This window comes from Mercenaria mercenaria, chromosome 9 (genome assembly GCF_021730395.1).
Source record: "Mercenaria mercenaria strain notata chromosome 9, MADL_Memer_1, whole genome shotgun sequence".
Taxonomy (NCBI): domain Eukaryota; kingdom Metazoa; phylum Mollusca; class Bivalvia; order Venerida; family Veneridae; genus Mercenaria; species Mercenaria mercenaria.
In genome coordinates, this window is record NC_069369.1 from 10411265 (window position 1) to 10483353 (window position 72089).

The 72089-nt window shown below is 36.5% G+C and overlaps 5 protein-coding genes across 5 annotated transcripts; all 5 read left to right on the top strand.

The window, feature by feature from the left end:
• The first annotated feature begins 13269 nt into the window (after positions 1-13269).
• On the top strand, positions 13270-14271 carry LOC128559684 (uncharacterized). The gene is made up of 2 exons (XM_053552017.1): positions 13270-13401; positions 13717-14271. Exons 1-2 carry the CDS (start codon positions 13270-13272, stop codon positions 14269-14271), a joined length of 687 nt encoding a protein of 228 aa, XP_053407992.1.
• A 2681-nt stretch (positions 14272-16952) lies between these two features.
• LOC123531067 (uncharacterized) lies at positions 16953-37309 on the top strand. The gene is made up of 3 exons (XM_053552018.1): positions 16953-17029; positions 33003-33091; positions 34893-37309. The coding sequence occupies exons 1-3, from the start codon at positions 16953-16955 to the stop codon at positions 37307-37309; spliced, it is 2583 nt and encodes an 860-aa protein (XP_053407993.1).
• Positions 37310-38466: 1157 nt separating this feature from the next.
• Positions 38467-39588, top strand: LOC128559685 (uncharacterized). The gene has a single exon (XM_053552019.1). It carries the CDS (start codon positions 38467-38469, stop codon positions 39586-39588), a length of 1122 nt encoding a protein of 373 aa, XP_053407994.1.
• A 26685-nt stretch (positions 39589-66273) lies between these two features.
• On the top strand, positions 66274-66900 carry LOC128559686 (uncharacterized). Its single transcript, XM_053552021.1, has one exon. The coding sequence runs from the start codon at positions 66274-66276 to the stop codon at positions 66898-66900; it is 627 nt and encodes a 208-aa protein (XP_053407996.1).
• A 67-nt stretch (positions 66901-66967) lies between these two features.
• Positions 66968-69374, top strand: LOC128559687 (uncharacterized). The gene is made up of 2 exons (XM_053552023.1): positions 66968-67603; positions 67812-69374. Exons 1-2 carry the CDS (start codon positions 66968-66970, stop codon positions 69372-69374), a joined length of 2199 nt encoding a protein of 732 aa, XP_053407998.1.
• Positions 69375-72089: the final 2715 nt, after the last annotated feature.

Genomic DNA, 72089 nt, shown 5'->3' on the forward strand with positions numbered 1-72089 from the left:
TCGGTATATGGCTTTTATCGTTTTGCTAACATGCAGATTAGAATAAAAAATTTGTCTAGCAAATATGGAATATATAATGGATCCAATACAGTAATATATTGGACAGTCACGTGGTACAAATGTGATTCGCTGAGAAAAATATGTATTCAATGATATGTGTATATTCTAGATGCAAATTTATAATTAAAATTCAAAATCTCACAGTTTTGAGAAAGAGAAATTTTAAAATATAATCTTCCATTATATTTCATGTCTTCTATTTAAGCCCGCCGCATTCAGCACTTTTAGTGCTTTGATTAGACTTATTTCATTGTTCATTTTGTAACAAACGATGTCTTATATATTGTTCCAAGTTTCCTGAAAAATTTATTCAGGTCTCTTTGGTAGTTTTAAAGTTATTGCGTAAAGGGGACTGGTAGCATTAGAAAAGTTGTTAAGTGTATACTTATATAAAAAAGAGGAAAGTTTACATTTCGTAGGATAAGCTTGCATATTAGTTTCTGTTTGTGAACAGAAGCACATATGAGCCGCACCATGAGAAAACCAGCATAGTGCATTTGCGACGAGCATGGACCCAGATCGGCCTCTGCATCTGCGCAGTCTGGTCAGGATTCATGCTGTTCGCTAACGGTTTCTCTAATTGCAATAGGCTTTGAAAGCGAACAGCATGGATCCTGACCAGACTGTTTGGATGCGCAGGCTGGTCTGAACCCATGCTGGTCGCAAACGCACTATGTTGGTTTTCTCATGGTGCGGCTCATATTACTAAACAATTCTAAGGTTAACTTAATTAGGATATTCATTATTTAGAATTACAAAAATTATGCTTCTGAAACATGCAAGAACTAACTGTCTGAGAGGTGCCTCAGCCTATTCAATGAACATTCTAATATGCTTTTCTCTGTTAAAACACCCTTACGTTAGAATGACGTCACGTTAACGTGCGGTGACGTCAATGTTTTTGTAGCAAGCAAGAAAGAGCGCTACTATATTTTATCTACTATTTTAAATTAAGGGCATATTAGAATCGAAATAATTTATAGCAAAAACGTGTTTTAACACTATTTATACACTCGGGCGGTAATACGTCGTGCAAATAAATTCACTCGAGTAGCGCCCTCGTGAAATTATTACGCCTGACGTATAACCGCCCATCATGCATAAATAGTGTTAAAGCACTCTTTCGCTATAAATTATTTCTTAAATCCAGTAATGATTACACAAGATAATGTACGGTATAGTCTCACTGTAAGAATGTGTTTTACAGCTTCAGTAGTGTATGTAAATCCAAGTGTATGTTTCATTATAAAATACCTGAGTGAAATATATTGCTTCGACTATCATAAATGCAATGCTTCGTTTTTCAATCATTTTACACTAGAAGTTATGCATTTAAAAAGCTTAACAAATTAAGAATTTCCAAACATTGCAATGGTGTTTTGAATTGATAACTGCCAATCGTTTGCCTATGACCTTTTGATAAATATTACTGCTTTATACTACTTTCAATCTGATATTTCCCTGTAAAATGGTTAACACATTTACAACAATTTCCCGGTCCATTTTATTCTCAAGGACAAAAAATAACGAAAGTTTCAATTTTCTTATTGTGATGAGTTAGTATCCTTCGTGTTTATTAATTTGCTTTCATTTCATTAAATGGTATATAATTCATATTATCTCAGACGTACTTCCAGATTACTCTATGTTTTCATAAACACAAGCTGGAATCATTGAAAATATTCAATTATGAAATTATACAATACCCTTCGAGAAACAAAACATTCTTGTTGAGTTTAACGTCGCATCGACACAGTTATAGGTCATATGACACCTTTCAAGCTTTGATGGTGGAGGAAGACCCCTAGAACCACCGGCCTTCAATAAGCTAGCTGAACATGACGAATTCAACGCCTCGAGTGAGGCTAGAACACACATCGGTGAGGGACAAGACATTCGAAGTCGGCGACATTAACCACTCGACCACGGAGGTCCCGAAACAAGACGTAGATTAAGGAACCTTCATTATTGATACTGTATGTCTTGTTATATATGCTAAGAATAATTGATGAATAATCATTTAAAGAAAATGTATTTATTTACATATTCATATTCATGTCACTGATACCAAACAGTCAAAATTTCCTTTTCCTACGTACTCATTCTCTCTGTCCTTCTGAAACAGACATAAATATAGTTAGATTTGATCTGGTACAAGGTAGAGAACGAGTGACCGTGAATGTAAATAGGTTTTCTTTTAAGAAAAATATGACTTTTTTTATTTTGTTCTAAGTCATCCACTTGTTGAACACAATAATGTAGACAGTGGAACTAAATAAAAAGTTCTATGTTTGCATTTGTAAGGATTGAGCTGATCCAGTGTTAGACTGAGAGAGATTGCGTTATCTCCAAATACAATTTGCCATAAACAAGTTTATTTTTTAAAAGAAATTAACCAAATTAGTTAAGTTTTTAATTTATTGTATACTCTGTTAATTCTTCACTAATTCAGCCAATAAATGGATTTTTTAAACTTCTGTTTATTATAAATTCATGTAAAGTATTTATGGATTGTAGGTTGTTTGGTGTATTAATTTTTATTTGTAAAATGTATAAGTCATTCTAGTTTCGTATTTGTCAAGGCAGCTCTCTTACCTATTAACTCATTTTAGATGTTGTCTATTTACCCCCCGACCATTTGATTTTATGAGACGTTTGCACTAGTTATTTGTAAATCCATTTCAACGAAATGCCATGTCTATACGAGTTATGACATCGAAATATTGACTACCGATTAGCGGTCTTATACATATTATTCTTTCAAAATTACTAATCTCTGACAAATTAAATTCTTTGAGGTTACAAAGTTCAATAGTTTTTAGGAGATAAAAGGTTCCTAGTCACCTAAGCCTACAACGAAGCTTTAGCGAAGAGGATAATTTTTAGGCTCAAGTAAACTTTTCTTCAGAAAATGATTCTTTAATATACTTTTTCAGATTGTGCACTTTGGCGCAGTATTTAAATACACACACACACATACATATAAATATATATATCTAAATAGTGCCTACTTGAAATTAGTATTTTAGTTCCATTGTCTACATTAATGTGCACAAACAGTAAGATATTTTACAAAAGAAAGTGCACAAAGTAATAAACAATAAAATGATAATATATTTGCTTGTCCTACTCCATAGAATTTTTGACCCTAATATACGCATACTTCAACCATATCCGCTGTATCTCATAACCCAGTAAAATGTCTGAAGACGGGAAATTTTTGTTTCCTCTTTTGAATTATTCAACCGTACGTAATTACCTAATTATGATTATAAAGATCCAAAAAGGTTGCAATTTTCCGCAAAGAGCCACGGTATTGGAAACGAACACTCTAATATTGTTCAATAATTACATTTTTCGAAAAACAGAAAAACAGTCGTGTTGAACCTCTATATCTATCATAAAATGACTGTCGAGATTTATATGTCGTGCTTCGTTGTATCGAATGCACCGTTGCAATGAAGATATTGTTGAGCCAGATCGTTCTATCGTCGAGCAACGTGACGTGTATATCAAATAAATTACAGTTTTGATTTGCCTTTCATTTCATGCCAGGCTGGTCATGTCAGTTACTCTAGAACGTTCAAGAACCATGATTTCGCGCAAAAAATTGACTGGCAAAGTGCATTTCATATGTTGTCGGTGGAACATATTTAATAAAACGAAGCAGGAAGCAACAGAATTGCACGGCTAACAAGAGGGCCTAGTGACTATTTAACTATTTATCCCTGAATATATGCACGAAGCACTGCATCATGAATGGTAGTAACTGTTTAAAATGAACTATGGCCAAGGGGACAAGTGCAACAAGTTGTTAACATTTGCGAGACTATCTTACAGTGATGTTCCAGACGATGTTCCTTGAAAATCAACCTAGCGGTTGAGAAGGAGTCATATTAAGTATTTCATTCTATTCTGTTGCTCATCAACCCCTGAACGGGACAAAGTGTCTCCATATAAACAAATCTAAGAGAGTACCATATAGTAATCATACATACAAAACTTGATGAAGGTAAGTGAAGCAAGTGCTTAAAGGCATCTCTATTTTTACCTCCCGCGGTCCCTAAATAGGACTAAGAGTACCGTTGTGAAACAGCAATGGGATGAGGACCTTTTAATGATGCTACATGTCGAGTTTGGTAAAGATGTATCCGCCAGTACATAAGAAGTTGATTAAAGTTATTTCTATATAGTTAGCTCTAGTAGCCCCTTAGAGGAAGCCGGATGCCCACACTTGACAAAGTTTGGGAGAAGACTTTCCAATGATGCTTCAGAACAGTTAAGTTGGCTCTAGCAGCCCCTTAAAGGGAGCCGGGTGCCCGCACTTGTCAACGTTTGGGAACAGAGTTTCAAATGATGCTTCAGACAAGTTTGTGAAGACCTACGAAGTGGTGCATGAGAAGTTGTCGTTGAAAGGTATTTCTATTTATCTTGGCTACTCACATTTGAACAATTTTGGGAGCCAACCTTACAGTGGTGCTACAGACCAAGTTTGGTAATGTACCATCAAGCCGGTCATGAAAAGAAGCTATTAAAATATATTTCTATACTTAGATCTAGCGGCCACAAAAAGGGGGAGACCTTATGATGGTGATGTAGTCCAAATTTGATGAAAGGAAATCAAACCGTCCGTGAGGAGTTGTTTTAAGTTATTTTCAGTTTTAGCTCTAAGGGCCAAGCGCATTGATTTGAACAATTGTAAAGAATTTCCACTTTACAATGACGCTAAACACAAAGTTTGCTGAAGATCTATAAAACGGTTTATGAGAAGAGGTATTTTAAAGTACTTCTAGTTCTAGCAAAAGGGCTTAACGCCACCAGTTGAAATAAAAGTTGGGAGAAGCACTTTTATTCCATCGAGCGGTTCATGAGAAGTCATTCAATTTTTTTTCTATTTTTGTTTTCTCTGGCGAAGTCGAATAATTAAAAAAAACAATGAAAAAGAATCATGACAGTATGCTACTGAACAAGATTGGTGCAATTCAGACCAATTGTTGCAGAGGTGATGTCATCTGAAGAAAAGTATTGTTATAATATGCCAAAGTGTTACTATTTTAGGATGTCAATTTTGCCATCCCCCACCTCAGTTTACATGTAAATCACTCGTTTCATACTTATGAAATAGATTACTCACATCAATTACATGTTAATCTGCATAATTTCTTAGGTTACGCCGAATGCAAGAATAATACATTATACAATGGTGAAATACTGACATAAATAAATAGATTATTTGATTCTGAACATTTGCATATACATACATTCATGAAAGATATGTAATTTTCGTATAATCACGAAAACAAAATACTAACGGGCAGCGCTACAATGTCCGACTTCTTCAGCAAGGCTACCGTTATTACAAATTGCGTAAATATTTTGCTAAATTTTATTATCGTAATTCTGATTTAGTTTTAAAATTCAATAGTAATTTAAAGACACTTCTGCGAGAAGGTATTTCTAAACCTGTTTTTTATGGGGATGTGGTTTACAAACTTCGTAAGATCTTGGGTCACGGTAATTTTCCAAATGTATTTGGAAAGATTATCAAACATTTTATTAAAAGAGGTTACGACCCAACTGTTTTGAGACATACCGCATGTTTAGTGTTCAACCCGTTTACAGTTGGACACTACGCTTCCCTCTTTGATTGCGTCTGACGGAAGAGGGGGAGGACTCTATGATAAGCAGTTTTTAAATCCTACCAAGACTGAACTGTTTTGATATTTTGTCTTCTGGCCTGTTTCGTCGGGCCCTTAAGGGTGTTTCTCTTGTTGCTCTGTCTTCTGAAAAGGCATTGAGTACATACGTTTTTGGTTCTTAAGGTTTGTTTTTTATATATTTATACACGAGCATTTTTTTGTTTTACATGCCATGCCTTTTTGTTTCCATTACGTGTGTAAGAGATTCACCTGGAGGGGATTACTTTTATTTAAACTGTCCCATGTCTTTGGAACATGGTGGGGGTAAGAGTGAGGTTAGGTGCACCATAAACCGGTTTAAGCTCCCAAGTGGTGTTTTTGCAACTGACCGTTCCAAGGCGGTGCCCCACTGTGTTCCTTTGTTTGTTCGTTTCGTCTTATGTGTTGGCTTTGTGTGCGTGTGTGTTGTTCGTTTTGTCCTTATGTGTTGGCTTTGTGTGTGTGTGTGTGTGTGTGTGTGTGTGTGTGTGTGTGTGTGTGTGTTTGGTGCACGCGTCTGCGTGCTGGGGGTTTCGTTTTGAGGAGGCTACGTTTTTGGTGCGTGGCATTCCCTGTTTGATATTTTTCTTTGTTTTTTGTCCAGTAAAGAAAATTGCCGTTCGACAGAAAAACAACAAAAACATGAAAAATACACAACATATCGTAACAATGAATGTTCCTAAGATTAAACATTGTAACAAGAGTAATTTATATTAGTGATGTGACTCCAAAAACACGGAAATGTACGGAAAGTTTATACTTGCTAAAAATCTCAACAACAACTTGTCAAAACAAAAACATCACAGAAAATCAAAGAAATATGCAAAGTTATAATTATTCAAGTGGTGTAACCTAAGAAATTATGCAGATTAACATGTAATTGATGTGAGTAATCTATTTCATAAGTATGAAACGAGTGATTTACATGTAAACTGAGGTGGGGGATGGCAAAATTGACATCCTAAAATAGTAACACTTTGGCATATTATAACAATACTTTTCTTCAGATGACATCACCTCTGCAACAATTGGTCTGAATTGCACCAATCTTGTTCAGTAGCATACTGTCATGATTCTTTTTCATTGTTTTTTTTAATTATTCGACTTCGCCAGAGAAAACAAAAATAGAAAAAATATTGAATGACTTCTCATGAACCGCTCGATGGAATAAAAGTGCTTCTCCCAACTTTTATTTCAACTGGTGGCGTTAAGCCCTTTTGCTAGAACTAGAAGTACTTTAAAATACCTCTTCTCATAAACCGTTTTATAGATCTTCAGCAAACTTTGTGTTTAGCGTCATTGTAAAGTGGAAATTCTTTACAATTGTTCAAATCAATGCGCTTGGCCCTTAGAGCTAAAACTGAAAATAACTTAAAACAACTCCTCACGGACGGTTTGATTTCCTTTCATCAAATTTGGACTACATCACCATCATAAGGTCTCCCCCTTTTTGTGGCCGCTAGATCTAAGTATAGAAATATATTTTAATAGCTTCTTTTCATGACCGGCTTGATGGTACATTACCAAACTTGGTCTGTAGCACCACTGTAAGGTTGGCTCCCAAAATTGTTCAAATGTGAGTAGCCAAGATAAATATAGAAATACCTTTCAACGACAACTTCTCATGCACCACTTCGTAGGTCTTCACGAACTTGTCTGAAGCATCATTTGAAACTCTGTTCCCAAACGTTGACAAGTGCGGGCACCCGGCTCCCTTTAAGGGGCTGCTAGAGCCAACTTAACTGTTCTGAAGCATCATTGGAAAGTCTTCTCCCAAACTTTGTCAAGTGTGGGCATCCGGCTTCCTCTAAGGGGCTACTAGAGCTAACTATATAGAAATAACTTTAATCAACTTCTTATGTACTGGCAGATACATCTTTACCAAACTCGACATGTAGCATCATTAAAAGGTCCTCATCCCATTGCTGTTTCACAACGGTACTCTTAGTCCTATTTAGGGACCGCGGGAGGTAAAAATAGAGATGCCTTTAAGCACTTGCTTCACATACCTTCATCACGTTTTGTCTGTATGATTACTATATGGTACTCTCTTAGATTTGTTTATATGGAGACACTTTGTCCCGTTCAGGGGTTGATGAGCAACAGAATAGAATGAAATACTTAATATGACTCCTTCTCAACCGCTAGGTTGATTTTCAAGGAACATCGTCTGGAACATCACTGTAAGATAGTCTCGCAAATGTTAACAACTTGTTGCACTTGTCCCCTTGGCCATAGTTCATTTTAAACAGTTACTACCATTCATGATGCAGTGCTTCGTGCATATATTCAGGGATAAATAGTTAAATAGTCACTAGGCCCTCTTGTTAGCCGTGCAATTCTGTTGCTTCCTGCTTCGTTTTATTAAATATGTTCCACCGACAACATATGAAATGTACTTTCCAGTCAATTCTTTGCGCGAAATCATGGTTCTTGAACGTTCTAGAGTAACTGACATGACCAGCCTGGCATGAAATGAAAGGCAAATCAAAACTGTAATTTATTTGATATACACGTCACGTTGCTCGACGATGGAACGATCTGGCTCAACAATATCTTCATTGCAATGGTGCATTCGATACAACGAAGCACGACATATAAATCTCGACAGTCATTTTATGATAGATATAGAGGTTCAACACGACTGTTTTTCTGTTTTTCGAAAAATGTAATTATTAAACAATATTAGAGCATTCGTTTCCAATACCGTGGCTCTTTGCGGAAAATTGCAACCTTTTTGGATCTTTATAATCATAATTAGGTAATTACGTACGGTTGAATAATTCAAAAGAGGAAACAAAAATTTCCCGTCTTCAGACATTTTACTGGGTTATGAGATACAGCGGATATGGTTGAAGTATGCGTATATTAGGGCCAAAAATCAAAGGAGTAGGACAAGCAAATATATTATCATTTTATTGTTTATTACTTTGTGCACTTTCTTTTGTAAAATATCTTACTGTTTGTGCACATTAATGTAGACAATGGAACTAAAATACTAATTTCAAGTAGGCACTATTTAGATATATATATTTATATGTATGTGTGTGTGTATTTAAATACTGCGCCAAAGTGCACAATCTGAAAAAGTATATTAAAGAATCATATTCTGAAGAAAAGTTTACTTGAGCCTAAAAATTATCCTCTTCGCTCAAGCTTCGTTGTAGGCTTAGGTGACTAGGAACCTTTTATCTCCTAAAAACTATTGAACTTGGTAACCTCAAAGAATTTAATTTGTCAGAGATTAGTAATTTTGAAAGAATAATATGTATTAGACCGCTAATCGGTAGTCAATATTTCGATGTCATAACTCGTATAGACATGGCATTTCGTTGCAATGGATTTACAAATAACTAGTGCAAACGTCTCATAAAATCAAATGGTCGGGGGGTAAATAGACAACATCTAAAATGAGTTAATAGGTAATAGAGCTGCCTTGACAAATACGATACTAGAATGACTTATACATTTTACAAATAAAAATTAATACACCAAACAACCTACAATCCATAAATACTTTACATGAATTTATAATAAACAGAAGTTTAAAAAATCCATTTATTGGCTGAATTAGTGAAAAATTAACAGAGTATACAATGAATTTAAAACTTAACTAATTTGGTTAATTTCTTTTAAAAAATAAACTTGTTTATGGCAAATTGTATTTGGAGATAACGCAATCTCTCTCAGTCTAACACTGGATCAGCTCAATCCTTAGAAGGCAAACATAGAAGTTTTTATTTAGTTCCACTGTCTACATTATTATGTTCAACAAGTGGATGATTCAGAACAAAATAAAAAAGTCATATTTTTCTTAAAAGAAAACCTATTTACATTCACGGTCACTCGTTCTCTACCTTGTACCAGATCAAATCTAACCATATTTATGCCTGTTTCAGAAGGACAGAGAGAATGAGTACGTAGGAAAAGGAAATTTTGACTGTTTGGTATCAGTGACATGAATATGAATATGTAAATAAATACATTTTCTTTAAATGATTATTCATCAATTATTCTTAGCATATATAACAAGACATACAGTATCAATAATGAAGGTTCCTTAATCTACGTCTTGTTTCGGGACCTCCGTGGTCGAGTGGTTAATGTCGCCGACTTCGAATGTCTTGTCCCTCACCGATGTGTGTTCTAGCCTCACTCGGGGCGTTGAATTCGTCATGTTCAGCTGGCTTATTGAAGGCCGGTTGTTCTAGGGGTCTTCCTCCACCATCAAAGCTTGAAAGGTGCCATATGACCTATAACTGTGTCGATGCGACGTTAAACCCAACAAGAATGTCTTGTTTCTCGAAGGGTATTGTATTATTTTATTATTGAATATTTTCAATGATTCCAGCTTGTGTTTATGAAAACGTAGAGTAATCTGGAAGCAAGTCTGAGATAATATGAATTATATACCATTTAATGAAATGAAAGCAAATTAATAAACACGAAGGATACTAACTCATCACAATAAGAAAATTGAAACTTTCGTTATTTTTTGTCCTTGAGAATAAAATGGACCGGGAAATTGTTGTAAATGTGTTAACCATTTTACAGGGAAATATCAGATTGAAAGTAGTATAAAGCAGTAATATTTATCAGAAGGTTATAGGCAAACGATTGGCAGTTATTAATTCAAAACACCATTGCAATGTTTGGAAATTCTTAATTTGTTAAACTTTTAAAATGCATAACTTCTAGTGTAAAATGACTGAAAAACGAAGCATTGCATTTATGATAGTCGAAGTAATATATTTCACTCAGGTATTTTATAATGAAACATACACTTGGATTTACATACACAACTGAAGCTGTAAAACACATTCTTACAGTGAGACTATACCGTACATTATCTTGTGTAATCATTACTGGATTAAAGAAATAATTTATAGCGAAAGAGTGCTTTAACACTATTTATGCACGATGGGCGGTTATACGTCAGGCGTAATAATTTCACGAGGGCGCTGCTCGACTGAATTTATTTGCACGACGTATTACCGCCCGAGTGTATAAATAGTGTTAAAACACGTTTTTGCTCTAAATTATTTCGATTCTAATAAGCCCTTAATTTAAAATAGTAGATAAAATATAGTAGCGCTCTTTCTTGCTCGCTACAAAAACAAGTCCGGTAATACAAATGGTACTATATTAGGTGTCGAATGTGAATTTCTGATAGACAATGGCTCTACTGTCACAATACTATCTGAAAGAAAATTCAATGAAATTCAAATTGACAAACGGCCCACACTAGAATCTTTTCCAAATCCTGTACATGATGCTAGTGGCGGAACAATCCGTACAACTGGTAAAAAAGACACATCTATTGAACTTCACGACCATTCTTTTACCCAAACTGTGTTAATTTGTGATATAGGTCAGGATGCAATAATTGGACAGGATTTCCTTTTGGCCTATGCTTATGAAGTAAATTAATAGGAAGGTCATATTACCACAGAATATAACAAGATCAAAATTTGGATTGGCAGTGAGAAATCCATTTCGTGTAGAGTGCTTGTTCGTAGAACAATAGTTGTTCCAGCCAATTCCGCGATTTGGTTACCTGTTGACATTGATCAATGTGAAAAGTTAACAGAGTATGGACTCACTGAACCAACTAAACTTACCATAGATAATGCTGCCATAGTACCTGGTGTTGTACAGATGGTTAACAATGACATTCATGTTAACTTCGTGAATTGTTCGAGTGATGATATTACTTTGCACTCTAAGCAAGCTGTGGGACAATGTGAACCTTATATTAACAAGGGAGCAAGCATTATCAGAAATGTAAGCACAGAATCCAAAAGTAATGAGCAGATCAAACGGGAATTACCCGAACTTTTAAAAGACTTATTAGAGAGAAGTTCTAAAAATATTTCTGCAGAAGAATCTGAACAACTCAAAGATCTCCTTATTGATTACCAAGCAGTATTTGCAAAATCCTCTAATGATCTTGGTAAAACTGATAGAGTTCAACATCGCATACACACGGGTATCGCACTGCCGGTCCGACAACCTCCACAAAGACAGCAAATGGCTAAACGCGATGCTGAACGAGCAGAAATACAAAGCATGTTAGAGAGAGGTGTCATAGAGGAATCAAACAGTCCGTGGAGCTCGCCAGTTGTTGTAGTGACCAAAAAGGACGGAAGTGTCAGATTTTTTGTCGATTACAGGGTTTTGAATAGTTTGACGGTAAAAGATGCATATCCAATCCCTAGAGTGGATGAATGTCTGGACTCGTTAGCCTATTCGAAATATTACAGTTCGATGGACTTGTCGTCAGAATTCTGGCAGGTGGGAATGGCTCCCGAAGACCGACAAAAGACAGCGTTCAGTACATGCCTAGGTCTATTCCAGTGGACTGTCATGCCCTTTGGTCCAGCAAACTCGCCGTCGACCTTCCAAAGACTGATGGAAGAAGTACTTAGAGGCCTACAGTGGATTGAACTGCTGTTATACATGGATGATATCATTTCCCCAAGCAATAGCGTTTCAGAGGGATTACGGAGATTCCGCAATATTTTTGATCGCCTCCTTGATGCAAATCTGAAATTAAAACCATCCAAATGCGCCTTATTTCAGACCGAGACGAAATTTCTGGGTCATGTTGTCGCTGAAGAAGGGGTGGCCACTGACCCTGATAAAATCTCTGCAGTAAAGGATTGGCCTCAACCCACATCAGCGAAACAAATGCGAAGTTTCCTTGGCCTATGCTCATATTACCACCGATACGTTTCTGGATTCGCGGGTATTGCACGCCCCCTACATAAGTTGTGCGAGAAGGGTGCAAAATTCACTTGGACTTCTGAAGCAGAGTCAGCATTTCTTCAACTGAAACAGGCATTGACAAGCGCTCCTGTTCTCGCATATCCACTACCTGATATTGGGTTCATTCTTGACACAGATGGTAGCGATAAATGCGTGGGTGCAGTATTGTCGCAGAAACAGGGTGACCATGAAAAGGTCATAGCATACATGAGCAAATCACTAAGCAAACACGAACAATCCTACTGTACTACGCGGAAAGACCTATTGGCAGTAGTAACAGCATTGCAAACTTTCCATTCGTATATTTATGGCCAGAAGACACTGCTACGGATTGACAATGCGGCAGTGAGTTGGATAAAGCAGGACAGATAGCACGATGGGTCCAAGAACTTGAGATATACGACTTGACAGTTGTCCACCGTGCCGGTGTGAAGCATTCAAATGCTGACGCCTTACCAAGAAGACCCTGTAAAGTGTGTGTGAGACAAGAACGCTTAAGTGAGCCTGAGAGAGATGTTGATGATGAATGTGATCCCTCGTATTTGCAATACATACATGTGCATGAGGACTCTTAAAAAACCAAAGAACAGGTTGTTGGAGAGTGTGTAAGAATGACCCAACCTGGAACTAGCGGTCCCGACAGATCCTACTTGGAAGACTGACCCAGAAAGCTTGCGACAAGCACAGAGTTCTGACCCAGATATAGCTCCACTAATATAGCTCCACTTTTGCATGCCAAGGTGAACAATGCCGATATACCTAAATGGGATGTAGTATCCAGTGGAACAACAGTCTTGAAAACATTGTGGCGTATGATCGACTGCAAATAGGTGGTGGACTTCTACACCGCAATTACTTTGAAACCGATACAGGTGTGGAAAGAGCACTGCTTTTAGTACATTCCAGTAAACGTGAAAGTCTGCTTCACTATTTTCACGATATACCTTCGTGAGCACATCTAGGATCCGACAAGATGATATATAAGCTGAAACAATCGTTCTACTGGCCGAGTATGAAGGACGCTGTGTCTAAATACTGCTCAACCTGTGATGAATGTGTCGCAAGGAAGACAACTGCTAATGTGAAAGCTCCGCTACAATAGTTTCGTGTCGTTGCACCAATGGAAAAGTTAGCATTGGACATATTTGGTCCGTTGCCCGTTTCTTAATCGAAACATAAGTATATACTTGTGGTTGTTGACTGCTTTAAGAAATGGACAGAGGCTTACGCAATTCCGGACCAGGAATCACAGACTATTGTGAAGGTATTAGTAAACGAGTTTATATGTCGGTTCGGGACTCCAATGCAAATACTTACAGATCAGGGTACAAACTTTACGTCTACTCTTTTCAAGGAAATTTGTGAATTTCTTCACACTGATAAGGTCCAAACCAGTAGTATGCGTCATATGGCAAATGGGATCGCTGAGAGATTTATGAGAACACCACAGACAATGTTAACAATGTATTGTGAAGATAACCAGAGAACCTTGGACGTGTACCTACCACAACATCTCATGAGTTACAGGGCATCCACTCATCCGAGTATTGGCATCTGTCCAAATATGATGGTCCTGGGACATAATGTGGTCATGCCAATCGAAGCTGTAGTCGGAAAACCAGAAGATCAAGAAACAACAGACGTCCCTGCTTATGTAGAGAAACTTCAAGATGCTCTGGCCAACGTCCATGAGCATGCTAGAAAATGTCTGCGTAAACCGCAGAGTATCAGAAAAGACACTATGACCTTAGGCCAAAGAAAATGACAATGAGGGAAGGACAGCCAGTTTGGCTCTACAATCCAAATCGACGTGTTGGTGTTTGTACAAAACTAACTTCAAAATGGAAAGGTCCATATATCGTAGTCAAGCGGCTTGATGACGTTACATATCAAGTCCAGATGTCACCAAAGATGAAGCCAAAAGTATACCATGTCGACCGCCTCCTTCCATAACATGGTCGAAATCCTCCAAAGTGGAAAGTGCGCTGTACAGCGTGCAATCAGTTAAAGTGTTAGTCCGTTGAGTCAGTTGTACCGGGTTGATTTACAGACAGTTGTGAGACAGTTATCTATGATAATTTTAGGTTGTAAACAAAGTCGATACAATCAACGAGTTTTGTGAAATCAGTCATGTAATAAAGCTAGATTCGCGTCGGGCGTGGTCTTAGGTATGAAGTTACAATTACTGTAACCGATTGACCGGTACCATCCATCCATTTAACCGTTTGTTTTAGGAGGGACCTGTTTGATGGCACATATGTAGCGTACGCATCAAGTACGCGGTAAGACCTGATTAATGTGCCGTGCGAGATGTATAACCGCGGTCTAAAGTGTGAAGTTTATTGACTATATCGGTGGCGGCCCCGTATGGTACGCACCTGCGGCTTGCAAAGGAAAGATTAGTTTGATGGCACATATATATGTGAAATTGGAATGTGTGCAACAAGTATGAGTTTGACCGAAACTAAAGAAATTTATGTAATATTGGTAGAAACCGAATTTGAAGCCGTTGACGGTCTAAAACTGTTAATAGAACTAAATGCGGAAAATTGACACGTGTGCATGCTATTTTTAAAGTTTTGACAATAGAAAAATATATAGAAACTTTCCGTGGATTGGACACAACCCAACTGGCTTTATTATCAGTTGATATATAAACATAAACCTTTGTTTTAAGTGACTGTGACTTAAAGTTTATTTAGTGAATAATTAAAATAAACAATTAAAGTCTTAAAAGTAACATTGGCACAAGATAGTAATACTTGAATACATTTTAATAAAGAAATGTTATATATACTTCAACGAGAACGTTTATTTGTCTTGCAGTATGGAGAGATGTCCAGAATGTCAAAACAAGGGGTTTCAGAGTAGAAAATTATTAAAGCAACATTTCGGTAAAGAGTACTCATATTTGGCAGTGATATGCCCATTCTTCCCTAAGGAAAAGACTTACAAAAGAGTATTTAACTTGAAAACTCACTGTGAAAAGAGACACAAACAAGAGATCAGAGATACCAGATGATACGTTCACGAAGGCTAACGGGTTCTATCTTGCTGTCAACCCGGAGAAGCACAAAGAGCTCTGTTGCCCCTCCGACAGATTGTCATCAGCAGCAGTAAAGTTGAGAACTCTAATGTCGCAATGGGTGGAGAAATGTAAGAGCTCTACCCGCACACGACAGCAGATCTTGGATGGTTGGGATGCTGACGATAGCGCATTCCACATGCCAATTGAATTGCAGGTGGTTAACCCTCCAACCCACCAGTCAACATTGACAGTACTTCACATATCTCTTAGCACTAATTTGGCTCCACATGCAGACATTCTATATGATGAAGATAAGGTCAGGGTATATTTCACCCCGGACTTATACGATGACAAGTTAGCAATGAGAGCCATCGCACGTATTATGGCTGGGACAACACTAAATTCAGGTCATCAGTCTTTCGATAAATCAACGGCTGAGAGTGCACCAAGCTTGAGAGCGGCAGTTGCAGCTAAGTTGAAAGTACATTCAAGTTTAATTAGCTGAATAAAGCTCAAAAGAGTGCAGTTTGGGACGATAAACGAGAGCAAAGACGACAGTCGGTGAGCAAGATCTGCCGGTAGGTAGCGTTACTGACATTGTGGGGCCCCTAATATAAATTCAAACGGAAACCCACAGACGTATTGCTACAGAGACAGTAACAACTTTTGATCAAACTGATAATGATAATGAAACTTTCATAGCCATGAAAGTACTTAGTGAGATCAATGAAAGAGAAACTGAAACTACTGAAGGCACCAAACATGAAACTCCAAATGATTTACAAGATCCATCATTTGTGAAAGACATTGAAATTACTGAAAACGCAATACATGACACTTCATTTGATTCACAAGATCTATCACTTGTGAAAGACACTGACACTTCAGGAAACCATACACATGACACCCCAATTGATTTACATGACCAGGCTCCTATGGAAAACACAGAGATTGCTGAACCCCCTAAATTAAATCTACAAAGTGAATCAAATGACTCTGCAGCTATGGATAACAATGTGGTCTCTAATATTTTACAACAAGCAGCATTGAATGCTGGTCTGACCGGCCAACCATTGCCAATAAAGTCAACCGTCAGAAAAATTGCAATTCCAAAACGTGACGTAATTAGCACGATGAATGCAAGTGAACTTAGTCATGTTCCACCGAAAAATGTAAGTTTCGCTTATAGGGCATCGAAAATGTTGCGCATGGGTGCGATGCCCCTGTTTCCACCAGCTCGCACATGATGGAATGAAGATGAAGTAGTGACCATCGAAGAAGGGAGAGTATCGAGAAAGTGGCCACTAAGAGGATGGAAGGAGCTTTCTGCAGACCAGAAATTACTCCAGCAAGAGTTTCTTTGCCTACAAATTCTGGAAGAAAGGCTTGGTGACATTTCGTCAACTGACCGTAGCGAAATGCTTGAGGAATTTAATTTCCTCGCTCTCCCTGGTGCAAAATCGTTCCCCATCACAAAACCGGAGCAGCTGGCCAGGTACCACACTTTCAGTACGCTAGTGGCAGTCTCAAAGGGTCGCCGACTCGACAAATGGACCGCAATGTTAGAAGGAACAACCATTTGTAGAGATACGTCAAATGATAAACTTTTGCAAGCTTGCTCAAAAGTGCCATTAAGACTTTAGAGTCATAACAATATACTAGTTTATGTAGACAGAGCATTAGTATAAAGTCATTGAATAATTACTTGAAACCATAGAATTAGTGATAAATAGCATAATGTTCCAGCTTTACATTGGAACGTTACAATTAACAATGATAGTGGTTGTTTTGAATAATAGCTTTGTCTAGGAATGCATTATGTGCCTGTTGTTTGTTAAGAAAAAAAGTAATTTAACGCATGAGGTTTAATTATGATATAGTTTTGCTAGTTTAAATGGTTGAAACTGTTGAGTTGTTCAAGAGTTTAAATGTTTTAATGAATAAGCATTATTCAACTTAAATTTATTTATAAACGATGCCATTTTCACAAAGTACAGGTTGTGACCTTAAGTTGTGATACGTTTTAATTTAAGTAAAGGGTGTTCTAAATGTATTGTCACATGCAGATTTTTAATCGCAGATTATTATATGTTAGAGACAAAGTTGATAAAATTGTTATGAAATGTTAAAATTGTACTTAAAGAATTGTAAAATTCAGGAGAATTTTATTTTTGAAAGGTGGGGAGTGTTATAATATGCCAAAGTGTTACTATTTTAGGATGTCAATTTTGCCATCCCCACCTCAGTTTACATGAAAATCACTCGTTTCATACTTATGAAATAGATTACTCACATCAGTTACATGTTAATTTGCATAATTTCTTAGGTTACACCACTTGAATAGTTAAAACTTTGCATATTTCTTCGATTTTCTGTGATGTTTTTGTTTTGACAAGTTGTTGTTGTTGTTGAGATTTTTAGCAAGTATAAATTCAAACTTTCCGTATATTTCCTTGTTTTTGGAGTCACATCACTAATATAAATTACTCTTGTTACAATGTTTAATCTTAGGAACATTCATTGTTACGATATGTTGTGTATTTTTCATGTTTTTGTTGTTTTTCTGTCGAACGGCAATTTTCTTTACTGGACAAGTCGGACATTGTAGCGCTGCCCGTTAGTATTTTGTTTTCGTGATTATACGAAAATTACATATCTTTCATGAATGTATTGTATATGCAAATGTTCAGAATCAAATAATCTATTTATTTATGTCAGTATTTCACCATTGTATAGTGTATTATTCTTGCATTCGGCGAGGAACGGTAGACCGATTCTGCCGTTTAGATCGCTGGAACGGCAAAGTCAAGTAGACGTTCCTGCGTTCTGATTGGTCGAACGGTAGACCGGCACTCGCAGATTCCTATATATTTGAACGTTGGGTTCAGTCAGTATCGTTCTGGGTCACCAGTCAAATTGCCAAGCAGCAAAGTAAACAAGTATAAGTCGTTTGGTGAACGGCTAAATTCAAAACAAAGTCTAAATTAACTGAGGTTGCCGTTTCTAGATAAATGTGACTGCCGTTTAAGTTAAATGCCATGTGATCATCGTTATAACTGAAATATTTGCCTGGCGTTCACGTAAGTGCAGTAAATCTATTTGAATGGGTTGTGTCCAACGTTCAATGAGGCCAGACAAAATACCGTTTTTCAGTATAATGTTATAGTGCCGTTCTGAATTAGATCTAGCAATACCGTTCTTAAAATGCATTTTTCTGCTAGAAAGTAAAACCTGTTGGAATGCCGTTCTGAACTAGAAATACCGTCGGTACATTCTGCTACATAGTAAACACTTGTTTTAAATGCTGTTCTAAATAAAAATGTGTTGCTTTGAAATCGACTTCCGTTTGTCATCTGTTGTCATCCTGAATATATAGAATGACGTTGCTAACAGTATTGACGGATTGTCGGGCAACGGGCGGCCATTTATCACAAAAGCTCAGCCGACAAATCGTTCTCATGAGAGCTTAAAACCGGTAGTTCAGAAAACTGTTTAAACAATTCAGAACTTGATATGATGGGACCGTATTTTACATCTGATCGTTTACCATTTTCATTTCTTTTTAGAAATTGCCACACTGATTGCGACAGAAATATATTACTTTTCCTTCGATTTACATAGCTTAAGGAGAATGTTCATAGTTTTTCGAACTCACTGAATTGGTTATGAAAAATTTGTCAGACCACACATATTTACAAACTCATAGCATGGCAATAAAACATATTTTTCTTCCAAGGCAGAATATATTTTAGACAGGATTTATTACCGTTGCTGTCAAGGGAATTTGAAATGAAAGTGGTTTAGGCAAACTATAAATTTTACAACCGGAATGTGTTTCTAAAGAATATAGACTACAGTTGAAAATGAAACTGTGTTCCATATGATCAAATATTTGAATCGACTATTTTAAAATAAAATGGGCAGTCTTTTATAACTCCTACTTTCCTATTCCATTGATATCTTTGTATTTGTATAATATTCTTAAAGTGAAGCCTAGAGAGTATATTTTCAGATAAGACCGACACCAATGCCGTATATTATTTTTTATCATGGCCATTAAACTTATTGCTTTATTTTTAAATTTGCACAATATAATAGAATCAATCAGCACCAACATTTTAGTTCACAGACTATATAATTGATAGATTTCACGTTAGGTACTTTTTAAAGACAGACAGTCTTAAATAATACGTGCAGATAGATAGACGATTTTTGTTTTAAGACAAATTGCAAACATTTTAAGCTTAAAAAATTAATGTATTTGCTTGAACCGCTGTGGATGTATTTCTCTTGATGTTTGGGTATATAAGCATTTTTTTTAAACTTGTGAACTTAAAACTTATTAATTAAAACTGACAGCAGAGTAGTTTGATGTAAATACCAATGTTAGAAACATTTAAAAAAATTGTTTACCATGTTAGTTCACTTGCACGTTAACTAGTGTGCGTATATTACAGATAAACTGCACGCACACCCAAGTTATAGCCTATTTTGCTTTGAAGTTTAGTTTCACCCCTTGCAATTGAAATTATTGTGAAACAGCACCGATTTAAAGAAACACATTAGGATAGGGTACAAATAGGAGTTGCATTTATCATTTATCTTTGTTTTTCCTCATAATCACACATCGTCACAGCCGGACAAATGTCAGGAAAATAAAAACGAAAACTTTATACCATAATTGCTTACATGGTAACGAAACATTCTCTGTCAACGTTTAACGAAACAAACTGACAGGCGATAGGGTGTGCCCAATATAACTAATGGAAAAGTTAATTATTAAATGTTCAAATAGAGCTTTATTCTCGTAAAAGCTTGGCAGTTTGATATACCTACTTCGTGAAGGACACTTAAGTAACTTTTATCATAAATACACTTCTGTTCATGAATCTATCACTGATTTAAACATTTCGAAGAAAAGGTTGTTGGGTTTATTAGTATTCATGGGTAGTGTTAGACATAGTTTTATCGCATACTGATTATAGCATACGGGCAAACGAATACAAATAACGTACTGTACATGATACCAGTAACTTTGGTTTCATTGCGATACTTTAATTTTAAAAAAAATCATCAAAACGTCTTGAACAATATATATGGTTTAACTATCATGATTACACTGACTGACGAAATGCAACTGCACTTCGACAAAACTGAATTGTAGCACCTTAGATTTTTATATGTTTAACGTAACGTTTCAGACTTGTTTTTAAGAAGAATCAGCCTAAATTAAATATTATATCAACATTGAATTGAATTGTTGTTGTTTATTAAGTAAGTTTGACGCACAATATATCCTTTTGCTTGCAAATTCTGGTTATAATCGTGCATACAAGAAGCAATAACCTAAATTACTGGAAACAATTTAACTGTTTCTTGAGTTTTCAACTTGCCATGTTTTCCTGCTCCTGGCAATTTTATGTTTTGTTTGCGTCTAAACAATTTAATTTAGGATGAGAGAAATCAAACGTGGCGTGCTATTTAGGTTACAATGTTTTTAACATTAAAAGAGTGAAAAATTATATTGGTTTGCTACTGAAGTTTTTCATACAAACCTTCGTGGTAAGAATATTATGCAATAGTTCTTAACACGTTTAAACCTAATGAAATATTATTTTGTTGTTAGGCGAATATTGTATGAATCAGGTGAATAGAACCTTATCGTATACGTATAACCATTAATGATAACAAGTTATATAATATTAGGTTATTTAACATTGTTCTGTACAATAAGGAGATATATTTGGACGAGTAACCAGCTGAGAAAACCATATTGGACTTGCCTAACGGCTCGTCCAATGTGGTTTTCCCAGCTGGGTACGAGTCCAAATATATCTCGTATTGTACAGTTCAATGTTAAATAACCTTTTTATTCTATATCTATTTCATTTTATTTTAAATTAAAAATGATTCACTGAATATTGAAATTCTGCCTTTCTCATTTCAAAACGCATTATTTAACTCTGTACACACAGCGCCTACTTCACCCGATTTACATTCGGAACATTTTCACGCGTTTTGGGCTTTATCGTATATTTAACATGGGACTTTTTGAACCGTCAAAATACAGAAAATACAGGTTTTTTGTAAGAACATGCGTCCAAAAAGGTAATATATTATACGGTCACGTGTTGCAAATGAACGTTCACGATTGAATAGATAGAATAGATATATAGAATAATAGTGTTTATACCCAATAAAACCGAGTCTACAATTTTCACTGTTTGCTTTGTTCTCGGTGCTTCCGAAGGATCTACTTTCCAGATTTTATTTGTTTTATACACTTACATTGTAAAGTCACACCGACACGGAAGGTATTTCCATTTTTTTGAAATACCATAGTTTTATGTTCGAATTATGTTGACTTTATCTGTGTTTTGATAAATAATAGTTTTGTTAAAATTATAACTGATATCTATGAATAAATCACAATGGTAAAAAATAAAAGCACTCAAGTCTAAGCAGAATTGTTTCATTCATAACGCTACTTGAAGCATGCGATAAGTAGTAAATTGAATTGGAGAATGCAGGGTTTTCTCGAAACAATTATCAAACACAGTAGAAATATCTGCTTTTTATCTGCAAACAACGCAATGTTATTTTGAGAGGCAGACATAAAACAATTTATAACTTGTTTCAGTGTAAACACTTGAGATTATAGCATATGTGCTCAAGTAATCGAGCACGTAAAGCAGCTGTAACCGCCTCGATAGCCTAGGCATAGAGCGTTTGCTTCGAGTTCGTGTGTTCGATCCCCGGCCGCGTCATACTAAAGACGTAAAAAGTGGTATCAGTATCTCCCTTGCTTGGCGGTTGGCATTAAAAGGGAAATTGGCCCCGTCTTTCATACTCTCGTGGCGATTGATTCCATCAGGAATGCGGTTCGAGAGTGATTAATATAAAGTGATTAATGTAAGTTGTAGAACTTCCTTCACAATCGACCTAAAATAAATTAATATAAACTATAGCAGTAGTAAACACTACTCTGTTTTTCATGAGGTAAGAGCTTATCACCTATGATCATGTCTAACAAGAGCTCCGTAAAAAGCGGGACAATATACACCCACAGTAATATATCAGAGGAGAGTGTGTGGTGGGAGAGGAGGGGGCGGGATAAAATGTAGCAGCGGGGAGGGTTTGGGGGTTTAGTACGGTATCAGTGATGGGATACTATGAAACAAGAAACTGACAGTTAATTTTGATGAGGGGGTGATTGTTGAATGTTTGTCTTGCGGGAGGGGTAAGAAATGGGGATAGTTGCACCCCTCAAGAATCTTCGCCATCACCAACCTTTATGTGTTCCTTTATTTGTTTGTCTTGTCCTTGTGCGTTTGCTTTGTGTGTGGTGTGCGTGTGTGTCCGCGTGCTGGGTTTGCGTTTGGGGAGGCTGCGTTTTTGGATCGTGGCTTTCCCTGTTTGATATTCTTCCTTGTTTTCATTCCAAGTTTAAAGTCAACACCTTGATTAGTTTTGAAGAGTTGTGCTCCAGAACCAAAAAAACAAAGTACAGATTTGAAATCAATTTGTGACCTTCACCATTGGCCTACGAACTAAGTACATGTGCTTGAATACTAAGAAACAAAAATAAAAGTGTGAAAGAGATTTTTGTATGTAGTGGTTTATTGGTGGTTTATATAGGGAGATCGGGAGTGTGTGTGTGGGGGGGGGGGGGGTGTATTGTGTGTAGAATTGTTCATGTGAGAAAGACATCAAGGTGGCTTACGGAAGGTCGGTGGGTGTTCCTAGATGACATAAAACTGTGTCGATGTGTTTGTATACTCAACAAAACAGATTATTATTAGTAGTATTATTATCATACCACATTTATATATCACTCATTTCATGCACATTTACACATTCAGAAGTGTTTTACAAAATATATTTCAAAACAAAAAATACAAAAGATTTTTTAAATTTACAAACAACATTAATGTAAAACAAAACAAGACAAACATATACACGTATTTAAAAGAATTTAAGTGACCCTAGGTTCAAAATACTGTCCTACGCTATTACATGAAAAGAAAACAAAAATGCACTTGTCAGTTTGCAAAATTTGTAAAAAGAAGCGGCTATTTAGCAGGCTTTTGAAAGCAGCCAGCGTGTCAGCTTTGAAGTCCAATATTGACGGGAAGGGAGTTCCAAAGCTTAGGAGCAGTGAACGAAAAGCTCCGTTTGCCAAACATTACGGTTTTACTCTTTGGCACAACCATTGACAGCGTGTATTGTGATCTTTGGTTTCTAACCGGTCTATGCACTTCTACCATATCCCTTATATAGGCAGAGGACTGATCGTATAGAGCCTTAAAAGTGAGGGCCCGAGCCTTGTACTTTACCCTGTATTTCACTGGCAACCAGAACCTGTGTGATATCATTGCGACGGGGCGTCCTAGGAATAACGCGACCTGCCGTGTTCTGAACATGTCGTCAGGTGTGTTGTTTGGAATACAATTTAACAAGGCATTACAGTAGTCTAACCGTGAGGTAACCAGGCTAATGACAATCACTGGTATATTGACATATTCTGCGTAGCTGTGCGAATCCTGCCGGGTACACAGAGTTGACTTGCTGTTCCATATCCATACTGTTGTCAAATACTGCACCAAGATTCCTGACACATTTTGTTAATTTTTTACCAGAGTCACCGACCATGACCGAGACGTCCTCAATATACTTGGAGTTCTGCTTTGATCTGAATAAAGTTACCTCTGGTTTATCGGCAACGAGCTTCAACATGTTGCAATGCATTCACGAGACACTTTCAACCAGACAATTCTCAATGCAGCGCAAAAAAAATGCGGCACAAGTCTCACTTCTAGCCACCGCCTATATTTGCTAAAAGGACGGGTACAATTGAAATTCATCAGCGTAGAAATGATGAAGCAGTCCATGACGTCTGCATATACCACCAACGGGTTAAGTGTACATGATATAGTTCTTTAGACCAGATACTGATCTCTGGGACACACTGTTCCTATCAACATAGGCGCCGACAACTCACCACCAACGCATACAGTTCGATAGCGGTCACATTGACATGATGACATCCATGCACGAGCTTTGTCAGTGACTCTAAAATGATGTTCGATACAATTGCCAATCGTGTCGAAAGCTGCAGACAGATCAAGTAGCACGAGGTTTGTTACAGAATTTCGGTCGAGAGATGTCAGGATATCATTCTGTACCTTTATCACAGCCGACTCAGTTGAATGAAACTTTCTGTACGCAGACTGCAGTCCCTCATGTACCTTATTTACTAGCTTTTCCAATATTTTCTAAATTAATGGGAGATTAGGCACAGGTCTGCAGTTTTTGAGAATGTTTGTTTCGAGACTTGGTTTCTTAAGCAAAGGTATCCTCCCACTGTTAAACTCTTTTAGTACATAACCTAATTCCATTGATGTATTTATAATGTTTGTTATCAACGACAAGAGCTCATCAAGAATTTTTTAAAGGCCATGTTGGTAGAGGGTCAAGATCACAGGATTTGTTTGGAGATTTTCGTATGATTTGTTTTACCTCTTCTCTCGTTGCAGGAGCCAAATGAACAAGACAGTTAGCTACTTCCTGGTGCTTTGTATAATTCCAGTCTGCTGAATCACAATCAGTGTGGCTAAGCAAAATAATGTCATTCCTTATATTTTCAATTTTATCGATGAAAAGGTCACTTATCTTCTGCAAAATTTCCTTTGAGGATGATTACGAAAGACGGGCAGTATCTTGACTGTATCCTAGAAGAGTTCTAGTTATGTTGGCAAATCGCCACACGAATTTACTTTATCAGAGAGGTAGTCGGATCGGGCCTGAATTAGGAGTTTATTTTCGGTAGCACATTGGTCTCTATTAAGCTGATGGTCGACTGTTAGTTAAGATTTACGCCATTTCCGCTCAAGTTTGCGTTTTAAGGGGGAATGGTACTTTGTCAAAATTTAAGATTTGCTAATAGTCGTATATACCAAAATAAACTTGAAGATATTTCAAATTTGTATCATCATCTTTTAGAGCAATAAACATGCGTATGACGTTACCATGACGTCGCAAACATGACCCGTTTTCGCGCTTTTTACGTCCGTTAATGGTAGCACTAAAATGGTATAAAACTCGATATTACAAGCGTATTGTTGGCGTCAATGCATTAAATTATATATCAAACGAGAGAATAAAGCAATTTCTTAGTGATCATTAACATGAAAAGGTATTTTCTATCCGAATTTTCGAAGGAGGTGCGAAAACAGACTTTTGGTTGTTTAAGAAAATTCAGGAAAAAAATCGCTTCTGATCCATTTTGCAAAAAAATGGCCCGTGGAATTTTTGCCAAATTTTTGTATGTAAAAATTCATTATGTTGTTAATGGCTGTGCCAAAATAGAAAAACGTTCACCGAAGCGTTTTTCTAGTACAACCGTTTGAATTAGAGCATTGTGACGCAATAAACAACGTCGCTTAAGACATGACATAAGCACGTGAATATTTACATTATTAGCCTTATTTTTACACCAGTGGCTGCAAAGATGGTGCTCTCCATACATATGTGGAACTATGCTTTCTAGCGCCTGTATTAATTCAGCTTCTCCTTTTTGCTTGTTTTGATTGACAGCGTATGTGAATTTTTTAATGTATGATGATTTCACTTTTTCGGTTAATGATGGACAGGCTCGACTAATCTTTTCAAGTTTATTTCCTACGATCCGTTTTGTATGTGCTGGATCTGAAAATTTTACAATGTCAGAATTAACTTTCTCCCTTGTTTATTTCGTTGCTGCAGAGCCATCGTCTGTACATCAGTCCAGAATTGCTTGCCTCTTTATGCAACTGAGCACGAATATCGGGCTCCATAGCTTTTACAGAATTGCTCCAATTTTTTGGCATCTGTGAAGTTGACCATATTTAATTGTTTTCGTGTAAACTTTGATAAGTTTTCACACAGTTATTGTTTACTTTCAAACATTACATATGTTGCAACAATATTTGTTACTTATTTATAAACTTGAACCCATATAATAAAACAGTTATTGACTGTTAAGCCATCGGATATGATGTGATATTCAACGGAGGAGAACAATATTGACCTCTTCCAGTGAATACCATAGCATATCCAATGGCTCAAGGGTCAATAATTATATAATTTTCAAAACGAAATTAACATAAATAATTGACAGAAAACCTCAATAAAAATATTGCTCTTTTTCACTCAAACTGTTAGAAAATTATTTTACTTATACAGTAGTCATAGATAATTATCACTCACATGGGAGTGTTAAATTTACATACATTTTATTTTTGTATGTGTATTTATTTTATGTAATAAGTTGCTTTGAAACAATCATAATATTTTGATGGCAAATTTATATTTATAGATAGATTTATTGATAATATTTCTTTACTCTAATATTTACGAGATTATCCCATTTTTGTTTTCTCGCAAAAATATAGCCAAGGGAGACAAACAGATACTGATTAAGTACGGCTGTTATATACATTCTTATTACAGAAACACAACCTAAAGTATAGATTTGTACCAGCATCGTGTTGGCTTGTCAGGAAATTATCAGTAGCGCGGTACGGTGACCTCGGAAAAGGGCGCATAACATGCGAGATTGTCGGCTTATATGGAAATTCCAAATGAATTCATATTATTGTTTGTTTTGATTGATAGAATCCTGTTTTACGGCCCTTTCAGTATTTCAGTTATGTCAGGCAGGTAGACAAGCTTACTGCTGCTCATTGGCTGTTTTTTTATTAAAAATATAAGCATTCTTAATTTATTAAGACTTATTATACAGCCATTCTATTCAAACTTATTCTTTCTAAAATACGTGTAAAATAAAAGCTCAGTACATAATCCAGGATCGGGAACGGATTTAGCATCTTTTTGAGTGATCGTTCTCTAGTGTATACTGCTAGTTTCTATCTGGACCAACATTGCAAACTTTAATATATTTTTTATTGAATTTTAGGAAAGACAATATTGTGAAACAAGCCGCGACGGCATCTGGACGAACATTCATCATTCTATATCGTTATGTCGTCATGTAAACGGAAGGGGTACCTGTCCGTGATGGCATGTTTAAAATTCATAATTTAGTCGTTTCTATTCAGGTTTTTTCCCCGTCCTGTGCAACAAATAACAAATAACAGAAATATCTAAATGAAATGAGCCGCGCCTTGTGAAAACCAACATACGGTGGCTTTGCAGTCTGGTCAGGATCCATGCTGTTCGCTAACGGTTTCTTAAATTGCAATAGGCTTTAAAAGCGAAAAACATAGATCCTGACAAGACTGCGCAAGCTGGTCTGGATCAAAGCTAGTCGCAAAGCCACTATGTTGGTTTTTTCATGGCGCGGCTCAAATAACATATGTTAAAACTACCCGCCATACCTTATGAAACGAGCGTAAAAACTTGATTCAGAAAATCAATCAACTTTTTTAACAGTCTTATTCCTGTAGTACTTACTTAAATTCTATAAATCTGCCTTTAATTGTATCATTAATACAATTTAAACGAAATTCACATTCGGATAGAACTGTGCGGAAATGTTTGTATTTTAATTATCCCATGCTTACCTAATGCAGCTGCAACGTTTATTAAATAGAGGTTCCGTAAAATGCCATAGCATTTTAGATTTTACATTTTAGAATGTAGTACACTATATAGACCATACTTAGTTTCGGAAAATAGTTTTTTTCCAGTAAAGTCTTTGTTTTGAGTGTAACGCCATTTTTTCAACAGTTTTTCAGTCATATAACGGCGGGCTGTTAACCTAACCAGTTTTCCTGGATTCTGTACCAGTACAAACCTGTTCTCCGCAAGTAACTGCCAAATTCCCCACATGAATCAGAGGTGGAGGACTAATGATATCGGACACAGTGTCATTCATCAAATAGAACATACGCCCCGTCCGAGGATCGAACTAGAGACCCCGAGATCCGTAGACCAACGCTCTTACCTATTGAGCTAAGTGGGCGGGCTTCAGTAAATTCTTTTTCCGCATATTTTGCAACCATTGTCAAATACATTACCAAAATATGCATAATCGACGATTCTTCTATTTTGCTTTTCTCCGTTTTATTATCACTCCCGACACTCCCTTTCTTCAAAAACTTAACTTTTTTAGCCTTCTGAACTGTCCGTATTTATCGCGACTTATTTTAGAGAGCAGCTGAGTTTGAAAAAGGTGCATGAAGTGGCTATTGAAATGAACATCAAGAACTTCTAGTAATTTAAAAGACACGCACTTTTCAATAAAAATATTTTGGAATACTGTATGTTATATTTTTACGATTAGATTGAAATATTTAATTCATGTCTCATAACTGCTTGTTTATAGGTTTCCAGGTAGAATTATGACAAGCCATTTAAAATAAACACATGTAACGTTACATAACGATTACATGTCTTTTAACGACGCTGCAGTAGTCAAGTTCAAACGGTTTTACTACAAAAACGCTTCGGTGAACGTTTGTCTATTTTGGCATAGATATTAACAACATAATGAATTTTCACATACAAAAATTTAGCAAAAATTCCACGGGCCAATTTTTTGCAAAATGGATCAGAATCGATTTTCTTCCTGAATTTTCTTAAACAACCAAATGTCTGTTTTCGAACCTCCTTCGAAAATTCTGATAGAAAATACCTGTTCATGTTAATAATCACTAAGAAATTGCTTTATTCTGTCGTTTGATATATAATCTAATGCATTGACGCCAACAATACGCTTGTAGTATCTAGTTTTATACTATTTTAGTGCTACCATTAACGGACGTAAAAAGCGCGAAAACGGGTCATGTTTGCGACGTCATGGTAACGTCATACGCATGTTTATTGCTCTAAAAGATGATGATATCAATTGGAAATATCTTCAAGTTTATTTTGGTATATAAGACAATCAGCAAATCTTAAATTTTGACAAAGTACCATTCCCCCTTAAGTGTTTTGCCCCATGAAGTTCGTATGTAAACCACGGACAGTTAGTTCAGAAAACGACAGTTTTGTGCGTATTGGGACATGGTTATCTATCAGTAAGCATAATACATTTGCATATGCACTTACTAGCTGATCCACGTCTATGCCTTTTGGAAATATATTTAGTGCATGGGGCACTGAGATGTCTTGTTTGAAAGACCTTACGTGAATAGAGCGTACCTTTCGAAAAGAAACCGTCTTCCACAGTGGAGCTGGTTTTGTGGTACAGACCTCTAGTGAATTGCATAATGGTCTTGTGACATATAACCAGTATTATCACATAAGACCTGACACTTGATATTAGTTTGCTGTCGTCCCTGGTCATGACAACATCTAATATATGACATCCGCCGGCATGGGTAGGTGCATTCACACGTTGATACGTACAACATTACTGGAGTACACTGGTAAAGTTGGCAGCATCCCGATCTTATGGAATATCGAGATGAAACACACTAGTCTTTAAATCGTTTTGTTTTGTTGATGGTATTCTATATCACTGTCACTCGTGCAGACAATCCTTTGATACTCAAATAATAATCCATGTATTCGTATTGTTTAAAATGATTAGATGCAATAACACGAAGAGTAAATACAGATTCATATATGAAATCCACGCCTCCTCCACGGCTCCTGATAAATAAATAAAAGCCAGTGCTGTATGACAAAGTGAAAAGGCTATATTCTGTACCTTTCTATTTAATAGGACATGCTTGTCATGAATTCATTGTTGCATTTCTAATATGGGTATCCGTCAATAAATAAGTAAAATATTAAGCAGTGTTAAAACACACATAATAAAGACTGAACATAACTAGAGCTATCACTAAAGGTGATGAATGTACCCCCCGCATGCACTGACACAGTACATTGAATTTGACACACACAAGACTGCATAATTATGTGGACTGTATGTATACAGTATAGTAACAAAAAACAAAGTCCCATAACTATGCAGAATATTTATCTAAAAGAATGTAACATGCACCATGCACAACTAGGGTTGGTACTGATCACTTGTGTGAAGTTTCATTAAATTGTGTGCAAGGGTTTGGTAGATTAGGCACGCACAAGATTGCATATGCAGGCTGTATGTACATAGTATGTTAACAAGAAACAAAGTCCCATAACTCTGCAATTTTTGTCGCTGAAAGAACCTAACATGCCCCATGCACAACTACTGTTGTTACTGATCACTTGTGTGAAGTTTCATTAAATTGTGTCAAGGGGATGAGGAGAGATGGTGCACACAAGATTGTGTCTATGTATATAGTATAGTAACAAAAAAACAAAGTCCCATAACTCTGCAAATTTTTTTTCTGAAAGAACCTAACATGCCCCATGCACAACTACTGTTGTTACTGATCAGTTGTGTGAAGTTTCATTAAATTGTGTCAAGGGGATGAGGAGAGATGGTGCGCACAAGATTGTGTCTATGTATATAGTATAGTAACAAATAAACAAAGTCCCATAACTCTGCAATTTTTTTTTCTAAAAGAACCTAACATGCCCCATGCACAACTACTGTTGGTACTGATCACTTGTGTGAAGTTTCATTAAATTGTGTCAAGGGGATGAGGAGAGATGGTGCGCACAAGATTGTGTCTATGTATATAGTATAGTAACAAAAAAACAAAGTCCCATAACTCTGCAAATTTTTTTTCTTAAAGAACCTAACATGCCCCATGCACAACTACTGTTGGTACTGATCACTTGTGTGAAGTTTCATTAAATTCTGTCAAGGGAATAAGGAGAGATGGTGCGCACAAGATTGCGTCTACGGACAGACGACCAGACGGACAGACAGACAGACGGACAGACAGACAACCTGAAACCAGTATACCCCCCCTTACAACTTTGTTGTCGGGGGGTACAGTTATGTGTCTACAGTATAGAGGCTTGATAATCTAAATCGTATTTCAAAGAAACCAGATAAACGATTCTAACGGATATTTCTCTAAACAAGACGTCGTTCCTTGAAGCTTTCATATTTCAGAGTAAAAAGGCATTTGTCCAAACAAAAACAAATATCAGTGAAAAAGCGGTAAACAATATTTGAATGAATTACAAAAACAACAGAACATGAACATGAAACATAATAATTTTAAATGGTATTAATTTTCCATAAATTCGGAGATGAGCATTTAACAAAAGAATTGTTTTTCACATTCAACCTGTTATGTTTGCTCGGATAAAGTTTATGCTGAAAAATAAAATTCGTCTAATATACGGAAAACATTGCAAAGACAGTTCAGATTCACGAAGTAAAGAGATACTTTAGTCAGCACCTAAGTCTGGCGACAGTACCAAAATAGAATCTAGTCTGATTACTTCATTGTGCTAGTAAACTAAGGTTCGTATTATTTTGAATGCTTGACACAACAAGTTCCAGTTGTAGCTAAAACAGATCAAATGATATATAACGCGTAACGAATTCCAAATTCAACATCATTCCGACGATTTACAACAGATGAGAATATGCAATCAATCCCTTATTCAACGATATACTAGATCTATATATTTGCTCTGATAACCTACACATTTCTAACGACGTGTAAACGATTCGGAAATGAGCCACATACTTTATCTTATGCACAAAAACCCAAACCTTTTATCGATTAATTACACAACAGACAATAATGGACTTTTATTCTATTATTAGGTTACAAGCAACAAAGCAATTACTCAAGTTGAAAACAGTGGCATCAAATTGCTAATTCCAACCAAAAAAAAAAGATACTTTCTGGTCTACTTTTCAACTGAGACAATGATGTTTTTATTTGATTTACGCAATACAAGTTAACACAACACCACATGAAAGTTACCATAGTTGTTTTGGGTTGTATAACGAAATTGATTAGCAGAACAGGAAACGAAATTAATAGCTCATAGTTAGATTTTACATGACGTGCTGAGGCAAAGAACGTTTGTTTATCAGCAGGATTATTATTATTGAGTATTGAAGGACAGCCTGTCACTATCTATGCTGAATATAACAAATTTAGCTGTAGCGGACCGAAATTCAGTGATAAATTTATAAGAATTTCTGGTGAATGCTTTAGCTTACTCCTCGGTGTTTGGACATTGGAAATATGTTTGCATTTTGTATGAAAGAATGCATACTTAGAAATGAATATCGTTCAAGTCAGCTTTTCGATAGCATTATCGTCATTATGGTTGTTGTCACAATCCGTGCAGTAATGAATTGCCTGCATGTATTGCCAATTCTTGCATAATATTATGTTGAATTCTTCATGTGAGAAAGCCATCCGGCTGGTCGGCGGTTCTACCGAGGTGCCCGCTCGTGATCACCTGGGGTCTTCTTCCACCATTCAAAGCTGAAAAGTCGCAATATGACTATAATCGTGTCGGTGCGACGTTAAAACTAAACAAAATAAATAATATTAACTAAGAATGAAAAAAAAAACAAGTGTGACACCATTTTCGTCCCAGAATTAATGTCTTTTATAAATTTCTCCTGTTGTTCCATGTACATGTAATAGTGTTAAACTGCCCGAAGATTCTCATAAATTGAGTTTAGCTAAGGCCTGTCAAGCCACACCTATATGTTACACGTATGCTTCTGTAGCAGGTATATTAATCATTTTACGCTGAATTCTAGATGATATTTTTCGGTGCAATGCCTTCACTCTTTACAGCATGTACTGAGTGTAGGTGACGATCAAAATCTGGTTTTGTTACAATTTCAGCATATTTTAAAAATGCACTTTTTACCACTAGTGCCCTTCAAGGAATATCTTTAAAAATGATGGTCGGCGAATTGTAATAAGGAAAGAAGTTTCTGAATTTTTCATGTAACATTCATCTTTCATATAACATTTTTCAAATTGCAAAACTAAACACCGCACTTTAACAATTTAAATGGTTCTTTTTTAATTTTTCGCAAAGGTTTCTTAGGGTTGCAATTTTGTTTCGATTATCTTTAGACGAATAATTACAGCAGTAGTTTGATGAAGATTCTTGAAGCGGTTCAGGAGAAGAGGTCATTAAGCCTGTTTATATTTTTAGCTAAATTGGTCCCTATCCCCATTTGTAACAAAATAGCAAGAGACCTTACGATATTGTTACACATCGAGTTTGATAAAAATCCATTACATTTTAGTGGTTAATGCGAAGAAAGGCATATCTACTTTTAGCTATAGTGGTCCCTAATAGGGCCCAAGTTCCTATATAAATAAATTTGGAAGAGGACCTTATAATGATGCTCCAGACCAAGTATGACAAAGATCCACCAAGCTGTTCATGAGACGCTGTATAAAGGCATTTCTAGTTTTAGCTCTAGCAGCCACTAAAAGGGGTCAAATGTACCAGCTGTTGGCTGCGGGCCTAATAAAGATGCTACAAATCAAGTTTGATTAGAATACATGAGGAAAAATCAATTAAAGGATTTTTTTATTTATTATTTTTATTTATTTCTAAACTAGGCCAACTGATCCCGCTTTAACAAATGCATATTCGCTATTCATGAGTCTTTGGACAATGACGTCACACCTATAAAAAGTGAAGGTCAAGCAAAACATACAATTGTAATTATTTCAATATTTCTGTTTCATAAGCAAAGTTTGACCGTAGTCATATCACATAGATAAACTGAATGCAGCGTACCTTCATTTCAGTGTAATGAGATTCAGTCATTATATAGCATATATATCAACTGAGTTCAATATTTGCATACCATACTAAAGAAAAATATTCATATACAAATGTATAATAAATCAGTTGAATAATTTATAACAAATATATCAAAGCAAACAAGTACTCATTTTAATATGCAATCTGAATAAGTCACAAAAGCAAGAAATCTTTTCATATACAGACGACAATTGTAACAAGGAAAATCTTTTAAAAAGCACTTCTCTACATAAAAGACTCTTATCACACCCTTATTCATGTGATACGCAGACCGTATTCAGCTCTTTCTTTAATTTGATATATGTTGGTATTTGAACAGGTTTTTATCATATTTATTAAACTTACTTGTCATTTTGAGATATATCAATATTCTTGCTAAATATACTGAGCCAAAGTTAGCTTTAAAACTGTGAACATCGTCGTTTAGGATAAACGCTTTGTCTACATTTCACTCAGCGTAGCACAATCAACAGAGTAAAAGAAATTGACACTCTCGTCCAATCAGGCAGAGTGTTGCATAAATCTTCCACTTTTATAAATTATCTATAATGCGTTATCAAGTAGTTTGATTTGCAAACTGAAGTCACGTGGTGTTGGAAAGTCTAGGCGTTCGTTATGGCGCGTTTCTGCAGCAGACGACTTACCGGCGCGTCGACGTACGTTACGTCTTTGTATTGATTTGTATCACTTCCGCTAATAAAGAGAGCAAATACACAACACATTATTCTTCAATTCTACAGACATTGTTGGTGCCGTGACACAAACCGAAATGAATCTGCAGAAACTTAGACAGACGAGAAATGCACAGAAAGCTGTTATTGCACACTATATGCAGAAACTCGAGACCGCCGGAGAAAATACAGAAAATGCAATCGAGTTTGAAACAATACTTCAGGCGATAGAGGGAAAGTATAAAACGTTAGAAGCGATAAATGAAAAGATTTTAACACAAACAGACGGGGAAGATATTGAGAGCGAGATGCTAGAAACTGAAGACTACATGCTTAATCTTCAAATTAAAATACGGAACTTTCAGGCGCTCATGAAACAGAGTACCACGCCGCCACCGCCGACGCCGGAAATTCACCGTATTGATGATCTCAACAGAAATGAGAGTAGCCGGAGCACAAGTACAGGTACAGAAATTCAGTTTCATAACCTACCCAAGTTAAATTTCCCTACATTCAGTGGTAACATATTAGACTGGCAGACTTTTTGGGATTCATTTGAGTCTAGCGTGCATCTCAACTCGTCACTTTCTCAAGTTCAGAAATTTAGCTACTTAAGATCACTACTCCATGAGGGTGCTGCACAAGTAATTGAGGGATTTCCACTTACGCATGGCAACTATCTTAAGGCTGTAGACCTGCTACAAGAACGCTTCGGACAAACTCACATGATAGTAGATGCTTATATGCAAGCTTTGATGGATTTACCCCGACCGACTAACAATTTATCTAGTATGAGAACATTTACTGACAAACTAGAATCGTACATCAGAGGTCTAGAATCACTCGGTCAATGCCAGGAGTCTTATGGCAGTCTACTAGTTCCAGTCATCAAAGAAAAGCTTCCGGCGGAAGTTAGACGCAACATTACCCGCGACCATGGTGATAGCCACTGGCAGCTACCGACCTTAAGAGCAGCACTGAAGAAAGAGATCACCATCATTGAAGCTGGCCAGCCTATTGACACTAAAGAACTTTATGATTCGACTGCTATGTTCCATACAGGTACCAAGTCCAAGCCAGGCGGTATCCAGAGAAACCGGAAACAACATGATCGAAAAAATTCACGCACATCCTGTCCATTTTGTGGTGAGCATCACAGTGCCACTTTCTGTACCAAAGTAAGTTCTTTTGCTAAAAGAATAGACATTGTTAAAAGAAAACACTTATGTTTTAATTGCTTAGGAAATCACCAGGTGTCCTCCTGTCGTTCAAACTTCCGTTGTCGCCATTGCCGAAGGAAGCATCATTCAAGCATCTGTAATAAGAGTCCGAGTGAAAATTGCAACCTTGATCCTACAATAGCCCCCTTCGAACCTTCTACTTCCGGTCAGTCTATTACCAGTTCAACAGAACAGTCAGCTGCGTTTCATTTAACCACTCATAACAAAACTAATGTCCTTCTGAAGACCGCCATTACGAAAGTTAGTTCTAGGAGATGCATCGCCGACGCAAATATCTTGTTTGACGAGGGTGCACAGAGGTCATTCATTACGGAGGAACTTGCAGACAAACTCGAGCTTCAGCGTACCGGAAGTGAAGTAATACATATAGCTGCCTTTGATTCCTCCACACAGAAGGTCAAGCATATTGAAACAGCGACAGTGTACCTGCTCACAGAATGCAATGACAAGATACCAGTCAACGTCCTGGTGGTTCCTACAATAGCTGTCCCATTACAGAATCTGCAGCGTTCTGTGTCCTCACTTCCATATTTACGAGATTTGAAGTTGGCTCACCCGGTAACAGATGATGATACATTTGATATTTCGCTTGTGATTGGAGCCGACAAGTACTGGGACATCGTAGAAAACGAAGTTGTCAGAGGTTGCGGACCGACAGCTGTGAAATCTAAGATAGGATACCTCCTGTCCGGTCCACTTCCGGATACCAGTAGTAAGTCATCAACACAGTACATCATGAATGTCATCACCGCTCCGCCAGATCTTTACAACTTAGAGAGGTTCTGGAAGCTTGAATCTTTGGGTGTAAGTGTACAGGAAGAAACAGATGCTACTTCAGATAGACTTAAAACTTACCAGAAGAACAACTTTGATTTCAAAGATGGACGATACATAGCTAAATTACCATGGGAAGAGGATCATAAACTTCTCCCTGATAATTACAATATAACATTGAGACGTACACAAAACAACATCAGACGTCTTCGTGAAACGCCAAAACTTTTACAGAAATATGGAGAAATTATTGCTGACCAAGAGCAAAGAGGATTCATTGAAAGGATTAACGAGAACCAGTCATCCAGCCAAGTACACTACATACCGCATCATGCTGTTAAAAAAGAATCCTCAACGACTCCTATCCGGATTGTCTTTGATTGTAGTTGCCGCGAGTCACGTGATTCTCCAAGTTTGAATGATTGTCTCGAAAGTACACCACCGGAGTTAAATGACCTAACAGGAATTTGATCAGATTTCGACTAAACAAATTTGCGTTGCACAGTATTGAAAGGACTTCTAACGTGCAGCTGGAATGAAAGTGATAGGATATGATACGTTTTTTATGGCTGAGGACACAACAAGACCCTAAGTCAACTGATCACTTACAGATTCAGGACTGTGTTGTTTGTGCACATGTTCCATTCATTTTAAATGCACTTTATTGAAACATCTCGAGCAACGCTTCCATCTGGTTAGGCCGATTACGAAAGATTTGTAGTTGACAACATATTTCATTTCGCACAGAAGCTAGATTCTTCCTATTCCGTGTGACATGATTGATTCGTCTGTGCTGATTTCAACTCCGTCCTGGAACTTAATAGATCGTCTACGTGAACTGCCTCTACACAGAAAGTATGATACAGATAGGCCGACAAAGATTGGGCCTGCATGGGACCTGACGCTGATGAATTATTTCTTCAACGTACTATTTTTCTAAAAGTGACTTTATCACGAAACGAGAAATTTACAACGACGGCAAAGTGTACGAACCACTGGGATTTTGAGTCAGTCACAATACGCGCGATTTTACTTCAAGACATCTGCAACAGAAATATGACTGGGATGTCACTTCCGGGGATCTGTAACAGAGGTATGAGTTTTTTCAAATGACTTTAATCAGTTTGCAAGTTAAAGTTTCAGCGTGATTACTTCTCCGCAAACGACATATTGACACAGCAGATGACTACACAAGTTGACGTCCACACACACTGCACTGTTGCTGATGCCAGTCTACGAGCCTATGGAGCAGTACTCCTATAGTAAGGAACCTCTCATTTGTTATGTCAAAGACCCAGTCGCACCTCTTAAGGAACTTACATTACCAAGCTAGAACTGATGGCACATCATGTGCTGACGCGTCTCGCAAATCACATCTACAGTCAATTACCGGTCTGTAATTTATGGTCGGACAGTCAAATCGTCTACATTGTTGATACCCAAAACAGCTAAAGAGATTTTGTCCAAACAAGTATGTGAGATACACGAACTGACAACAACCGAAGTGGAAATATTGTCCAACAAATGTACAATACCCGCTGACTTGCTTACACGTGGCGTAAATCTTTAGAGTAATTTAAAAGTATACTATTGGATGAAGGTCCTTCATGGTTACATGACCATTACAGATGCCAAAGTGGGAGAAAACCGACAATACCGTGTTAACGACAAAGCAAACTGCAATAAATAACAGCTGTACATACAACATGCCTCATCAGAATAACACCATCGTGGAATTCAATGGAATTCATAACATAATGGATGTCAACAGATTCAGTAACTACAGGAAGTTGCTACGATTCACAGCATACGTTATGCGATTCATTGACAAGTGCAGATCACCAAGATGCTCAGCCAACCTTGAACTACTCACCGTTCACGAATTACAGCACGCGGAAATAATGTGGATCAGAAGCTGTCAGAGTGTAACATTCCATAATGAAATAGATAATATGGACTCCAAAGGGACTCGATTACCTTTAGTCAGACAGCTACGACTATTCAAAGATGACACAGGAATTATTCGAAGTGGCGGGAGAATCCATAATGCACCACTCGATATGTTGACCAAATTTCCCTATCTTCTTCCGGCTAAACACCCCTTCACACGACTACTCATTCAAGATGCACATGAGAGTCAACTACATGCTGGGATTAGTGCTACCATCACCCACTTACGTCAGAAATTCTGGATACCAGCGATCCGCCAGGCTGTGCATTGCGTAATCCGGAAGTGTGTTACATGCCGCAAGGTTACCGGGAAACAGTACACAGCACCTGAGCCACCACTGCTACCAAAGAATAGAGTAGAAGACACACCGCCATTCACTGTCACAGGAGTTGATTTCACTGGGGCATTGTATGTAAGAAAATACGACGGAAGTAAGTCAAAAGCTTATGTTTGTCTTTTCATGTGTGCTTCTACTAGGGCTGTCCACCTTGAATTAGTACATGATCTATCAGAGGAATCCTTCATGGCGGCATTTAGACGATTCACCAGCCGGAAGTCACTCCCACGTATCATGATTTCAGACAACGCCACGACGTTCAACGCTGCGGCACGCAATATAAGAGAGCTGACGCAATCCAGAACTGTTCGTGAAACCCTCAACAACGGAGGAACTGAGTGGAGATTCATACCTAAACGAGCTCCATGGTTTGGTGGTTGGTGGGAACAGCTAATTGGACTTACTAAAACCACCATAAAGAAAGTTCTAGGTCGTTCATTTGTCACCTTCCAGACACTATAAACGTTGGCTACAGAAATAGAAACCATTATGAATGACAGACCACTCACATATGTCTCATCTGATTGTACCGACCTACAACCCCTGACGCCAGCCCATCTACTTTACGGTCGGAGAGTTAGCTCCCTTCCATACCAAGAGATTGCGGAAAATGTTGAAACCGACATTAATTTAGGTAATCTGATTCGCCACTTCCGGGATAGATGGCGCCACGAGTACCTTACCAGTTTGCGAGAACATCATCGGAAGACAGGTAACAACAAACAGACGATCAAAGTTGGTGATGTCGTACAAATTCAGGATGACGCTCCGAGAAACCAATGGAAGCTTGGAATTATCACAGACCTAATCACCGGAAATGATGGCCTGACACGAGCAGTGATGTTGCGTACTAAGAACGGACATGTGACTTCAAGACCTATTGTGAAGTTGTATCCATTAGAATTAATTTCACACGATGAACCATAACGTTATATCAAGGGCATTTCACACAATTAAACAATATAAACTTTTTGCGGCCCGGAGAATGTTGGAAAGTCTAGGCGTTCGTTATGGCGCGTTCCTGTCGACGTACGTTACGTCATTGTATTGATTTGTATCACTTCCGCTAATAAAGAGAGCAAATACACAACACATTATTCTTCAATTCTCCAGACACGTGGTATAGGTAACGAAAACGAATTTAGACGGCGTTCGCCGAAAAACTGGCATGTGTGAAACTGACACTGGGAACACTTGCTTAGGCTGGAACCTCCCCTTTGTACAGTGTGTGTCATAAACCGGGTACCAAAACTAATACGCTTACGACCATATTAAACCGGATCATCACTTCCTATGATAACAGTACCCGCTTACGATATACGCAGAGCAAAGCAGGGGTCAGTTCGCAGGAAGATATTCCATACCAGTAAAATTGATGCATTTGTTATTGCTTTCTCCTCGGAACCCGAATGTCAGTTGTCAACCGGTGTCATTTGACAGCATAATTTACAAAATCGTCGATTGATACCTGAGATTCAAAGATATGTGCTAATTTAAAAGCTAAATTCACTATTGTTTCCTAGTGTCAATTTCACAGATGTTCATCTTTAATTTTGAAGAGCATTGTTGGTAAAAAGGTGCATTTGAAAAAAAAAACATGTTCAAATTGTAACAAAACCAGTTTTTTTATCATCACCTACGCTCAGTGATTGTAATATTGCTAACAGATGGCAGGGGCGAAGGAGGGTGGGATGTTCTGTCTCCAAATGATTATGGTCTGTGTAGCTTTTACATTTCACTCGTGAATTCAACATTATCTAACCCCTTGGACCCAGTGTCGATCCTTTGTGCAGACATTATTTTATCAGTATAGTTGTTAAAAAACTCGCCATCTTGAATATGTGCACAGACATTTTTTCTCTGACTCCGAATGGGCTTTTAAGGAAGTGTAACAGTGTCTGGTGATTAATAGAATCAACAGATGTAGACGGATCAAGTATCACAATAACGCATTCCTAGAAAAGGAACTGGAGGCTGTAATAAAACAATCTGTTGAATAAAATGTCTGTTGACTGCAGTTTAGACAAATGCAAGTCTTTTCCATAGATTTTCTCAGAAATCTGATTCTGATATTATGATATTGGACTTAGAATGTAGACTTGCTATATGCACAACTTAAAAAAATAATTAAAACATACATATGTAATAGTCTATGAGCTAATCTAACTGCAGTCCTTCATGTGTTTCGCTTTCATCAACATGGTGCTATAAACATGCATAAACTGCATTTCGAAAGAAATAAATAGAATTGGTACGGCATTGTAGGTATTGAGAGTATAGTGTTTCAGGTCAAGTTTCGTTTTTAAAGATTTTATTCACATATGTTCAAACCTCTGAGCTGCATACATTACCTTGGTGTATTTGGCAAGTTCTCATTCAGTCCTTCATAAAAGTCATGTATTTATCAGACCAAGTCGCTTTCTTTTTCGTATAATTCGTCTCATCTTTTTCTGCTGCAAGAGCTAAAACTATAAGACAGTTCGTTTTTGTACGATGTTCTGGACAACTCGAGTCTATCTTTTCTATGTCAGGCTTCTCTTGTGAGTTAATAATTTGTTTCATTCTTTGGCTTTCATGAATAGTTCGCGTAAGTTCTTTCTAAGAAGTTGTCTGAGGGAAAGGCAGCTCCGTGATTTTCTTCTTTCAGATGTTTATAAACCTTAATCCAGCCTCAACAGTAATGAATATCAATCCCAGATAAGTAATCGTAATGACATAATTGCTGATATTTCATATTATTATTAAATATATGTTTATAGTCCTTTCCATTCATTGGGCTAGATGTGGTCACATGATCAATGATAAAAAGTGATATTGACTCAAAGGCGGAGCCCAAAACACATATTGACCTCCAGCTGTGACGTCATCACGGTTTGACATCGAAACAATACGACGTCGTACACAACTTTCTAGGAAGAATGACAAAAGGTTGCAGATATTTGTATTTAATTTTTATACGCCCGTTTGAAAAACGGGACGTATTATGGGAACGCCCCTGTCGGGCGGGCGGGCGGGCGGCGTCCACAGACTTTGTCCGGAGCATATCTTCTACATGCATGAAGGGATTTTGATGAAACTTGGCACAGTTGTTCACCATCATGAGACGGAGTGTCATGCGCAAAAACCAGGTCCCTAGGTTTAAGGTCAAGGTCACACTTAGAGGTCAAAGGTCAAATTCAAGAATGACTTTGTCCAGAGCGTATCTTCTTCATGCATGGAGGAATTTTAATGAAAGTTGGCACAGTTGTTCAACATCATGAGACGGAGTGTCATGCGCAAGAACCAGGTCCCTAGGTCTAAGGTCAAGGTCACACTTAGAGGTCAAAGGATACAAGAAAGAAAACTTTGTCCGGAGCATATCTTCTTCATGCATGGAGGAATTTTGATATAACTTGGCACAAATGTTCACCACCACGAGGCCGAGTGTCATGCGCAAGAACCAGGTCCCTAGGTCTAAGGTCAAGGTCATACTTAGAGGTCAAAGGATACAAGAATGAAAACCTTGTCCGGAGCATTTCTTCTTCATGCATAGAGGGATTTTGATATAAATTTGCACAAATGTTCACCACCATGAGGCGGAGTGTCATGCGCAAGAACCAGGTCCCTAGGTCAAAGGTCAAGGTCACACTTAGAAGTCAAAGGTCAGATACAAGAATGACTTTGTCCGAAGCATTTCTTCTTCATGCATGGAGGGATTTTGATGTAACTTGGCACAATTATACACCATCATGAGAGAAAGTGTCATGCACAGTTCCTTTCTTTAGAATTACTTCCCTTTATAAATAGCTTATATTGTAACTTCTTCATTACTAGTCGTAGGGAAAAACCGAGACCACTTTTCTGTAGTACAACATGCATGCTACGTCCAATTTTGAGGTGGATTTTTATTTATTTTTTTTTTTTTAAGATTAACTTCCCTTAGTTATTACTGTATTAAATAACTTATATTGTAACTTTTTTATAATTGACCATAGGGAAAAACCAAGACCACTTTTCTGTGGTACAACATAGATGTTACTTTCAAATTTCAAGTGTATTTTAAGGTCTCTCTACCTGGTAAGGATTTTTTTTTGTGGACTTAGGAAAACAAAAGACTTACAATGATTACTAAACAACCACAAAATTAAAATTCATTTGCAATACAGCAGCTAGAGTAAAGAAATTTGCTGTGACGGGCGTATATTGTGACATTCTGGCACTCTTGATATACTTATAAGTAGGCTGGATTTAATAATAAAACAATTGTTGCCTTTTAGGTTCGGTTAAAATTGGATTTATAGACCTGATAAAAGGGCGCTATCTCTTTTATCAGGTCGAAAAATCCACATATCGACCTCATCAAAAGGCAACAACTGTATAAAGTTTTATGTATATTTTAGAAGGAACCAACTTGAAGAAATCGTATGCTACTAATTCAAAGTATTTTAGCGAAAACGTTAAACTTATGGTTGTCTTTGGTTAAAACTGAAACTCTGAAATTCGTTTATATTTCGAAATAAAAAGAAGTATAACAAAAGACTACTATTTAGAAGGGAAATCGCAAAATATATAGTATATGCAAATTTTAATCCAAGTATTTTGTTATAACATATTGTATATATAGTACAATATTGTTTATACCTCACTGACAGATATCAGTTCATTATGTTATTCTGCAGTAGAGAACATTAGGTGCCTTCCAGTAGGAGATTTTGTATTGCATGGCAATACTTCATTCACTTGTTTTGATCGTATTGCATTTTGTATTTCCAAGAACGAGAACGACATATTAAAGGCACTAGCCTCCAGATCGTTAAACAACATTTTGTTTGGTTAGATATCTGGATATTAATGCTATATTTCTTAAGAATGCTTTGAAATTTAATTACTGACAGACAATATGTTACGGAAACACATGGGAAGTAGTTGTCTTTACTACTTTTTACGATGAAAATTGAAAAGCGTTTGTAACGCTTTACTCAAGGTAAACTGCCTAGATATGTATATTTAACGTGCATTGAATACTAAATCTTCAATAGCTATATTGGTAGCAACAGCGAAAAACTTCTTAATTGCCGCGGCGGTCCCAACGTGGTCAACTTTTTTTCTTGATTTGGCATTTTTAAAATAGATTAAAAACAAAAAATTATACTCTAATGTTCATAATATGATCAAACTTCAATATGAAAGAAAAATAATGTTTAGCCAAAATCTGGAGGTCAGTGCCTTTAAGTTACCTTATAGGATGATAACACATTTTAGAGATTTGCACCTGAGAATTTTGTGAAATCCAACAACCATTGCCGTTATAGAATGATAAACTGGGCAAAACGTTGTCGGTAAAATACATGGAACATTTCATAAGGTACATTTAAAGCCAAACGTGTACCTCGATATTGAAATGTTTTAAGAAGCAGTCTTAAATCTAATAACGTCTGTAAAAAACAGAGCCGGTGATTAAATCAAGTACTCATATACCAGAATTCCATCCGGTGAAATTCGTCCTCTTTGATCGTTCTTATTTAAGTTTAAAACGAATTAATTTAGGGAGTTTATTTTCAAGCGGGGTTTGGAGGGGGATGCATGTACATTGATGAAAAATTATTATTTTTTCCAGTGCATTCGAACCGTCTTAGTTATTTTACTAGGCTGAAATGCTTATATTTGACAAAAGCGGGGCGGTAGTCTTTCAGCCAAACAATAGAATGAATAAAAAAAATATGTTTAGGTTTTCTACACTGACTTCGACAAATATCAAATCTGCACTCTGTTCAAAACAATGAGTTATTAGTTCATCGAGCAATGTACAAGCTACAAAAATATCCCATCAGTTGTAAGTCAAATTTGATGGTAGAAAAATCATAATTTATATTTTCTTTATGTCACTTGCTGTGATATATTACCAATAAATTGTAATTCGGACGTCCATTTATTGCATGGCATTAAATACAGGAACGACTGATTTCTCAATAACAACAAAAGCCTATCTGAACTTTATCATCAAAGTAATGAAATTAGTTGTCTAGACGAAAATTCATATCTTATGCACATATAACAGTGCATTGAATGACTTCTCTACAATTACTCTGGTTAATAAACTTGCTGTTCAGACAATTAAATGTCACAGTCCCATCCTAAGATAGAACATAAATACGTTCACCATGTGTATTATCATTTTTCCAGAATTGAATTGAAATAATGAGAGGAAAATAGAGAGACGAAACATAATGGAGATTTATGTTAATATATGTAAAGGGTTCAATTCATAAACTGTATAGTTTCAGTATTCTCATACATACCATATAACATACAAAATCAACATTCTTGCTTTTGTACAACTATATGACACTTACTTCGACTCAAGTTTTTTGTTTGTTTGTTTTTAGCTCACCAGAGCACGAAGTGCTCAAGGTGAGCTTTTGTGATCGCCCTGTGTCCGTCGTCGGTCGTCGTCCGTCCGTCCGTCCGTCGTCAACAATTTGACTGTTAACACTCTAGAGGTCACAATTTTGGCCTAATCTTAATGAAACTTGGTCAGAATGTTACCCTTTTAAAATCTTGGACGAGTTCGATATTGGGTCATCTGGGGTCAAAAACTAGGTCACCAGGTCAAATCAGAGGAAAAGCTTGTTAACACTCTAGAGGAAACAATTTTGACCAAATCTTAATGAAACTTGGTCAGAATGTTACCCTCAATAAAATCTTGGAAAAATTTGATATTTGGTCATCTGGGGTTAAAAACTAGGTCACCAGGTCAAATCAAAGGAAAAGCTTGTTAACACGCTAGAGGTCACAATTTTGGCCCAATCTTAATGAAACTTGGTCGGAATGTTACCCTTAATAAAATCTAAAAAGAGTTTGATATTGGGTCATCTGGGGTCAAAAACTAGGTCACCAGGTCAAATCAAAGGAAAAGCTTGTTAACACTGTAGAGGCCACATTTATGACTGTATTTTCATGAAACTTAGTTATAATGTTACTCATGATGAAGTCCAGTTTGAGTCTGACATATGTAGGGTCAAAAACTAGGTCACCAGGTCAAATCAAAGGAAAAACTAGTTAACATTCTAGAGGCCACATTTATGATCATATCTTAATGAAACTTGGTCATAATGTTAGTCTTGATGAGCTATAGATCTTGGACAAACCTGGGTCAGGAGGAATCAAAAACTAGGTCACTGGGTCAGATCAAAGGAAAAGCTTGTTAACACTCTAGAGGCCACAATTATGACTGTATCTTCATGAAACTTGGTCAGAATGTTAATCTTGATGATCTTTAGGTCAAGTTCGAATCTGAGTCATATGGGTCAAAAACTAAGTCACCAGGTCAAATCAAAGGAAAAGTTAGTTAACACTTAAGAGGCCACATTTATGATCATATCTTAATGAAACTATCTTGATGATCTTTAGGTCAATAGGTCAGGCGAGCGATACAGGGCCTTCATGGCCCTCTTGTTTAAATATCACTATCAAAATCCTCAAAGATGCATACTTATTTCGTTCATTTTATTATTGAAGCGTAACTAACAAAAGAACTGCCTCACATTTTATCGTAGAATCTACATATAATTGTGAAAACTGAGTTATTTTAATACGATGTGTTTTTTTTTCTAAAATCAAATTGCGTCTTCTATGTCGTTTAGAAGTAATGTCATAATATGCATAGAGCGTTTTTATTTGCAAAATTTGCATCGATATAATTCAAAACAAGTAGCAACAACGATAAACAATAAAAGGTTTATATGAAATTATATGTTTAGAAAATTTGATAACCTTTATACATAGAAGTCAAATAAACACGTAAATCACAAATGCATTTTGATGAAATTTAACATCCTGACGTTCGTACATTACCTTGCAATTTGATAAACGACACATCGATTAATAAAGAACTAGTTATCACTTTTACATTGTACATAAAGTGCAGCACATATCAATGCACAAATAGTGCTCAAATCGCCGTGTAAACATTGTTTAAAGGTGTACACAATTGAAGAAACATGCTTTATTACCACTACTATATTATAAACTGGCATTTTCACTTACTTGTTCCACTGTTCATGTTTGCCTATCACTGATACAAGCAAAGAATGACATACACTTATATCTAACATATAAAAATACACGCTAATAATATATGTGCATATTGAAACAAATGTAACACTGCTTACTTTAAAAAACTATTTTGCGCAATTTCCGGGGAAACATTACCTATGAAACGGATGGATGTAAATGAAGTGTTTACAAAAAATATACTTCCTTTTTTTACACGTGAGGTCACATTATCAGTATATTTTATTTCTAATGATTCTATAGCAACTTACCTAGCCCGTTTTCATGTATGCTGCATTTCTATTTAGTTATTCAGATACATGTAGATTTGTTACAGCTAGTGGGTTACATGTCAGATCATTAAATACATTCTAACCTGCATTAGCGGTGACCTATATAGAGCAAGACCCTGTTTAGAACGATCACCTTCTTGTCCGACCGTTTGAATTCCCCAAATAATGACATTTTACATAGTGTGACCATTTCTATCGTCTCCCGTAGTAATAAAAAACTAAGAAATAACGATTTACTTTATTGTACGAGTTAGTATTTTACAAATTTCAAAGTTATGATCTTCAGTCTGGTAAAAATGTTTGATACAATTATAAATTGTTTTCTCAATTATATTTGCATATAAACGCGTTAATTCTACTGATACTTATCTATGCAACAGCGAATCATACAATGCTCAAGCCATAAAAATATTTGCGTCAAAGAGATGTCCGATAAGATTGCAGAATGATTGTATCTCTCGATTCCATTTTTGTCAGCTTATTGGGATGAGTGATCACTAAACTGCACTTTGGATGTGATAGACATCCATAAAGCATTTATTGCATCGCCCTAGCCTCTCTACTAGAAAACGTGCTACAATTGGCTTTGTAGACTGAATGCATTTATTATAGCGGTTCCAGACACTAATGATACTGCCGATCCCGCTGTTGAGCCAAAAACGTCCAGCCTAGCTACTATGTAATCTTATTTATTCTTATAGCTCGTCTGGTTTAATACTGTAACAAAAATAGAAAAGAAGCTGAAACATGATATTTTCAAAGCTTCGTCAGACGTTAATATTGTCATAATTATGTCCAATATATTTACAAAAGTGAAAAGCAACACTCCCTTCGTATGTTTAGATTATTCTTGGACTTTTGTAGTACCGAAAAGTAGTCTATACGGTTTATAAAAAGGCAATAATACACAACTGCTTCCCTGTTTGATATTTGTCTTTGTTTTTTTTTTGTGATAAAAAACATTATCATATTTGAAAAGAAGCCAATTTTTTATCATTTTTAAGAAATCAAGTTATTATAAAATTATTTATGTTGGTTCCCTTGTGATGTTCTCTTTCGGTAAAAACATATAAACATAACATATTTGATGGCGAAGTTGTGCCGACATAAATTATGAACGCTCCGAGGTAGACGTATATTTTTGGTGTCAATGTTCATGGGTATCCATATTCAATGCGAATGCGCCGACTTTAAATGAGTATTTAATTTGCAAACAGCATAATATTTGACATGAATTTGTACAAAAAAGATTGTGTAATATAATGGATACTTCATTTAAATAGTGACTACGACTATGTTTTCTGCTAGTACTAAATATTGTAAGCATATCCCAAGCAGCGCTGACACTCTAAGCAAGCTTATTAAAATAAAACAATACACAAGAAACCACCTAAAGAGCATATTAAGCAACCATTGTTCTACTTTATATGCAAAAGACAAAAGCATTTGAGTTTCTTCTAATCTTGTTGTGACAAATTACAAATTTATAAGTACCAGCGTACGGAGATTTGTTCTGATGAACTATTTCCAACAGTTCCGCGAGGTTTTGTTAAAGTTATCACCTTAACAAGTAAATGTATGCGTTGATTGGTTCATTATTGAGCAATAAACTTTATTTAACCCCATTCTTCGTTCTCCTACTTACATGTAGTTATATACGCTGACGCAGTTACATCATTACTGAACAGCTTCAGTATTGGCTGTCAAATTTTACGGCATATGTTACTACCGATGAATTACATGCATTAATCATACCTCGTACTGACAGACGCCCTTCCGCTTAGGTCAAAAGGGAAAGCGAAGATCTACGGATCGCGGAGTCTTGAGTTTAATCCTCGGGGGAGATTTGATGAAAGACATTGTTTTTGACATCATTCGTCCTCCACCTCTGATTCATGTAGAAAAGGTGGTTGTTACTTGCGGAAAACATGATGGTACAGAATCCAGGAATTAGGCTAACTGCCCGCCGTATTATGACTGTAGGAAAACTGCGTTAAACCCAAAAAACAAACAAACAAGACCTACTGAAAGACTGATTATACATGACAAAATTTGTATCAAACAGTTGTTCCGCAAAAGAACTATAAACATACTGAGTGGTGGCCGTTTAATTGATCTCCTGCAGATTCGAAATGTTGGGAAAAGGATATAACACTTCATATATATATATAAAGTGAGGGCACACATTTGCCAAAAATATAAAAAATGTTTTTATATCTTCAGTTAATATTGTAATTCATGTAATGATTGTAAATAATATCATTACACCACGTCTATATAAAACTCTTGTTAAGGTAAATGCAAATGTTCAAAGGTGATTTACACCAATGAAAAGAAACTCAAACAACAGCAGTTGCTTTTTGGAATAAAATATAAATAGCAAAATACAGATAAAAGGGAAAACTAATTTTTAGGCTTTGAAATATTCAAAGACAAAGATATTCGAACAGTGACCAGTGTAAATATTAACGTGGCCAGTGTTTCGGCATCTCAAACAGCAATTGAGAGAGTCCATAATATGTGGACAATAATTTGAAAGATTACATTGCCATAAAGCCCGGTCCAAATCTTCGGCGAACCTAAGTACAGCGACTGTTTTGATATAAAGTTTGAAATTCTAATAAAAACTAGGAAATGTTCATGCAGAGCGTTGTAGGCCAGGAGCAGAATTTTATATTGATCTTTTTCGGTAAACAGTGAAGCTCGGTATCATAGACGCCTTTTTATCTCGAGATACATACTGACAATGACTAATTGACTTACTTTAATTAAATCTTGATACTTATCAGGAATGAAGTTGAGCCAACTACAGTATGATTTAATTTATGGAAGCGTATGTAGTCTTTGTTATTTTACCACATTGTGTTTGTGATTTTAAATTTGAACAGCCTTGTATATTAAACTATATCTATTTTCAAGACGATCGGCTGAATAATTCACTACCAGTTTTTTGTTTGTTACAGGAATAGGATTATACTTGTGACTACTTTTTAAGTGTACAATTATGTTCCTTTCATTGTATCAGTATAGATGATTGTGAAAGTTAAATGATATTCTTCATATATTTGATCAGCATTTTGATCAAATGATACGGTTCTAAACTGAAAGCATGTGTTTTTTAGACTCTTAAGATTGTTAAGAATAGGCATGTTATGCAGCATTGGTTATTATTGTGTCTGCTATGTAAACGAAATCCAACCCGTCAGCCGGTTTAAAGTAACAATAATACACGAGGCAGCAATATGTCTGGTATCTATTATACACTAGCTGGCCTTTGGGATGTGTTCTTGACTTTGTTGTTCGTACTTTTTGGAACAATTCCTTTTAAATCCTATCTAAATGCTTTTTGTAAATGATGCAAGCCATAGATTGATATTTAAACATATGGGCGATTGTGAGGATTATTGATATTGGCAAGCAGTGAAAGAAATATGTTACCATGATATAAATTGTCGACAATTACAGTTACACATATTGTTCATATATAGAAAAAAAGACAAAAGTATACTTCAGCCAGATTGTGTGGAATTAGCTTGATAATAAGAATCCGATAGAATGACAGACATTACTTTGCCGAAGTTCTTTTAAGAATTCCCAGCAAACATTATGTGGCATCTTCCAAAATAGTGTCTTGCTATCAGACATTTTCAAATCGTCAGTAAGCTGCATTGAAACCACTTAAAAGCATTCTTTACTGAAGAAGAAAATGTCGAAAAAGTAGGATTGATTTAAATGGAAACAAGCAAAATGATAGATCGACATAATGCATTGTTGCAGTACCGCCATGAACATCTGCACCTAACCTCAGCATTATTTTGTAATGGTACATTGATTACATTATCCTAAATATATGCAACAATCCTTTGTGCAAATTAAAAAAAAAAACAAAAAAAAAACTATTTATTCCTATTTCACAACTACATTTTTTAGAGTAATAATAAAAAAAACTCATTTTGTTATTACAGCGGCATTCCCTCATAGTGGTTGATTGCACTCTGTGACTAAGATAAAAACCACGTCAGTACTCATACAAAGATTATTTTACTAAATGAAGTGATACACAGAAAAACAAATGCCTAACCATTAGATGCATGAATCAATCCCAGGCAGTTTAGTAAATGATGCCTTGAACTTCATGTCTTATTTCAAAAGCATCTCATTTTATCAGATTATGGGAGTGGTGGATAAACAGAATCAGAAATTAATTTGCAAAACAGGCTCCTTTCGGCAAAACCTGCTTTCGAGTCTTTCCGTTCTTATGTGAGTTAACAATAAGCATAATACATCTTTCCATAAGTGTAATTGTGGAGAAAATACGCTGCAATTTATAACCATTTCAGCGACAGGTAAAGTAAAAGGACTTTTATTAGACATTTTAAAACTTCCTATGTAGGCTATTGTCTGGCTTCAGAAGAAAATAATGCAATTCTTAGTGTACAAAACAGAAACTGTGTACCATTTTCTGACAAATTCATACCGACTGATAAAAAACTAACATTAACTTATTTATGGCAACATTGCCAGAATGCCAGTTTTTTGACCCAGGGAAATGCCTACGCCTTTAGTATCTTGAGCAATGAAATGGGTCCAATCGCTGAGGCGAATATGTCTCAGACTAGCTGACAAACTATGTAGAATCTCCTTTGTTAAAACGTTGAGCTGGTGAGACCACATACCTCATATATATTTTTTTCTCTGGATACCTCGCATAAATGGTTCGTATACCCCGTAAAGGTTTAACTTCTATGCGCTTGCCATAAAGCTCGAAACCTCGTTTCAATACTGCAACTCTTCTTTAGTCTCAAACGTCTTCTTTTATATAATTTATCCGCCCTGAAAGTGTAGCCGCAAAAGTTTAATTATCAAGGTTTTATAGAACTTGTTTCTGAATGGTCCAAATTCGAACATAGTATTTGTACAACGAGTACTTGCTCTAACAAATAGTTGGTTCCCTTTCACTATTATATATAACATTCTATGCGATGATGGGATACACCTATAACTGTAATTAACCCAAATTGTCCATAAATGACCCAAGTCCTATTATTAACAGCAATTCAACTATAATTATAGCAATGATAGAACAACAATGAACAAGTCAAATGGTTTATCGCGGTCAGAAATTTGTACAAACCGGACAGAAGTTGCGAAATTGTCATTTGTGCAGGAAAGAAGCGTTTACCATAATGTCCAGTACTGGACAGGTATAGTGACCATGCACGAACACAGCCAATTTTCTCAGAGGGGGTCCGATGCCCTGCCCCCCACCCCCCTCCCCTGGAAATTTTGGAATTTAGCACTTCATTTTTTGCATTCTGGGACAGTTTTATGGACTAACCTGTTAAATTTGGGAAAATGATAAAATCAAGCTTTCTTGAAGGTAAAATTCTTAGTTTCTTTTAGATAAATAATATGAATTATGTCGGGGTCGTATGTAGCAGCAGCCGCATATACTTTACATGCAGTTCTAATGTTTCCTTTTTCGAAAAACATTTTCTTTCCTTCTTGTCTTCTTTCCTTTTTTAAAGATTTTCCAGAGGGGGTCCGGCCCCCGGTCCCCCCTCCCCTCTGGATCCGCGCATGGTGACATATCATGCTTTCTGTTTATGCAGGTAAACTTGTGTTTGGTTAAATTTCAACAGAGCACAATTGTCTGAACAGTGTACAAACTCATTACTGTTTTTTCAGGCAAGGGTTCGAAAAAAAGTGGTAGACAATGAAAGCAGTAATATTTTTATTAAAAAAATAAACAATGAGACAAACATTTCCAACATCTTTAGACGGTTCAAAAATCCCATGTTAAACATACGATAAAGCCCGAAACGCGTGAAAATGTTCCGAATGTAAATCGGGTGAAGTAGGCGCTCTATGTATAGAGTTAGATTATGCGTCTAGATATTGTACCAGAGGGGTCGGTCAATGGTGGGTTATTGAAAAAACTGGGCGAGTCTACTTACTTATTACTTGAGGATGAAAAGAACGTGTTTTTTAAATGTTGCTCTTAAACAAGGGTGGCGGTTGAACTACTAAAAGTACACCAACAGTTAATTCACAACAAATCGTACGGTATGTTTTATAATCAGTAGAAGCTAGTCGTATTTACGCTTATGAGACCTGTTTCACCCATAAGTAAAGAATTCACAGGTCCATCATGAAATATTTTCCCCAGCGCGCATATACTTTACCTATTCAATATGCCGCGATCAATCAAGCACAATATGTGCTTATTTGTTACGTTAGCAATATATGAAATATACAAATTATTCTGACAAACATTTAATATAACATTGAGGTATAATTTTCAGATAGCAAAGTTTTTTTTATATAGATGTAATTGTTTTATCATTCAAACAATAAATAATGTGTATTAACTTTCTTATCTTCTATACTATGTAAAGAAAAGCTTAATGTATGGGATGTTCAGATCGTTTTCATTATCGGCATTTATAACGATTATTGCTGCTACAACCACGTAAACATTTTGTTTTCTGTACGCACACTTTCAAACAAGACATTTTATATGGTAAAAAAAGGAGATCTCTTTACAACCCATCAAAATTCATCCATGAAAAATCGAGCCATTTGACACATATGAATGCTTAATTTGTCATTTTATGATACAATTTCTTTTTCCAGTTTTATCCTTTTTCAAGTATTTTTATAAAATTTATCACATCTTTTCGTTTAACGTAGTTATTGAAACCTGTTGCATTCTTCCTTTAATAAAGGAATAAATAAAACTACAAAAATAACGCAGTTTTCTGCTAGCAATGGCTTTTAGAAAATAAAATGAACGTTCTTATGTTGCATAACAGAGCGCATTTTCCATAGATAACCTCAAATTCAAAGCACGCACAGACCTAGAATTACATCATTGGCCAGTCAAGAAGCGGAGGCAACGAAGTTCCACTTTGAGGTCAATGTATTTCAACTAGAAACGATATACATTTGTAGATTGGCTCATCGGTTAAAAGGCAAAACGTGAAATCTGACACCCTTCCATCATGCTTCGGTGATCATAATATTGACCTAGAATAACTTGGCAATTCACCTAATGAACAATAAAAGCAATTTGTAACCGTACATCACACGGGTAAAAAAACAGTTTTAGTCCGGTGTTTTAGCTATAAACATTCATTAGTTAGAGGAATTTGTTTTATTGATACTTTCAGATAAATATACAAGCAAAGTTTTACGAGTATGTGCAGTTTTAACATATCCAGTGCATTATTATTTATAACAGAATGCATTGCATACAAACGTTGTCACGAAGAGCCTCAAGATTGTGCCCTGGTGTGATCCAAACACTGAAAACATGCAAGGTTAGTAGTATTTAATTGAAACAAATGACAATATATGGTGTATACATATAATACTGAATATATACCAGACCTGTTTTCAGGTTCTAAATACTTGTTTAAGCAAATATAATTTGTATTATAATATTCCGCACATGTTCGAAACAAATAAAGAAGAACTACATAATTTACACGTTTTCAAATGATGAACTATAAAATATGAGATTAGTGAGTGAGTGAGTGAGTTGGGTTTTACGGCGAATCGACATAAAATGGTCATACATCGCCGAGAAGAAGTCATATTGCAAACGCCAACTGTAAAGCAGAAACATTGGTGTAAAAATGTAAAGCCTACCTAAAACATTGATGTAAAAATGTAAAGAACACTATGAGTAATGTAAAACATATCTAAAAAATCCATGTAAAAATGAAAAGCATATCTAAAAACAGTTATGTAAAATTGTATATACGTGTGTGTTAAAATATCAACTGCAAACATAATAATATTGCAAGATGTAAACAAAAATGTGAAATGTTTGATTTTTTGTTATATTCCTATCTGCTAGGAAATGATACGATAAAATATTTCCGACTGAAACGTTTTCAAATAACTCTTTCAAAGATTGAACGTCATAATATGTACCGCGCTGTGTAGCAAAGTCCACACAGTCGATTAGAATATGTTTAATAGTTAGCGGTGTTTGACATGGTACACATTCGGGTTGATCTTCTTTATTCAAAAGATAAGAATGAGTCAAACGGGTATGACATATTCGACAGCGAGAAAGAACAACTTCCTCCCTGCGAACAGATCTGTTCCCTTGGTGCCATTCCCCTAGAGCAGGTTTGATGTCATGAAGTTTATTGAATGAAGCACTGTTCCATGACGATTGCCATTTAGATAAAAAGTATTTCTTTATATTGGGTCTAAAATCAGTATGTGGTAATTTCAAATCCTCGTTTCCATGAATACCACCATGACTAGGAACCCGACAAAATATAATAAACTTTTTAAAATATAGTTCATGAAACCTGAGAAGAATATTTTGAATGAATGGATTTTCCATATTTCGGTTACGAATTGACTGTAAAACAGAAAGCGAGTCGGAAAAGATAATAAATTTTTCTTCACTACTTTTTGATATAAAATTTAGAGCTAAATCAATAGCTTTGGCCTCGGCTGAAAATATTGTTGCATGAGATTAGATATCAAATTAAGTAGATTCTGATTAGATCCAATTACTGACATGTTTCATTTGCCCTGCTTCACTGTATTGAATATATCATTACATTGACGGTATCCTGAGCCCCCTGAATAAGTAGGACAAATTTGACACGTTTATCAAGCAAATCAAGCGCATCATTAGCTTTTTATTTCATAATATCTAATTATCAAGCTTTCTCGCTCTGTGTTATATGCATATAACATTACATATTTCCAAAGTGACGTATTTTCAGAAGCAGGAATGTGACCAGAATTGTTTGAATCTCTCAAAACTAGAAGTTCAAAAAAATGTAATATTACCTCAAAATGTATTAGATAACCACTTTCTGTTGTTGGTTGTAAAATAGATAATATACCAAATCAAATTTCATTTTAAATTCCTAAAAGCAATAAACGCTATCTAAAATACATTCTGAAATTATGAAGTACGCTTTTTTGCAATTCTCTAGGTTTGTTTATCTCTTGTTTTCGATGTATTTTATTTTCTCATAGTTACTTCGTTAAGTTAAAAATGATTCTAAAGAAAAAAATATTCTTGGTGCCGCATTACTGCATATCCGTAGGACTAAAGTGACTGTTTAGATGATTCAAGTCTTATCATATTATGAAATAGTGAAGTAGTGTAACCAAATAATGTTATATTCCACTAATAACTGATACACGTTTACGATAAAATCAATCTACATATTTTTTTCATAACTATTGTATACAAACATATATACATAAAGGTTAGATCACTTTTACTTGCTTCATCTTTGATCTTCATTACTACGATATTAGCGTTTATGTTTTATCAGCAAATTTAAGGCAACTTATCGAGTTTTCACTATACTGTCTATTGATTTGATTTATGACATCAAACCGAATGCAAGAAACACCTAAGCTTAACTTAAACGGCAGTATTCGTCTGTGACTCGCGTATGAGTCCGAACATGTGCGAAATATCTTGTTCGAAGTCTCTTGTGTACTTTCTGTAGCTATGTGATTTGAAAATAATTTACGCGTAGCCACATGCATATGCTTGTTGAAAAGTAAAGTTATGAAACTTGTTAAATATTTCAGTATTCATGATGGTAAATTGGCTTATATGAAGAATTTGTGATGGAGCCGTTTTCAGCTTTATGTTCAGGTTTACTAAGTTTGCATTCGTGTTATAACGTAAACAAAACGACTGGGGTAAGCCCTGTCTACATGATGACAAAAATACATGTTGTTTTTATTTACTCTATGAATTCGTAATTTGAAAGTGCTTCCAAAAACGTAATTTCTTATAAAGTTTTTCTTGATGCCACTCCAGAGGTCGCTCAACACAACAAAAACGAAAATGTTGCAGGCTCGGTTTGATTGAGCCTGTTCATGGACGGTAGTGGAAGTGCATGCTACCGTCCACGCCCTCTAGACCCGGGTTGAGCAGAACTCAACAATGGTAAATACTGAGAAAGTTGGCAATAACAGTATCAGATACTAAACTTTAAAATCAGTCAATACTAAACATGGTAAATGTGTTCTTTGAACATTGTCAGCACTTGGAACACTTCGTCAGCAGTAAATGTATGTTGAAGTAGTGATTATGATATCTCAGAGCGTGAATTCTCATACTTGCAGTAGTCATATACTTTGCTTGGAACATAGCTTAAAAGCAAATTCCTCACAATGAGTCCAATAAGTATATCTGGTATATTTACTTCGAACAAAAAAGTATAATTTGAAGATGTACGTTTACGAAAATAGGAACGTAAATTTTTCTTAAAATAACATTTTGCTTATTCAATAAACTAATGACAAGTAGCGCTGTCTCTGAAAACACGTTTGTTTCATTGAACAACTGTTTTAATTCTTATACACTGTTTTGCAAAATATGTCATTAAAATCTTATCCAATACCAGTTAAGCATGCTGACTTAAAGATGGTATGTGAAGTTAAAAAGGCAGTTTCGATTGCACAATGCCTTTGTTTAAAAGTGAAAATAACTAGGCAAATGTGTGGTTTGTAATATTTTGCAAGGGCAATGCGATGAAAATTAGTTATTTCACATCTAGTTTACTGCAAATATCATACTGTATGGTATAGCTCACGGTGAAGTGCGTAAGAGGCAACATATTCAAAACATCCACTTATATTAGTTGCCTGTGAAAGGAAGGATTGGGATTAAGATACTTCCCTTCATGTATAGTTGTCAACGTTGACATAGCACCTTTGTATTTAATAGAACTGCTTACAGAGTATGTTCCTAGTAGGTAAGGTTTGAGATCGTCAGCAAATTTTGAATGTCGTTATGTTGTTCCATAAAACAAATGCAAAACATTTAATGACAGAAGTTTCTGTAATATTTGTCCAAAAATATGGACAGAACTGCCGTCAGCATTACGCAAAAGTGAATCATTTGAAAAATATCAAGACACTGAATTGTAGAGACTTCATGCCATTGTTTTAATTTTATTGATAAATGTTTTTATTTGCGTAAGATGTAAGTTTTTAATTTTATGTAAGTTTATTTTCATTTTATCAATATTTTAAGGTTTGTTAATGTACAACGCTATTCAATATGCCATATACTTTCATCAACCAAACTGAATCAATACGAATAGAAAAAAATGGAAAACCACAGGTTGCCTAACATAAATGAAAATGTTACAAGCTTGTTTTGATTAAGCCTGTTAATGGAGGGAAGTGGAAATGCAAGCTCATCCATAATGTTAATGAAAGTAGGACGCGATATAAATCTAAGTACATAATAAAAATATTTTAAGAAGTACGGTTTTCTGTGTGTAACGTTTCTGCAGAATAATCTAAACACTTAGACGAGATGACTCTACTGCTATTTCTTTTGTAATTTTAAAATACTTGTCTTTTATCTTTAAGTACCATTATGAGAGACACGATATAAAACAATCATGGTTTGTTCCTCACACTTGAGTTAATAGCAAATGGGCTTCAAAAATATTAGGTAGGAATAGTAGTATAACAGCATGTAACAGTACCTTATAACGCACAGACGGGTCTGAAGCTTTGTAAAGTATCAACTACTTTAATGTTATATCAAACATTCGATATGATTGTGCTTCTCAACTGATGTGTCACGAGCAATTAATTATCTAAAATGCAAGGTGATACACAAAGATATTTAATTGAAAGAACGTTTAGTGTGCAAGTGAAAACAGAATTACTCATGCAAAGACAGACATTTATTTACCTTTGACATTTCTATTCAACTGCATTAAAAGATACACAATCGCAGAGACAGCTCCTCTTTCAGACTTTTAAGTGCGAGGTTGGCATGCCCTAAACGTGTTTAAAACCCCAGTTTTCTCTATAGGTTACTGACCGCTCCAAGGCGGTGCCCCTATTTTCAACTTTATTTTCTGATTGTCTCGTACTTTGTATCCTTACTTTAATCAATTTTTTGTAAAATTGGTTAAAAAGTTTATCAAAAGAGGATACGATGCGAAAATCGTGAAGCACAGTGCATGTTTAGTGATTGACCCCTCTACAGTTAATTGCTACGCTTTCCTATCTAATGGTGCGATGACTAATAAAGTGTAGGATTTCATGATGCTTTTCTCCTAAATTCTACATTCAACGGACGGAGGGAGTTGATTTTTGTCTTACAGTTTTCTTAGTCGTGTCCTTAAAAGTTAGGCTCATGTTGCTCTGACTTCAGACAAGTTGTTGAGTACATTGGTGTAATTGTACCTTAAATTTACCTTAATTTTATGTTTTGCTTTATTTATCTGTTACTTTTGTACCAATGTTAGAGCCTTTCTCAGCGGGGTTTTATTTACATTGTGTTGTTTAACTTGTTGAAAATAGGTTAAGTGCGAGGTTGACATGCCCTCAACGCGTTTAAACCCTCCGTTTCCTTTATTTAGGTTGCCGACCGTTCCAAGGCGGTGCCCCTATTTTCAACTGGTTGTTTTGTCTGTCTTGTATTGTCTGTTGCGTATGTTTTCTTGTTTGTTGTAAGCGTTTTTCCTCCGCCCCACTCCCCCTATTGCCCTCTCCTTTCCCTTGCATTTACGCTACTTTTTGCATCCCCACCCCCTTTACTTTTAGTAAGTTTTCGTGGCTCCCCTTTGTTTTGGCAGCCGAATCCCAAGACGGTACTTGATTGTTTTTCCTACTTGTGTGGGTGCGTTTGTATGCTTGTGAGTCTATAACGGTGCTCTACTGTTTTCTTATGTGTTGCTTGTTCGTTTTTCTATGTTATTCAGTTGATCGTAGTTGTGTGTTTATCTTTGGTACATGAGTGTCTGCGCTATTGTGGTTTACGTTGTAGTGCGACTGTTTTTAAAGAACACGGCATTCCCTTGAATATTCGTCCTTGTTCAACTTTCCCCTTCGGATTCCTCCCCCCCCCCCCCCCCCCCCCCCACACACACACGACCACATTTCGCCCCTTACCATTACCTTCCCCTCCATCAATATTTAGCATAACTTAATATGTACTTGTTGGATGTTTGAAGCAACCCGTCTGAAATATTTTTCCATTACAGATTCTTTTTGATGTGGGTTTACTATGTAAATGCGTGGCTCTGGGACTGTGTTTTTGGTGCTCTGTGCTTCCGAGAAATCTACCCTTACCTATTATCTTTTGTATAAGTTGTCTTGTTTGTTGTTTACGTTTCTTTCCGCTTTCCCCTCGCTACCCCTTTTACCCCCATCGTCCAATCCGTTTCCCTTGCACTTACGCTTCTTTGCATTTGCTTCCTCTCTCATTTTACCATGTGAGTAAGTTATCATGCCCACCATAATTTTGACCGCCGGCCCCGTCCTTAGGCGGTGCCCGACTGATGTTTCTCCTGCTTCTGTGTGTGCATATATGTATCTGTGCGTGTTTGTCATGGGCGGTGCCCCACAGTGATTTTACTATGAGTAAGTTATCGTGCCCACCATAATTTGGTCCGCCAGCCGTCCTTATGCGGGGCCCGACTGTTCTTTTTTCCTGCTTATGTATATGTATTTATGCGTTTGTCATGGGCGGAGCCCCAAAGTGATATATTTTCTTCCATGTCTGTTTGTTTATCAGTGTATGTTAGTTGTATGTGTGTGAGTTTGTCTTTTCTTCGTGCGTGTCTGCATCGTTGTAGGAATACTACGTTTAAGGAACGTGGCTTTCTCTGTTTAATATTCACCTTCCCCCCCCCCCCCCCCCACCCACCCCCAACACTATTCGTTACAACCCAGCCACCATTTTCTGTATTTTGCATATATTTATAATGTACTTGTTTTGGGTGCTCTGTGCTTCCGGGAAATCTACCCTTACATCTTAAAATAAATATTGTTTATAGTAAATCCAGAGCTGTTTGAAAAGGTATAAACAGAAAGTGTCACACCTTTCTGTTTGTCTTTTTACATTAGTTAAGGACCGGCTTTTCGTCATGGGTGCATTTCTGTTAAATCACAGTTTTGTGCCAAGATACAGACAGAAAAATCTTGGATATCCCCAGCAAAGCAAAATCTAATACTCTCTAAATTTCAAGTGATTGCCAGCTGTATTCGATGATTGTTATAATTCTTCAGTTTAACATGTCAGACAATATTGTCGTGTGTTCTTAGAAATGGCAATATTCTTCTTTTTTTCGAAGACACTGCCTCAATCGGTAGTTTCTCTATACAAACTTATAGCACTGAAAAATGAGCACGTGAACGATACTGATATAAAAGCTTTATTTTGTCTTGCAAGTTACGATTTATGACAAAACTGAAAACGGAATTTTAATCTTCTACTTGGGAGTTATTACAAAAAGCAAAATCGTTGCTCAAGTTTAAAATATTGGCAAAAATATTTCTATAAAATCACGAATAACAGAAGAATCTAATTTGTTGTTTATTTCCCTGCTGAGGTGTTGTAATACAGTTTACGTAGTAAAAGTCAAAGTAAAACCACATGAAAGATCCTACTGTTGTATTGCTCTTGATAGCAAGAATGTATTGACGAAACTAATGAAAGTAACAACTCATATTTACGTTTTACATTAAGTGAACTTTGGCACATCAGAGGTAAAGCTACTGGACAGCTACATGAACGAAAGTTTTGAGCAATTCGCGTACTTTACAAAAAGAAGCAGAATTATTATTAATTTAATTCCCTAAATTGTCTAATTATTACTAAAGTTTTCACTTTCTTTAAATTCTTTAAATGCCTTGGTGTGATCTGCTTTTTCACATGATGGGAAAGCGCGATGTCATGATTGCGGAGCGAAAATCGCAAAATATGAATAATTTTGCGTTCTCCATCGTGATCTCATGTTTTGCCTGTCGCTTTTGCGTAAAGACAAGCGTAAAGCGCTAGTTCACAATGTCGGGGCGCGCAGCGCGAGAGGATGAGGAAGCAGGAAATTACGCATTTTTCGCGTTTTCTGCGCTTCTTAGTTCGCCATCATGATCTCATGTTTCACCAGGACGCGAAGAAAAGTCCGAAGCCATCATGGCAAAGGCCAGCAGCGAAAATGTACCACTTTGCTTATGCAGTGGAGGCTCGAAGATACTGGTTGGCTAAAGCCATTCCTCGTTGTCTCTATACTTGTCTATTTGTATATTTTTTGTATGTATCTTAATAATAGACACATACATGCAATCTACGCTGGAATTCGTAGCACGTGTGTTTACCTATTGGATCGCTATTACATTTTATTGTAACTAAATATTATCATATTGTATCGAGGCAAATAATAAGTAAATGTAGGCGTTTTACGCACTTCTTTGTACGTGACGTTGTGGCGCTGCGCCTCTACTGACGTCACATCCGTTAACGTCATTGTTTATACACAACGTTACTTATGAAGTTATGAACAGAAAGTAAATCGAAATTGAACCTGGGAAACGCTTATTTATTCTTTACACTATATGATCCCGACATTGGTGCCGTGACTAAAGAAACATGAATTTACAGAAGCTACACACGCAACGAGAGGCACAGAAGCGAGTTGTTCACAGATACTTAGAGAAATTAGACGAGGCAAAAGCGAATGATGATTTGATAGAATTCGATACCGTTCTGAAGGTTCTTCAAACTAAAGTTGAACATATACAGACATTGAGTGAGAAGATACTACATCTTACAGATATTGACAACACTGAAGACGAGATTCTAAACACTGAAGAATTTTCAATGGACTTGGAAGGTAAAATTCAGAAGCTGCATGCGTACAGAAATTCACGGGATACAAGTACAGGATTAAACTTGCAGGAGCGTAGAGATGAGGAGACACGAGATGTGCATACTTCAGAACATAGCGTGAGTATTGTTTCGTCTAATTCTTCCCAATATCATAAATTGCCGAAATGAATACTTCCAACGTTCGATGGTAACATCTTACTATGACAAACCTTCTGGGACTCCTTTGAGTCGACTGTGCACAACAATGTCAATCTGACCGATATTCAACGATTCAGCTATCTTAAGAACCAGCTCGAGGGCGAAGCAGCGAGAACTGTTAACCAATAGTAACTATACTCGTGCATTGAACTTACTGAAAGAGGGATTTGGTCAAGAACACAAAATTGTATATGCAACAATGCAAGCATTATTGAACTTCATTATTGTGCACCCCTTGTCGTAGATTTGTTTTTATATTGTTATGAAAGAGACTTTATGTTGAGCCTCTCTCCAGATACGCAGGCAGATATAATAACGGCATTTAATACTACATCACGCTATCTAGATGATATTCTTAATATGGATAATCCGTTTTTTGGTCAATTGGTGGGTACTATTTATCCTAGGGAGCTTCAGTTAATTAAAACTAACAATTCGGATACTGATGCATCATTTTCAGATTTACATCTCTCTATTTATGACAATTTTATACATACCAAAATTTATGACAAGAGGGATGATTTTAATTTTAGTATTGTAAATTTTCCCCATTTGGATGGGGATGTACCTCAGGCTACATCTTATGGGGTATATATTTCTCAACTAATTCGGTTTGCCGGAGCGTGTAGTCATGTCAAGCATTTCAATGATCGTAATCAATATATTACAGGTAAACACCTTCAGCAAGGCTACCGTTATTACAAATTGCGTAAATATTTTGCTAAATTTAATTATCGTAATTCTGATTTAGTTTTAAAATTCAATAGTAATTTAAAGACACTTCTGCGAGAAGGTATTTCTAAACCCGTTTTTTTATGGGGATGTGGTTTACAAACTTCGTAAGATCTTTGGTCACGGTAATTTTCCAAATGTATTTGGAAAGATTATCAAACGTTTTATTAAAAGAGGTTACGACCCAACTGTTTTGAGACATACCGCATGTTTAGTGTTCAACCCGTTTACAGTTGGACACTACGCTTCCCTCTTTGATTGCGTCTGACGGAAGAGGGGGAGGACTCTATGATGAGCAGTTTTTAAATCCTACCAGGACTGAACTGTTTTGATATTTGTCTTCTGGCCAGTTTCGTCGGGCCCTTAAGGGTGTTTCTCTTGTTGCTCTGTCTTCTGAAAAGGCATTGAGTACATACGTTTTTGGTTCTTAAGGTTTGTTTTTTATATATTTATACACGAGCATTTTTGTGTTTTACATGCCATGCCTTTTTGTTTCCATTACGTGTGTAAAAGATTCACCTGGAGGGGATTACTTTTATTTACACTGTCCCATGTCTTTGGAACATGGTGGGGGTAAGAGTGAGGTTAGGTGCACCATAAACCGGTTTAAGCTCCCCAGTGGTGTTTTTGCCACTGACCGTTCCAAGGCGGTGCCCCACTGTGTTCCTTTGTTTGTTCGTTTCGTCTTATGTGTTGGCTTTGTGTGCGTGTGTGTTGTTCGTTTTGTCCTTATGTGTTGGCTTTGGGTGTGTGTGCGTGTGTATGTGTATGTGTGTGTGGTGCGCGCGTCTGCGTGCTGTGGGTTTCGTTTTGGGGAGGCTGCGTTTTTGGTGCGTGGCATTCCCTGTTTGATATTTTTCTTTGTTTTTTATCTTTTCCTGCAAACAATATTTTCATCCTACGGACTTGAGGCCTATATCAGAAGTTTAGAATCTTTAGGCCAGAACCAAGATACTTATGGTAATTTGTTAGTACCAATTATTCTTGATAAAATACCGGCGGAAGTAAAGAAAAATCTCGCACGTGAACATGGTGACACGAACTGGCAATTATCAGAACTTAGACGTGCTGTACACAATGAAATTTTAATTCTGGAAGTGGGAAATTCATCAAGAATATCCGCGCAGAATCAAACTCGAGATTATGGAACGGCGGCGGCATTTCTGACCGGAGCGAAACAACGACGACGTGATCTTAATGCTACTACCAGAGACAGAAATAGGTTCAGAAATACAAACACAAATGCAAGAGACAATAGACACCCGATAAAGCGTGCGTTTTGTGACGGAATACACAGTGCAATTAACTGCAATAAATACGTTGACAATGCATCGCGAATGAACATTGTGAAAGAAAAACAATTATGTTTCAACTACCTACTAGTAGGTAAACATCAAGTTTTGAACTGTTATTCAACCAAGAGATGCCAACAATGCCACAGAAAACATCACACAGCTATATGTAGACCAGAGCAGAATTACCAAAGAGATACAGATTCGTCTACAATGCAACCGGAAGTGGCGGTAAATCACTCTACGGTATCATCTGACGTTCTGCTGAAAACTGCAAAAGCCAGCATACGTTCAGGAAATTCGTACACAGAAGCAAACGTTCTTATCGACGAAGGGTCGCAGAGGTCATTGATCACAGAAGACTTGGCTAACCGACTTCAACTTCCTATCATAAGAAACGAAAAGATTCACCTGTCTTCGTTTGGTTACCATGACAACAAGATCATGCATTTAGACTCAATAACAGTCCACCTCATCACAGATGACCACAAGACGCTACCAATCAAAGTGCTGATTGTTCCCACTATTGCAGCTATTACGAACACTAGTTTGGTAAAACAAGTTTCAAAGTACAGATATTTAAGGGGTTTGAAATTTGCACACACCACTACAGATGAAGATGAAGTGTTCAACGTATCAATGTTAATCGGCGCTGATTACTACTGGCAGATCGTAGAAGACCACATTATACGCGGCAACGGACCGACAGCTATTAAATCTAAGCTTGGCTATCTCCTGTCTGGACCGGTACCAAACCGTACACTTCGTCCTATCAGTCATATTATGAATGTAATCACTTCACGTGTATCAGTGACGAACTTGCGCTGGAGCGATTTTGGACACTTGAGGGTATGGGGATAGTGCCACAATCTACAGACATTCAGGCTGACGACCACACACAGAAATACAAGGATACATCAATCTCATATAATAGTGGTAAATATGTTGCCATGGAGACATGAGCACGCGCCTCTCCCATCCAACACCCATCCAACCTGAGACGCACAGAGAATACCATAAGAAGACAAGACTGTCTAAAGACCCAAAAATGCTCCAGACGTACGCTAAGATCATTGAAGAACAAGATAGACGGGGTTTTATTGAAAAAGTTCCCGACGTTGGCATTCCCGATTCTCAGCGTGTTCACTATATACCCCACCACCCTCTGAACGACATTACATCACTTTTAGTACGATTCAGACTAAAGAAATTTGCAGTTACTACGGATATAGAGAAGGCTTTTTTGAATATAGAACTTCACGAGAAAGACCGAGACGTTACGCGATATCTCTGGTTGAGCAATCCAAAGAATTCAAAAAGCCAACTGATAACGTTTCGTTTCAAAGCAGTTTTATTTGGTGCTACGTGCTGTCCATTCATTCTGAGTGCAACAATCAGCAAACATTTGGAACTAAATACAGACGTGAAAGCAGCTGGAATGCTGTCATGTGATCTTTATGTTGACAACGTCTTGTCGAGTTTTAACACGGAAACGGAACTGCTTACGTACTACCAAGAAGCAAGAGAACTTATGAAAAGAGCAGGTACCTGGTATGAACCTCAGATTCTGGGTATCAAACAATGAGACTTTGCGAGACCTGGCAGCAGACGACAACGTTCTAGATACCGACAGCACAGCGAAAGTACTGGGGATGCGCTGGAACCCCGAAACAGACACACTAACCTTTGCTGAAAAGGAAATTCCGGTCTTAGATTCCATTACCAAGAGAGATGTCCTTACGTATGCTTCCAGGATTTACGACCCGTTAGGAATACTCAGTCCAGTGACGGTACGAGCCAAGATTTTGATGCAAGATTTATGGAAAGAGAACTTAGACTGGGATGTACCATTACCCGAACAGTATGTTAAGGTGTGGAACAACCTAGCGACCGATCTACGAAGTGCTTTAAAAATCCAGTTATCAAGACAGTACATACAAGACACAAATACAGAAACCGGAAGTGAGTTGGAAACCGGAAGTGAACCTGACAACCTTCAACTACATGTATTCGTAGATGCAAGCGTTAAATCATACGGTGCTGCAGCCTACATCCTGAACCATAAGGAAACACGACTAGTCATGGCAAAGTATAGAATCGCACCAGTCAAAAAGCTCACACTTCCCCAGCTAGAGTTAATGGCGGCAGTTATCGGAGCTCGACTCTACGAACATTTACAGACGACACTTGAAGTAAAGAACGTTACCTTCTGGTCAGACAGTCAGATTGTACTACATTGGTCGGCAACGATGAAACAACTTACTGGATTCGTTAAAAACAGAGTAGAAGTAGAAACTGACAACTATACATACATGGAGATACTGCCCTACTAAATGTAACCCAGCTGACCTTCTGAAAAGAGGCATCTCTGGCAGTGAATTCAAGAGAAGTGAACTATGGAATTCCGGACCCTCATGGTTAAAAAAAGAAGAAGATTAGCCAGTTTGGGACGGCAACATCACCTATGAGAAACTTGAAATTACTACCTTAATACAGACGACACCCGTTACCAGTGTACAGTGCCTTGCAGACAATACGATTACAACACACATACTGAGTAACGTAATCAACATCCAGCACTACAGTAAATACCACAGATTGCTATGTGTGACAGCGTTGTTACTAAGATTTATATTCAACTGTAGAACACCATCCGCTGTGAGACATTACGGGCACGTAACTGCACGTGAAATTGACATTGCACGGTTAAAATGGATACAAGATGTGCAGCAGACTACATATCAAGATGTCATACAAGAGTTAAAATCCGGTAACAGAAAACAACCTATTATACGACAGTTGCGACTTTTCCTTGATAGCGACAATTTCATACGCTGTGGCGGCAGAATACACATACATAACGCGCAGATACCGGAAGTTGCAAAATTTCCTTACCTACTGCCTGACAAACATTACTTCACGAAGCTATTGATCAGGACGACACACGAGAGACTTCTTCAAGTTGGAGCCTCATCAATTGTAACACATTTACGACAACAGTACTGGATACCAGCAATCAGACGCTGCGTAATTTCAGTTTTGAAGAGATGTGTTACCTGCAAGAAAGTCACCGGAAAACCCTTTGATGCACCAGACTCCCCACCACTTCCTAAAATACGTGTCAAAGATGCAATCCCGTTTCGAATTACAGGAGTTGACTTCACTGGTCACCTTTACGTTAGTGAACAAAACGGCAGAGAATCTAAAGCATATATTTGCTTGTTTACATGTGCTTCTACTCGTGCAGTCCACGTAGAAGTAGTCCCTGACCTGTCTACAGCTTCCTTCATGCAAGCGTTCCGGAGATTCAGCAGTCGACATTTGTTACCGGAAATAATGGTTTCAGACAACTGTACGACGTTTGAGGCAGCGTCGCAAGAGGTCCATCGTTTATACAACTCACGTAAACTACACGATTCACTGTCCAGCAAAGGCACAGAATGGCGATTCATCCCGAAAAGAGCTCCATGGTACGGCGGGTGGTGGGAGCGGTTAATTGGCATGGCAAAAGAAGCACTAAAGAAAGTACTAGGTCGTTCGTACGTTAACTATCAAACACTCCAGACGATAGTTACCGAGATCGAGACTGTTCTCAACGACAGACCACTTACGTATGTCACATCCGGTGTGTCTGATCCTGAACCACTGACTCCATCACACCTCCTGTACGGCAGAACGTTGACGTCATACCTACATAGTACGTTACACGGCGACGGTAAAATTACAGAAAACATGAATGATCACCGAACTCTCACGAGATGTGTCGATATTCAACGTAAACTAATCAGTAACTTCCGTCAACGTTGGCGGCGGGAGTACCTGACGGCCCTCAGAGAATATCATCAAGCGCACGGGAAAAACGAGCAGACGATATCAGAAGGAGAGGTTGTACAGATACATGATGACGGTCCTAGAACGCGTTGGAAACTAGCAGTGGTAACCGAACTTATTCATGGAAATGATGGACTTGTACGTTTCGCGGTTATAAAAACTAAAGACGGTATCACAAATAGACCGGTTACAAAGTTATATCCGCTGGAAGTGCTGAAAAGTGATTAATTTGTACAATGTGAAACGTTTAAGTGATTTAAGATTAAGATATCTAGTGTTACTTGAGACTTAAATCAGATACTTTTGAGTTAGCACACAGTCAAGTTTATCAGACGACATAGACGATTGAAATTGACTTCTAATGAAAGTATTTTTGAAATTAAGTGCTTAATTAAGTTTTCAAATACTCTTTTTATTTTCATAGTTCGTGAATTTGAAGACTTATTAAGTAATATCTATTTAGAAACTCTATTAATGTATTATATACTATGTTGCTTATATAAACTTACCAGACTTGTATCGAATTAATTAATAGATTACTTTTGCCGGCCCCCAGAATGTCGGCGTTTTACGCACTTCTTTGTACGTGACGTCGTGGCGCTGCGCCTCTAATGACGTCACATCCGTTAACGTCATTGTTTATATACAACGTTACTTATGAACAGAAAGTAAATCGAAATTGAACCTGGAAAACGCTTATTTATTCTTTACACTATATGATCCCGACAGTAATAGACATATTTTGAAGATTTAAAACTTTCAATGGGTGAGACTAATTTGTTGAAACAACTGCGTGTAATTACTGGCAAAAGAGCCCAAAAAAATATTATGTTAGAGAATAACTTTTGTCCAATTAATGATTGATTCAATGTTATATGTCTATTAACGTATGCGATGCATTTTTATAGAACTAAAAATGATTGAATGGGATAATTACTCAGTCCAATACATTGTTATAATTATAATGAATTTTGGATTTAAATTAATACTCTGGATCATATTGTACTTGACACTTTTGAGAAAAAAAAATCAGTTTCTTTAAAACAAAAGATCTAGACATCTATCTATAAAACTTTTTATCTTTTAGAATTAAATATATTTTAACCTGTTTTTTTTTTTCTGAGACATTCTACTGTTTCCTTTAGCACAGATTTCTAATGAATTTTAGGTTGTTAAGGGCAAGGTCATTTTTTTTTCTTTGAAAGAAATTGCGGTGATGTGATGATGTTTGATTTGTGGAAAATAAAATTTTGACAATTATTCAAACATTTTCTGAAAATGTTAACACTTTATGATTTCTAATAAATTTATAATGTAGATAACAGAACTCTGTGTGATATACTTGTTTACAGTCTCTTGTGCATTTGTTTTCCGAGTGGTTTATAAAAGTTGATAAATACACATCACGTCTGATCTTCTTACTGGGCGAGGAAACGAACTGATTCTGAATTTTATTAACCTTTCAATAAATGCTGTAAGATATACGAGGCATATAAAACACACAAGTCATGCGGAAGCAGCGCATGCATTTTGAAAACAAAATACATTTTGAGGATATTTATAACTTAGTAGCTCGTGGAGTAGATTATTTTGTTTATATGTTTCAAACACTTTGCAAAATTAGGCTTTGACTTGGCCTCTTGTGATTAATTCAGGGACTTGATTACTTGGAAACACATTCATTGTACGGACATAAACCGCTGTTCGCTCCATTGAACGAATGTATAAAGCGAGTTATATCTTATTTACGTGTAACTGGAGAATCCTGAATGAGACAATGTTGAGATAAATTATCATTTTTACAACCAATAAAGTGCAGTGTTTCGTAAATGGTCTTTCTAAAGACATTTTTCTGTCCTGGGAGATTACATTGTTCATTGATTCGTTACTTGTCAGATAATTAATATTGTTCTTGTTCAAGTTTCTTTAAAGAAGAATTTCAAGTGCTCCATATCAGATACATTTAAATTATGGCAATATGTAAAACGATGCTCTAATCAATAATAAACACAAACTCATGTTTTCTGGAAATGAAATGAAATGAAAGACCATGATTCACGATTTGTTTGATACGCTTTTCCTTTTTACACGACTTATAGGATGGTAATAGGACAGTGATCCTGATATTCATCAGTTTAATGATTTATTCGGCAGCTATAACGAAACGTAGAATAAAGGAGTTTTTTTTCTTGTTATAGTATAGCGCAATTAAAAATTGTACAAGATGTACGTTTACATGTTACCTATGCACTACATCTAATAGTAAAAAGTAACAGATTGATAGATAATATAATATATCCATATAACTTGGAGTCAGCGACCTTAACCACCCAGCGAACGATTTCCATAAATAATATAATATATAAATATAAATATAAATATGACCTGCATTTGTATGAAATTCTTTGTAGAATATGATACTCTTTTCTCATGGCTTACACTTAACACTTATTTTATAAATGAGTGTGAGGACCAGCCTAAAAGTTTTGTTGCCTCAAGTTAAAGAATTATATTTATTCATTTCATTTCATTCATGGAACCCTTTTTAAAAAAGGGTTCCAGGTGCTTACATATTTCGAAGTATTTATCTCGACTTTTCAGGGATATTTCGCTGCGAACAGGGTAACACAAAGGTCACTGTCATCAAGTGTAATCTTATTCAAGATCTTGTAAATAATATAGCAAGTAACATACATAAATTTCATACCAGGTTTCGTAACATTAGGATTATATCTAGAAAATCAATTATTACCTGCTTGATTGCATTCAGGAGTGGAAAAATATTGATGGCTAAAAGCACTTTGGGTTTGTTAACATAATAAAATTTTAATTTTTGGTATGGTTTTGTTAAGCTTATCATAAAAGAAACAAACAATTCTCTTTTACTCAGGAGTTTTGAGCTTTCGGCCCTTGGCTACTTTTGGATTTTGAATTTACTAAAAG

Coding starts and splice junctions, on each gene's coding strand:
- LOC128559684 (XM_053552017.1), top strand. CDS start 13,270: ATGGGATGTAGTATCCAGTGGAACAACAGTCTTGAAAACATTGTGGCG. Junction 13,402..13,716: donor TGGAAAGAGCACTGCTTTTA/GTACATTCCAGT, acceptor GACTGCTTTAAG/AAATGGACAGAGGCTTACGC.
- LOC128559687 (XM_053552023.1), top strand. CDS start 66,968: ATGCGCTGGAACCCCGAAACAGACACACTAACCTTTGCTGAAAAGGAA. Junction 67,604..67,811: donor TCGTTAAAAACAGAGTAGAA/GTAGAAACTGAC, acceptor ACCTTAATACAG/ACGACACCCGTTACCAGTGT.
- LOC128559685 (XM_053552019.1), top strand. CDS start 38,467: ATGCCAAAGTGGGAGAAAACCGACAATACCGTGTTAACGACAAAGCAA.
- LOC123531067 (XM_053552018.1), top strand. CDS start 16,953: ATGCTTGAGGAATTTAATTTCCTCGCTCTCCCTGGTGCAAAATCGTTC. Junction 17,030..33,002: donor AAACCGGAGCAGCTGGCCAG/GTACCACACTTT, acceptor TACATGTAATAG/TGTTAAACTGCCCGAAGATT. Junction 33,092..34,892: donor CACGTATGCTTCTGTAGCAG/GTATATTAATCA, acceptor TCAATTCTACAG/ACATTGTTGGTGCCGTGACA.
- LOC128559686 (XM_053552021.1), top strand. CDS start 66,274: ATGAGCACGCGCCTCTCCCATCCAACACCCATCCAACCTGAGACGCAC.